Genomic DNA, 54,637 nt, shown 5'->3' with positions numbered 1-54,637 from the left:
GATAAGTATTTAGTGCACCAGAGAGACGTGGTAATTTTTTTAAAGCTCTAGGATAAAAGCAAAGGATAGCCCCAGGATGTGAGGCAGAGCAAGAAGCAGGTGAATATTGGAGTGATCTTTCCATGCTGTTTTGCTTTGGTATTAACTGTGCTTTCTTCCATTTGCAACCACAAAGAAGAAATGGGGACAGAGATTGCTACAAGCCCGAGGCTCATGACGCCAAGATGAGCCAGCACAATTGAGCCATTAATAATTGAGAAGACAGGAGCCAAGAGAGTAGGAGGCGAGGCTGCTGAAGCAGCTGCTCTTGAACATGCCTTTGAGAAGGCCAGGTCCCTACAAGTAACTCGTTTCCAGGGAGAATACGCCCACTATGGAAGATTATGGCCCCTTATACACTGCCATATAATCCAGATTATCAAATTTGATCATCCACATCTGTTTTGAACTGGATTATATGAGTCTACGCTGCCATATAATCTAGTTAAAACAGATAATCTGGATTCTATATGGCAATGTCGAAGGGGCCCATATCTACCAATATATCACAAATTATAACTGGGACACATGTACAGCATGATCGGAGTGTGATCAAGATGATAAAAATTGTTAATGATGGAAGAAAAACAAGCAAGGAGAGGTTGCAGCAGTTTGCTTTTCAGTCCTGTCCTGTCTTCTCGCCCCATTGAATTGTGCAAAAACTACTTTAGCATCTTGAACTCAGAATGCAGAAAATTAAGTAAGCTGAAGACATTGTTAAATCAGCTAGAAAGTGGGATAGCAGATGATTAATTGGGACTTGTTCTGGACCTTCAAGTCATTTCCAACTTATGATGACCCTAAAGTTAATCTATTGGGGGAGTTTTCTAGAGGAGGTTTGTGTTCACCTGCCTCTGAGGCCGAGAGAGTGTGACTTGCCCACAGTCATCTAGCAGGTTTCCATGGCAGAGGGAGGATTAAAACTCTGGTCTCCAAAATCATATTCACTATTGCAAAATGTATTTCTACTGAAATTACAGGGTTTTTTTAAACATTTGAATTGTACGTACACATTGACATATGCACATTATGTAAATCCATGTCATTTTTCTGACACAGTGTAATCTAAAACTGGTTAGAAACAGTTCTTTAACTGCTATGGGAATATCGTATGGAATATTGGGATTTGTAGGACGGTAAGGACTGGAGCACACTGGCTAATCATCTGGTTGTTGTAAGTTTTTCGGGCTGTATGGCCATGCTCCTGAAGCATTATCTCCTGACATTTCACCTGCATCTATGGTAGGCATCCTCAGAGGTTGTGAGTTCTGTTGGAAACTAAGCAAGTGAGGTTTATATATCCATGGAATGTCCAGGGTGGGAGAAAGAACTCTTGTCTGTTGGAGGTAGGTGTGAATGTTTCAATTGGCCACCTTGATTAGCATTTAATGGCCTAGCAGTTTCAAAGTCTGGCTTCTTACTGTCTGGAGGAATCTTGTTGAGAGGTGATTAGCTGTCCCTGATTGTTTCTTGTCTGGAGTTCCCCTGTTTTTGAGTGTTGTTCTTTCTTTACTGTTATGATTTTAGATTCCCCAAACTGTCAATATACACATGTGGCAGTTAAAATGGAATCGTAATGCAATAATTTTGCAGTGTGAAAAGGCCCATGATCTAAAGCAATGTTTCTCAAACTGTGCTCCTCCAGATATTTTGGACTTCCATTCCCAGAAATCCCAGCCAGTTTACCAGCTGTTAGGAATTGTGGGAGTTGAAATCCAAAACATCTGAAGGAGCACAGTTTGAAGAAACTCTGATGTAAAGGAAGTTACTATTTACACTGGATGCTGTTGTAATAGGGAATTTCCTAGTAGATAGAGAAGTTTGGATGGCTTCAAACAGGAATTAGAAAAATTACTAAAATATCAGCCCCTAATAGATGACTATATATATATGTGTGTGTGTGTGTGTGTGTGTGTGTGTGTGTGTGTGTGTGTATATATATATATATATATATATATACTTCCTTTTCAAAGGCAGTATGATCAATTATTGGGGAACACAAGCAGGAAGGCTAAGTCGGTAGACAAAGGAAGAACAAGGAGGTGATAGGGCCTCTGCGAGGAGAAGATGGGGTAATGCTGACAAGATATGGAAAAGGCAGAACTACTTAATGCCTTCTTTGCCTCAGTCTTCTCACAAAATGAAAGCCATCCTTAACCTCCTCCTCTTGGCCAAGAGGAGACATGATAGCCATGTGTGAATATGTGATGGGAAGTCATAGGGAGGAGGGAGCAAGCTTGTTTTCTGCTGTACTGGAGAATAGGACATGGAACAATGATTTCAAACTACAGTAAAGGAGATTCCACCTGAATATTCGGAAGAACTTCCTAACAATGAGAGCTGTTCAGCAGTGGAACTCTCTTCCCTGGTTGTTGTAAGTGGAGGTTCCTTCTTTGGATGTTTTTAAACAGAGGCTGGATGGCCACCTGTTGGGAGTGCTTCTTGGCAGGGGGTTGGACTGGATGGCCTATGAGATCTTTTCCAATTCTATGATTCTATGAATTGCTTGTGGTTGGGTGCTGGAAGAATAGAATTGCTTGTGGTTGGGTGCTGGAAGAATAAAATCCTGGGTTATATGTGTGATCCAACATGGTGCTTCTCATCTTGTTATAGCTAACCATGACCCAGAAGTGTCAAAGTAACATTCCAAGTTCCTCCCAGTCTGAGAGTACCACCACTTTCCTCCCCTAGCAGACGGAAAGGAACACAAAGGGGACAGCATCAAACTCAATAAACATCAATGGGCTCACTTGACAAGGCCGCCGTCTCGCCGTTATCCCATTCTTTCCTGCCGCTGTTAATTTGTTTCAAGAGTATCGTCTTTGGAGATGCCCTTCACCCACCTCTCTCATCATCACATCCCCACAACAAAGCTACAGATTAGGTGGGTTCGGCTGGAGTTTCTAGATGTGTTGTGACTCTGCAGCATTTTGCTGCGGATTGGTCAGGAGGCCTGGGGCAGTGGTGGAATCGAGACTAAAAATAACCCATCAGCATCTCCAGTGGAGTGTGCAAGAGAGGCAAGCAGCAATGGAGAAAGAAGGCATCACAAGAGGAAGACAGAGAATGTAGTCCCTTTTTATTAGCTCACTGGCCATATCAAAACATTTACAGAACACATTTAACACATACACATACAGCATACAACCTATAGTTAAAATAAATGAGCTGTAGGAAGATAAGGGAGAGAAGTAGCAGGGTGGAGGTAGAAAAAATACCTGAGAGTGAGGATATACACCAGATTATTTGAGCAAATTGAACCATTTGGATAGACTGACCAAGAGTAGAATCATAAAGTTGGAAGAGACCACAAAGGCAATCTAGTCCAAATCCTGCCATGCAGGAAAATGCAATCAAAGCACTCCCAACAGATAGCCATCCAGTTTCTGCTTACAAACCTCCAGTGAAGGAGACTTCACCACACTCCAAGGCAGCATAGCCACTGTCAAAAGCTCTTACCATTATGAGTTTCTTTCTAATGTTTAGGTTCAATCTCTTTTTAAATACCACTCCTTCCTGCTCTCAGTTGTATGGGAAAACCTGCTGGTGCTGAATAAAGTTAGAATGGGTTAAACCAGTGGTTCTCAACCTGTGGGTCCCCAGCTGTTTTGGTCTACAACTCCCAGAAATCCCAACCATTTACCAAATGTTAGGTTTTATGGGAGTTGAAAGCCAAAACATCTGGGGATCCACGAGTTGAGAACCACTGGGTTAAAACCTTGTGCTGGCAAGATGGTTTGAATCCACGGAGCAGGGTGAGCTCCCATCTGTCAGCCCCAGCTTCTCAAGTGGGAACATGAGAGAACCCTCCCATAGGATGATAAAATATCCCTGCGCAACGCCCTTGCAGACAGCCAATTTTCTCACACTAGAAGCAACTTGCAGTTTCTCAAGTCGCTCCTCACACACACACACACACAAAAGAAACTTCTGTTCATGCTAGTGAAATAGGGATTCTATATCAGAAGGATCTCAATACATAAAAAATGACCAATTTAGTGCTCAAAAACCTATTTTGCAAATCACTCAAAATATTTATGTTCTTATTTGGATTGATATGCCAAATTTAATTGAAGCAGGGTAGCTGGTGAATCAGTCATGGGATCTCACTCAGAGATTTCTAGTAAAGTAGAATCATAGTTAGAAGAGACCCCCAAAACCCACCCAGCTCTACTCTATTATGTCATTCAAGAAAATACAATCAAAGCACCCCCAACAGACAGCCATCCAGCCTCTGCTTAGAAACCTCCAAGGAAGGAGACACTTATCACACTTCAAGGCAACATATTCCACTGTGAAACAGCTCTATCAAGAGGGTCTTCCTAAGGGTTAGGTGGAATATCCTTTACCACCATTCCTCTCCTGCTCTGAGTTGTATGGGGAGACCTGATGGTGCTGAATTGGGGTCCAATAAGAGGAGAGCTCTCATTCAACTCAAAGCAGATGATGAAAGAATGGCAGTAAAATCCAGGCTAGATTTGCTGCCCTAAAGTGGTCATGCCCCAGTAAATCCCATTGATTTCAAAGGGTCTGTTCTAGGTGGGACTGAAATGGGATTTTGCCCTGCTGCTGTGAGCAGAAAGCTATTTATTTTGCTCTAGATGCCTGCAAGCAACAAGGAGGAGGAAAATATAACCACCAAATGTCCCTTAATCCTTGAAAACATGCAAATCTGAGCAGATCAATAGATACCGCTCCAGCTGGAAGGTAACGGCACTCCGTGCAGTCATGCCAACCACATGACCTTGGAGGTATCTACAGACAACACCGGCTCTTTGGCTTAGAAATGCAGATGAGCACCAACCCCCAGAGTCGGACACAACTGGACTTAATGTCAGGGGAAAGCCTTTACCTTTACCTCCCTTAATTTAAAACTGGTATATTTATTTCCAGGAATCATCATTGTGTTCTGACTGAAACGTTATTTCATTAAGTATGCCCTGTTTCTGGAAGGCATGTTTGCACTCTCAACAGAATTCTTTGTATATTCTTGATACAGCATGCCATTCAAGTTTGCTGAGGTTTTCATTAAAGGATTAGGCAGCTGGAAGACTACCAAGTGCCTGTAGGCTATATTTTGGAGGAAGTGCCTGGGAAAACCACCTGTTTTACTCACCCAAGAACATCCTATATGGTATTCATGGGGTCACCATAAGTTGACAGGTCGCTTGAAGACACATATATTACACATATAACTTACCCTTAAACATTTCAGATGGAAACAGGGACATTTGAGGTCAGGCAACACCAAAGAATAGTTAAGATGGCAGAAGTTATTCATAAGTTAAGACACACAAGCTAGGAAAGTCTGTAGTTGTTTATTTTGCCTAAGCCTACTAGGGAGGGTAAGCGGCCTTTAGTCCCTATATCTAGAGAAAGGGGGAATAAAATAATATTTTTTGCAATAAACAAATTGCACTGATTTTCTAGGTCAGTGTTTCTCAACCTGGGGATCAGGAACCTTGGGAGGTCGCAAAGGGGGGTTTCAGAGGGTCACCAAAGACAGTCAGAAAACACATATTTCTGATAGTCTTAGGAACCCCTTTGGCAGAGAATACTGAAGATATCTCCACCTGTCCTTCTCTTACTTTTTGGAAGCAGACAGTGAATCCTCCCACCAAAAGCCTTCCTCCCGCTATGATTTTCAGCTTGCCTCTCAGCCAAGGGAAGGGCTATTCGGGGACTCAGAATGAGGAGGGGAGAGCAGGCATGCTCTCTCCTAAATCACTGTCAATTCCTCACAAATCCCCCCCAGTATTTTCTGTTGGTCATTGGGGTTCTGTGTATTTAGCCCAATTCTATTGTTGGTGAGTTCAAGGGTCTTTTGGATTGTAGGTGAACTATAAATCCCAGCAACTACAACTTCCAAATGTCAAGGTCTATTTTCTCCAAATTCCACCAGTGTTCACATTTGGGCACATAGAGTATTCATGCCAAGTTTGGTCCAGATCCATCATTGTTTGAATCCACAGTGCTCTCTGGATATAGATGAATTACAACTCCAAAACTCAAGGTCAATGCCATCCAAACCCTTCCAGTATTTTCTGTTGGTCATGGGAGTTTTATGTGCCAAGTTTGATTCAATTCCATTATTGGTGGAGTTCAGAATGCTCTTTGATTGTAAGTAAACTATAAATCCCAGCAACTACGACTCCCAAATGACAAAATGAACCCCCCCCCCCCAAACCCCACCAGTATGCAAATTTGGGCATATTGTGTATTAGCGCCATATTTGGTCCAGTGAATGAAAATACATTACGATATTTACATTACGATTCATAACAGTAGAAAAATTACAGTTATGAAGTAGTGTCTGGGGAGGTCCTGCTCACTGTCCCCCCACCATCGTAATAGTGGTTGGTGGTTACAAGAGACAGGGCCTTCTCCGAGGTGGCCCCTCGGCTATAGAATTCCCTCCCAAGTGAAATCAGATCTGCTCTGTCCTGACATTCTGGAAAAAAAGTGAAGTCCTGGCTGTGGGATCAGGCCTTTGTGGGTTTATTTGACGTGATGGCAAAGCTATGGTTTTAGTGATCTCTGATAGACTGTTTTTAGGATGACGACTTAAATTGGCGATTTTTAAAATGTTTTTATAATGTTTTATGCTGCTTTTTACTTGATATGTATACCCATGTTTTTTGTTGTTAGCCGTCCTGAGTCCCTCTGCAGAGTTTGAGATAGGAAGGGATATAAATGTCCTAAATAAATAAATGAAAATAATTTTATGGTTGGGGATCACCACAACATGAGGAACTGTTTTAAGGGGTCACAGCATTAGGAAGGTTGAGAAAACCTGTTCTAGGTGGAGCTGATGCCCATCTCCTCACTGACGTGGATTGCCGTGACTCAGCACTTTAAATATTTCATTATGGTGAACACAAGGCAGACAAGAATGTGGGCAAAGAGCTTGGGGATTTGTGCTGTTTTGATCTAGAAAGGCCAGACTAAAATAGAAATGCACCGCTAAGATTACGTGCAGCTGGATCCGGCGGCATTTCCAGTTATTCCATTTTCATCCCAAACCTATAGTAGCTTCCCACATGTTATTGCTCCATCACCTGGTAGTCATTTGTGAATGCATTAAGGGCAGAGACACAGGGTTCCTTTCCGTCATGTCCCACCATTTGGTAGAGCAAGGCAGTGGCCTCAAACAGCAGATGCTAGGATGCACAGCAAGAGAGAACTGCGTGCCGCATACTCTTTTCTGCTCCACCAAAGTTAGTCTGCTGTCTTCAGCCTCAGGGAGGACACTGTCCGATCGCCACTGCTGAATATTCATCTGCCAGTCTAGGCGGATTTTGTACGTTGAAGCTTGTTCTTTTCCTCAGGCAGGGAAGAAAAAAAAGCATTTTAGGCGAGGCCAACTTTACTCTGTTTTTTGATTGAAATTTGAAAACACATACTTTCTCTCTGGCCGCTGAACAGCAGCTGTGATCAGGGACCAATTTACCAGTACCTCCACTGTAAACTGCTGCTTGCAGTATGATCAATGAAGGAGAACACAGTGTATTATCTCCTGCACTCAAGTGGCATTGTGCCAAAAGCAGCTCATGTGTACATTTTGTATTTTAGAAAGTACCACAGCTTTACTTTCTTACATATTGTCACCATAGCTGTAACTGAATGGAAATGGGCAACACCTTCTCTAATAGTTTATTGTACGTCTGAAAGACATGATCTGGAGAACAAACCCTATGAGGAGCAACTTAAAGGGCTGGGCATGTTTAGCCTGCAGAAGAGGAGACGTGATGGACATGTATAAATATGTGAGGGGATGTCATAGGGAGGAGGGAGCAAGCTTGTTTTCTGCTGCCCTGGAGACTAGGACGCAGAACAATGGCTTCAAACTACAGGAAAGGAGATTCCACCTGAACATTAGGAAGAACTTCCTAACTGTGAGAGCTGTTCAGCACTGGAACTCTCTGCCCCGGAGTGTGGTGGAAGCTCCTTCTTTAGAGGCTTTTAAGCAGAGGCTGGATAGCCATCTGTCGAGGGTGCTTTGAATATGATTTTACTGCTTCTTGGCAGAATGGGGTTGGACTGGATGGCCCATGAGGTCTATTCCAACTCTATGATTCTAGGAGGTAGAAAAGCAATTTTCTGAGCCTGCTATCCCAAACCCACTTATGCACAGAACTATACATACCTTAGCCACTCAACCTCTGACCAAACAACCTCTGAAGATGCCTGCCAAAGATGCAGGCGATATGTCAGGAGAGAAAGCTTCTGGAACATGGCCATACAGCCCGAAAAACTTACAGCAACCCATAACTTAGCCACTTTGAGTCTCCATGTGTAGAGAAAAAATGGGGCATATAATAATAATAATAATTATTATTATTATTATTATTATTATTATCATCATCATCATCAAATACATCTGTGTGTTGTGGGGGGAGAGATCAGGTTGGAGAGACTGTTACATAAGCTTACTGGGCAATAATTGTTCCTGTCCTCCATAAGGTTTCCTTCTGAAGAGATGTAGATGCAATTGTACTTTAAAGCATTCGCTTACACAGCGAGGTAAAGCAAGGTCCTTGCAATAGTAATAATAATAATAGTAATAATAGCTTACCTTGCTGTGTAAGCGAATGCTTTAAAGAGATGTGGATGCAATTGCATTTTAAAGCCCTCACATTGCAAGGTAAAGCAGGGTCCTTGCAATAATATTATTATTATAATATTATTATTATTATTGCAAGGACCCTGCTTTACCTTGCAATGTAAGGGCTTTAAAATGCAATTGCATCCACATCTCTCCAGAAGGAAACCCCATGGAAGACAGAAGTAAGCTTACGTAACAGTCTCTCCAACCTGATCCCTCCCACCACAACACACACACACGTATTTGATTATATAACCACTGCTATTACCATGCTTGCTGGGGATGATGGGAGGTGTACATTAACACATTTGGAGAGTATCTGGTGAGAGAAGACTAGTGTACAAAACAAACTTCCTAAAACATACTCTTGGGAATCAGCTAGCAAATACATCTCTATGTACAGTCTCAACCATCCAGAGCTTGAAAACATTCCAATTTTTATTTAAAAAATCTAAAAAGTAATTCTTGCTTTTGCTATTTTGTATACAGGGCACCATTTGACTATACCATTGCACATAATGGGACGTCTGCATCCAGAGATTTTGGCCCTGGAACCAAAACCAGCTGACCGAAAAGGCCCATTGTAACAACAATTGCTGACACTACTTGCCAGGTATTGATTTGATTGTATTTTACCTCATACAGAGAGATGGGAAGCACTACTGCATGCTACGTATTCAGCGTGGGATTTGAGCTGTTCCTAACTGTTAGCTATCACTACACTTGTACGAAGGCTTATTTCATTCACATAGGTCTGCCTGCTCAGATACATGGAATCCATGTGTACTTTTCCTAGTAACTGCTGCAAATAATTTATATATCAGTACGTTAGACTCCTCCTTTTCATTCAGAAACATTTGTTATCTTCAGATACAAGGGTCCTTCCTGCCTGTGTCCTCTGTTGCCTTTAGTTGCAGAGGCGTTTCCAGCCTTTTTTTTCAGCCTCGTCACTTGGTCACGCAGCAAGACATGTGAATATCCGAGCCTGATATGACCCCTCTTGTGGCCAGCCTGTAAACTGCATGCCTCAGTATTTCATGCTACCATTTCAGTGTTCATGGGAGATGAGGACTCCTAGAATAGTCTTGATGCTGGGTCCATGAATGACTGTGATGACCTATTCTGGGTCTTCACAGTTATAGAATCATAGAGTTGAAAGAGACCACATGGGCCATCCAGTCTAACCCTCTGCCACACAGGAAAAGCACCCCTGACAGATGGCCATCTGTTGTTATTCATTCGTTCAGTCATTTCCGACTCTTCATGACCTCATGGATCATGCCACGCCAGAGCTCCCTGTTGGCCGTCAACCACCCCCAGCTCCTTCAAGATCAATCCAGTCACTTCAAGGATACCATCCATCCATCTTGCCCTTGGTCGGTCCCTCTTTCTTTTTCCTTCCATTTTCCCCAGCATAATTGTCTTCTCTAAGCTTTCCTTTCTTCTCATGATGTGGCCAAAGTACTTCATCTTGGCCTCTACTATCCTTCTCTCCAATGAGCAGTCCGGCTTTATTTACAGAAGTATGGACTGGTTGGATCTTCTGGTGGTCCAAGGCACTCTCAGCACTTTCCTCCAACACCACAGTTCAAAAGCATCTATGGCCATCTAGCTCAGTTTAAAAGCTTCCAAGGAAGGAGCTTCCACCAGACTCTGAGACAGAGTTCCACTGCTGAACAGCTTATATGGAAGCTCTTCCTCATCTTCAGGTGGAACATCCTTTCCTGTCATTTGAACCCATTGCTCCAAGTTATGGTCTCCAGGGCGGCAGAATGCAAGTCTGCTCTCTCTTCCTTATAGTATCATTTCACATCTTTATTCATGGCTGTCATGTCTCCTCTCAACCTTCTCTTCTGCAGGCTAAATATATACAGTTCTTTAAGATTCTCCTCATAACGATTCATGGTCTCCAGACCTTTGATCATTTTAGTTGCCCTCCTTTGGACACCTTTTAGAGTCAATATCACTTTTAAACTGTGGTGCCCAGAATTGGACACAGTATTCCAGGTGAGGTCTAGAATAGAGAGGCAACATGATTTCCCTCAATCTAGACACTATACTCCTTTTGATTCAACCCAAACTCCCATTGGCTTTTTTATTGATATAAAGAATGCCATTTGATTTATTCTCAAACACTATGTAATTTTTAGCATGGAATACAACATTGGCTTTTAGAGCTGCTGCATCACACTGCTGGCTCATGTTCAACTTGTCGACAAAGACTCCAAGATCTTTTCCACATGAGGTGTTGTTGCGCCAGGCGTCACCCATTCTGTGTCATCTGCAAACTTAAGAAGCACACCCCTTAAACCTTCATCCAAAGCATTAACAGTTGAACAGAACTGGGCCCAGGACCAAACCCTGCAGCACTCCACTAGACACTTATTTCCAGTATGAAGAGGAACTACTGGTGAACACCCTTTGGGTCTGGTCTCATAACCAATTAGAGATCCACCTCATAGTAGCATTGCCTAGCCCGCATTTGACTAGTTTGCTTGCCAGAGTTCATGGGGGAATTTGTCAAAGGCATTCCAAGAATCAAGATATGCTATATACACAGCATTTCCTGCATCTACCAAACTTGGAACTCTATTGAAAAAAGATAACATTGGTCTGGCATGATGTTGAGAAATCCATGTTGACTTTCAGTAATTACAGCATTCCTTTCTAAGTGATTGCAGACTGCCGCCTTAATGATCTGCCTAATGGTCTATTACAATGAGGACGTAAGATTTCCAGGTGGAAGGCATTCATGACTTTTGCATAACATGCCTTCTTCCATAGCACTGTTGGGAACAGCTGGCCTCCAGTTACAACATTTGAGTGCCAGGGCTTCCCGGTTCTCGATGTTTACACCACATTTTTAAGGTTAGCACTAAACCAATCTTTAAATCTCTTTTGTTGTCCACCAACATTCCATTCCACTATTCTCAGTTGGGTTGTTGTAAGATTTTTTTTGGGCTATGTGGCCATGTTCTAGAGGCATTCTCTCCTGAAATTTCACCTGCATCACTACCTCACTACCTCTGAGGACCTCACTACCTCTGAGGATGCTTGCCATAGATGCAGGCGAAATGTCAGGAGAGAATACCTCTAGAACATGGCCATATAGCCCAAAAAAACTTACAACAACCCAGTGATTCCGGCCATGAAAGCCTTCGACAATACATATTCTCAGTTGGTTTGCAAACTTGGTGGGCAGATTGACAATTACAATCAGCTCTCCACATATGCTGGAGTTAAAGCAAATGAAAGTGAAAAAACACAAATAAAAAAATTGCTAGTTTTTAACTTGCGATAACAATTATCTCGGAAATTCCTGGTTTTCCGGCATGACTCTAAGGTTGATATCCACTGGAAGCTGACCATAGAATTAAAGTAGAAGACCTGGAGATTCCTAGAGAGGTTGTTCTCTCTAGAAATCTCTAGATCCTCCAACATGACCAAAAGAAGTTGGCCATAGTCATGCTGGAGGACCTAAAGATTCCTAGAGATAAGTTTCAAGTCTTAAAATCTGCTGAAAAATTAGGAAGATGCATTTCATTTCTTTGCAGCATTGCAAGTCATAGCTTCATAACAATTTAGTGAAGTTGGGGGCTACAGTACATACTTCTAACAGAGGGATGCAGATAAAAAACCTACCAGGCTAGATATAATTATGTCTGACAGCTAGCAATCAACATTTCTCAATGCCACTAAAATCTAACAAGTTTATGATACCTATAATATACTTATGGGTGTTGGGTCGTGCATGTGAAATCTGAATAGTACATTATTGTAACTAAATACCTACGTAAGTGAGTGTTAATACAAAAAATGTTTAAGAGTTAAGTCTTTACTGCCAAATACTCTACACTTGATAAAGTTAGGTAAAGGTAAAAGTAAAGATTTCCTCTTGTCATTAAGTCTAGTCATGTCTGACTCTGGGGGTTAGTGCTCATCTCCATTTCTAAGCTGAAGAGCCATTGTTGTCCATAGACACCTCTAAGGTCATGTGGCCAGCATGACTGCATGGAGCACCGTTGCCTTCCCGCAGAAGCAATACCTACTGATCTACTAAAATTTGCATGTTTTTGAACTGCTAGATTGGCAGAAGCTGGGCCTAACAGCGGGAGCTCACCCTGCTCCTTGAATTTGAACTGCTGACCTTTCGGACAGCAAGTTCAACGGCTCAGCCGTTTAACCCACTGCATCACCAGGGACTCCTTCATAAAGTTAAATACTTTTAATACATGTGTATGCTGTCAGCTGATCTCTTCAAAGGGAAAAACAACATCTGTCCTATTAGACAGTGCATTACAAGAAATATAAATACTCTAGCAATTGACAAGATATAATTTCCTTAGAAACATTGGGAATATATATTTTAAAAGCCTAATCTTAGGAAGGGAGGGTGAAGAGGTAGTAGAAAGTCAACATCAAAAAAAGAGAGGCACTTTCTGCATAAGATCATTTTAAGAAGGCATTTTCAATGTACTATTTTTCAGTGTCTCAATCTATTCTGGAAATGGAGGATGAGAGTATAACAAAGCAATGCTTGATGGAGCAATATAAACGGGGAGGTTGGGTTCAATACTGGTTAGCCCTGCTCTGCCAGTATTTTGATGGGTCAACATCAACAGTTGACCCAACTGAACAAGAAGGCGATTAGAGACTAAATCTTTGAGATGGATATAACTGACAACCTGCAGACTAGTAAACAGCAGGGTTTCACCTCTTGGTATCTAATATTGTCAACAATATCTTCAAGACTTAATTTCTGTGGCCCTTAGAAAAGCATTTACAGCCCTGCACTTCCAAAAAAAAATGCCATCAGGCTGGATAGAGCAGTGTTTCTCAACCTGGTGCTCATCTCCGTTTCTAAGTCAAAGAGCCACCATTGTCCGTAGACACCTCCATGTGGCTGCATGACTGCATGGCCAGCTAATGGTCAAAGGACACATAGCATAATGCCATTTTTAAAAACTTTTGTGCTTTTCAAATACATTGCAACTGCACCCTTGATTCGCTTCTGATACGATACGATTTGATATCATGGCCTATGGCTGGTACAATAAACAATTCATTTGTGTCTCAATCTAGTAAAGACTTCCAGATTATCCATTTTATTTTCATTTCTACAAAATAGCAATTTCAAAAAAATTACACATATTATTAAAACATGGCTGTTTATCACTTCAACATATTTACAGCACCAGTGGTTCTATATTTAACATTTTTTTAAAAAAGAACACAAAAAGCTCATCTCACGCAAAAAGCCATTACAATGGAAGTATAAAATGTACTTAAAGCCTACACACAAAAAAGGCACAGCTGAGTTGGACCTCTTTGGAATCATCTTCAAAAATTTGGATGCAAACTGACAAGCAAATCCTATTGCATCTTCAGTAGGAAAAAAACCCATTATTTCTGTCCCCAGGACTGATGGGTTACATTGCAAGTGTTCTCCTATAAGAACACTACATTAAAAAAAAAACACAAGATCCAGACCTGAAATTTAAAAGGGGTATTTAAAAAAGTTGTAAAAATTATCCTGCAATGCAAGCAATGTTTTCAGAATCTCAGTCTGCATTTGACAGGAGTTAAAATAAGGCTCGGAGAGATCAGTTCCTCCAAAGTTATCCAGGTGCCCTGTCCCGTTGTCACTGATGATGTTTACAGGAGTTTCACTTGTTCTGTCTTAGGAACTCTCTTGAATAAAACGAATGTCAGCCAAACAACTGAGACTGTTATCCGGAGCCAATACAGGAATTCTGTCATCCAACCAAAGGCAAGGCAGTAAGTGGAATGAGTCAAACCACTAAACTTTCTCTGCTCACAGCATGATTCTGTAAGGGAAACAGAAAGTCAAAGTTACTAGCACCATTTCAGACAGATATCCCATTTATATATTCATGACCCTATGTTGCTAACACACAAGGTATGAAAACAGAGACACAATCAGAAGGAACACACACCACCATCTACCCACCTGTCCCTAAGACCAAACATTATCATCAAACATTTTTAGGAAACTTCCTGGCTCTTAAGAGCATACAGTGTTGGAAGGCACTCTAGTATCCTAGGGTCATCCCCAGAAATCTATTGAGTTTTAGCCTCTCTGAAAGGGGACTGTGGAGAATTTTAGAGGAGCCTGGTAATCCTTATCTTCATAAAGGAAAATATCAATCCGCCTGATCATGTTATTTTTCTCTTTTAATACTGTTTTAAAATGTTAGACTTAGATTAGGGGAAACTCTCTAATTAATTACCTCCTCTTTTTGACCACCTATTTATTTATTTATTTATTCGTTCAAACATTTGTATGCTGTCCTATCTGACCTCCACAGAGGGACTCAGGGTGGCTAACAAAACAGCAACCCATGGTGCCCACGACCAAAAACATAAATATGCAATTTAAATAACAATAGAACAATATAAAACAGTATAAAACATTCAACAATCAACAGTCGCCGGTCGTGTGGATCATGCTACAAGACATAAAAAAGGTTCTACAATCATCAACAATCACAGCCCTACTTGAAATCCTCATTCCTCCTCTACTTCCTGTTCAAATGACAGGAAAGGAGATTCCACTTGAACATTAGAAAGAGCTTCCTGACTGTGAGAGTTGTTCAGCAGTGAAACTCTGTGGTGGAGGCTCCTTCTTTGGAGGCTTTTAAACAGAGGCTGGATGGCCATCTGCTAGGGGTGCTTTGAATGCAATTTTACTGCTTCTTGGCAGAATGGGGTTGGACTAGATGGAACACAAGGTCTCTTCCAACTCTATGATTCTATGACTTCTTCCTGTTGCATTCCAGAAAACACCTCTGCTCTTCACTATCACACTGTAGTCCAAGTTAAAATAGAAAAACAGTTTATTGGATATTTTAAAAAGGAGTTCAGCAAAAAACAGTAAAAACTCCAGAGTCTATACTATAAAATAGTCCATAAGGTTCAAGGTACAAAAGTAATCCAAAATCCCAAAGCTACAGGACATCCAATACAGGAATACAAGAAAACTAGGAAGGCAAGGGCAGTATAGAATGCAATACAAAAATCCAGGAACAATCTTGCAAACTTGGAAGCATGAAACAGGAACAAAGACATGGAACTAGAATTCCATTAGAAAGCTTGACTAGGACTTGACAAGAGCTGTTGTCTCAATTACCGACATTGACCAGACTGGCTAGGAAATGCTCCTGGCCTCTCTAATAAAGACATGAAATCATGCCTTCTCCCATGAGTTGCTGCTGAGCAGCCCGAAGTTTGCGAAAATTAAGTCTCCTATCAACCAACTCATTATCTAGCAACTCATTATTTTCTGCACCTGGGATTTCAGCCTCTAAACTCTTTTTCCTAGAGAACAGCTCCTCTCCATCATTTCGAATGTGACCTTCACTGACTGTTGTAAGCACAGACCGCTCATTTTCAGGACTTAAAATTTCATGATGGCTCGCAGGCCCAGAATCCCTATGACCTATGTCCACATTAACATCAGTACCAGGCACAATCATGGGCTGAACTACAACACTTCCCACCCGTCATTTCTACTAAGGACAGATTTATATCAAGCAATCCTTAGAAGGTCAGATTTCATCCATATCTACAAGGAAGTTCAATCATGCCCATGGCTATAAGGGCTTAATGCCCTCCTGCCCATTCTCTGTTCTCACCTTCCGAAGTTTGCGGTCATTCTTGCCACGGGAGGACACAGACTCGGTCTCTGTGTATGGAGGAGGTGGTGGAGGAGGGAATCCATTGTTATCATCATCTCGTTTTCTCCTGTTCCCATTTCTCCCACTTGAGGCACTTGAATGATCCAGATCCTCACGGCTGCCTGCCCGCTGCTTTCTACGCAGGGCTTCCTCCAGGAAATGGTCATCATAGTGGGGGCGCTCCAGATCTCGCAGGTCGTCCCTACTTCGGCTCCGGCGCCCACCATAGTGTGGATAATCATTGTGGGAGTCTGGTGAATAGTTCCGGTGATGCCAATCCTCGTCAGAGCCCCGGCGGCCTCGGCTTCTGGGTCGGGCAGGATAGGGATCCTGATCCAAATCATCTAGAGCATCCATTGAGCGAGAACGGGGACGTCGGCCATAGCTCTGTGGTGGGGAGTCACGTCGTGCAAGTGGTAGCAGGCGGCGGTTGTCACCGCTACGCAGGCTCTCCTCTTCCACATCACTGATGGGGGACATGGCCTGCCCTCGTAGCCGCCCCAAGCCCTGTCGCAGTTCATAGCGCCGATCATCTTCATGAAGAGAGCTCAACTCGCTCATCACAGAGGCTGGAAAACAAAAACAATTGAAGATCAACAATACCTGTTCCTATAACTCTTTTAAAGCAAGCAGGATAGGCTACTGACTAGGCATGCTCTCCTCACAAACTACTGCCACCATAAGCCACTCTTGGGGAAGGAGAGGAGGGCACAAGCTTGTTTATGCATGTAAAAGTAGTGCGATCCAGCCCAAGTACCTTTCTCAAGCCTCCCATTAGGCTGGCCTGGGCGAGTGGGGTCAAAGTTGGCCAGCTCCTTCTCCATGTAGTAGAGCACCCGCATGGAGTCATCCTGTTGGTTGGCTTGAATGCGGTAGCCACTGCGCACAGCTGGAGGAGAGACATCAGGAGCAGGCTTTAGGATAGAAGGCCTATTTTTTCATTCTTAGGGATAGGGAACCATATTCCCTTCAGATGTTTGGACCAAAATTCCCATATCCTCTTAATACTAGCCAAGCTGGATAACAGAAATCACTGTCCAAAATGCCTGGAGAACCCAAAGTTCTCCACCTTATGAACAAAGCAGGTACGGATATACATATACCTCCTTGCATACGAAGAGAATAGATTCTAAGAAGCATGAACAACAAATTATCTTGCAAGTGCCTTCAACTCCCAGAAATACTAATAGCTGGTAAGCTGGCTGGGATTTCTGGGAGTTGTAGGCCCAAACAGCTAAGAACCACAGGTTGAGGACCACTGCTATATAGGGACAAGGGCCCAGCAGATCTGTTTAGGATATGCAGTTTAGTTAGTGCAACTAATGTATGAACCACTCTGCTCCAGGGATTTGTCTGGTACTCTTTTCAATGTTCTTTTCCCACCTTCAGCCAGACACATCCATACTGACAGGTGTTTTTAAATCTGGTTAATTTTGTATGCTGTTCTAGCTGTCACTCCTGTCTACTTTTGGCTTCTCTTTTGATGAGGTTTCCTCTTTAATTCTTTTGATGTTGCTTATTTTAGACGTCTTGTGTATCCCCAAGATAGAAAATAAAAATAAAACTGACTCAAGTAAGGATCTGCTCATATGATGATGTCTGGGTGAGTGTTTCCATTTTGAGCACTGCAGATCTATAAATCTTGCTCACCCAATAAAATGGCCAGAAGTGACTGAATTCTTAAATCAGGGGAGCAGGACTTTCCCCAGGTCCAATAAATGTGGGCTAACGTCCAGCTTTGGCATCCATACTGCAATAATGTTCACTCTACCCATCTAAGAAGGATTAAACTCTCTACTTCCAGACCTGCATGTTCCTAATAAAAATGAAATAATGCACTAGAGCCCAAAAAAGTATCTTCCCATACTGCCATGATATAAATATAAATTCAGAAGCACAGGCTTTGTTGTTCACTGAGAAATCACTACAGGGCAGGCTTGACAAAATTCTGGGGATGTGTATGGTCCCTAAGGCTGGTGTTTTCCCCTTCCTTTGCTTCCTGGCAAAAAAGATGAATTGAATTTCCTGAAAGGCTTACAGAACAGCAATTCATTTTAAATGGTGGTCCACCCTCTTGTTACATCATGAATAGACTACTGCAATGCACTCTATGTGTTACCTTTGAAGACTGTTTGGAATCTTCCAGTGGTCCAACGGGCGGCAGTCACATTGCTCACTGGAGCAGTGAACAGGGAGCACACAACCCCTCTGTTAGGCCAGCTTCACTGGTTGCCAGCCTGCTACCAAGCACAATCCAAAGTGCTGGCTTTAGCCTATAAAGCTCTAAACAGTTCCAGCCCTGCTTACCTCTCCAAACCTATCTCTCTTTATGACCCACCTCGGAAGTTAAGATAATCATAGAATCATAGAGTTGGAAGAGACCTCATGGGCTATCCAGTCCAACCCCCTGCCAAGAAGCAGGAATATTGCATTCAAAGCACCCCTGACAGATGGCCATCCAGCCTCTGTTTAAAAGCTTCCAAAGAAGGAACCTCCACCACACTCCATGGCAGAGAGTGAGGCCCTGCTCTAGGGAGGCTCTGCTCTTAATCTCACCACCTTCACAAGCACAATTGGTGGGGACAAGAGACAGGATCTTTCAGTGGTGGCCCTTCATCAATGGAACTCCCTCCCTAGTGACATCACGTCAGCTCCCTCCCTCCTGTCTTTCAGGAAGAAGCTCAAGACATGGCCATGGGATGAAACATATAGTGCAATAAGGATAACGGACTAATGGAATTGACAACTGAACAGGTCTTGGACTACGTGATTTTAATTAATGTTTAATTGTATGGTTTTAATTATGTATGTATGTATGTATGTATGTATGTATGTATGTATGTATTGTTGTAAAGCTGCCCTGAGTGCCCTTTTAGGGTGAGAAGGGTAGGATACAAATATGTGAAGTAAATAAATAAAACAGGCAACAGAGAGTCCTGCACTTTGCAGCAGTAGCAATCATGTGCACATGGGACAGAGAGTGGAAAGATGAGAGGAAAGTGAGCATCAGGGTAGAAAGGAGAGACTGGGTCTTATGTGCACAGCACCTGCAGCAGCCCATCCCCCCTTTGCTGTGAATCAACAGCTTCTTCTCCCGTAGCAGAGGAGCCCACAGAACAGCTTCTGCCATAGTCCTATTGTGAGACCACCAGCCAAGAGGAAACATCCCAAAGTATTTTACTTGTTTGGTATTATTTTTTATCCACATAGAATCATGGAGTTGGAAGAGACCACATGGGCCATGTAGTCCAGTGGTTCCCAACCTTTTTTGGACCAGGAACCACTCTCCAACATTAGTACCAAAAGGGTTACAAATCAGTTTTAGGTCAATTTTAGATTCAATTTGGTTATTTGGGGTGCTAATTCAGAAAATTGCATTGGATATACAGTAATACATCAGCTCTAGTTTCTGATAAAGAACATATGCAGTAGTCACCACCTGCTCGCCCACAGAAAACCATATTTAATAACCTCGAGCTGATGTGGTAGTAGTAATCGTTTGTGGGCTGTCAGACTATCCCTTCCTGACATCCCCGTTGCCTCGGCACTATAAGAGGGTTTCACGAGACCCGTTGCTCTCATTACCGTGTGGTTTTGAGGCAACAGTGCAGTAATGATGAGGCCACAGACCATATTTTTGTTCTTGCGGACCACTGGTTGTCCACGGACCACAGGTTGGGAACCACTGATCTAGTCCAACCCATGCCATGCAGTTGGTTGACTCCATGTATTCTGAGCCTTTGTATATGAAAGGCCCAGTGTAGAGGCAGTCCTTGCTTTAAATTTAAAAAGCAAATCACCAAGCAATTCTGAGTCTGTACAGTAGAGGGAAGCAACAATCTTCATCTTTTCCACTCTCAAATCATCAGTTCCTTTGTAACTGTAAATAGCTAGCTCAATCAAAAACACAGGAAAGTGATCGGTTAATGTGATGCAATGTGATCAGTATGGCATGTTCACATACTTCAGTCAGATAACCCAAAGGTGCATAATAAATCAGATCAGCCAAAGCGGCAACAGGCATTTTACAAAGTGTTTACTGTTTTCATTTGTAGATGCAGAAACAGCAAAGACATTCACAGTTCCATACACGCGTTTCTTACCGGCACTATCCGAATCCCTCAACAGAGGCACCTGTGAGCTGTGTCCACCAACTGCAAGGCAATAAATAATAAGAACTGTTAGGGGTGACTCCATTATGTTTGGGAGACAAACAACAATGCCTTCAGAAGTATACTGGATCTTTGCATCCCCAGGTTCAAGTTGTTAATGAGCTGTTAATCTAGATAGGTGACTTTAGGCTAGTCAGTTTCTTTGAGCCTGCTCTAATTCACAGGGATGTTGTGAATTAGAACAGGCTTGTGAGGATAAAGGTGGTAAAGAACTAAATACATCACCTGATGCTTACTGAATAAAAGACCATATATAAATGTAACTTCTAAAAAAGTTATCACCCAAATCCTACATTCCTGGATCCTGAAAACTAACCAGAACCTTCATGATGTGCTTGGAACTCAAAGACCAAGAATTCTACATTGAAAAACTATTAGAAATGACAACCTTCTTCAAGCTTTCTCAAGTAATGTTTATCTATGATCCTGTTCCTTACTGTTTGTATGTATGTTCTGGTATGCAGCTTCTATTACACTATGGTTCCTGAGAAATTATAAAAGGGACTGCAGACCACATGATCAAAGACAGACTAATTATGTTATGAATTACTCTTTTTCATGTATAATGTGGCATTGAATTTTGCCAAACTGTAAAATGCTCTGAGTTCCCCTAGGATAGAAATAAATTAAATACATAAATAAATAAATACTTTTTCGACTACTTCAGACTTCAGATCACACACTTGCTTACTGTTTTGATGTAAGAGATGTCCTGGCCAGATGGCACAGAAAATTATCTCAAACATAACTAAAACTGAACTGTTAAGTTTTGTACCTGTGTATGCTGAACACGTGAAGGTTGTGAGTATACGAAATATGTTATTTTTTATCAAGTCTACTTCATTTTTGTCTCTTGAGTGCAAAACATAAAACAAGTTGTTTTATGGATTACTATGTATTTTTGGGCACCGAAAAACACTTCTGAAGCACTGCTATTTTTATGCACTAGCAAAATCAGGAATAACAGGTTAATCAATCTAACAACTGAAACTATTGCCTGTCATAATTATATCTGGTTGTACATCACAAGAGAAGATTCTACTAAAAGAGTTTTGGCTCTTCTCTGAAAAGTCATGCTTTTCTAAAAAGTTTTGATTTCCAAAAGGTGTTTTTCCCAAAAGGTTATAAATGCCATTTTCAAATAACCAACCCCTTTTACTAAGCTTCTTCTAAGTGTTGGAAGAGGTCTTGTAGGCCATCAAATACAAACTCCTGCTTCATGCAGGAAATCCTGGTGCAGCCAACAAAAGGCTGCACACCACATATTTGGAGATATCTAGTGAAAGACAGATGAGTCCTGCCAACTTTGGTTTGTGGTAGTTGCATGGCCTTTGTGGTCTCTTCCAACTCAGTTTCTCTTCTATACCTCATATATCTTTTCAATAACTGGTTCCACCAGTCAGTTGATCAAATATGTTCATTATTGTGTTCAGCAAGGAAATAACTATACAAAGAGTTCAAGAATGCACAAAGATGGAGAACTGCTTTTATCATAAGGCAGAGAGACACTCCAATAAGATCTCAACAATGCTAGATCTTTGGCTAGCAGTCTTTTAGAACTTCCAATTCAAACCATAAAAGCCTGAACCTGGTCAAGAAAGTCACATACCTGAGCTGGCCCTGTCATAATCCACTCCATAACCATTGTACATAGGAGGCACTGGGCCCATGGGGACCATCGTGGTTTGGGGGGCTAGCTTCAACTGATTGCTGGATGCATAGATGCTTGGTGCATAAACACTGGGAACTCCGGAAGTTGCAGCTTTTCCTGCAACATAGACTGGAGGGAGAGAAAGATGTGTTAGGCAAGAGTAAATAATAAGACAAGGAAACAGGGGTGTTCTTAACCAGATAATCAGTGTGCTCTTAGGTGAACTTTCAAAAAAATTACAATTAGTGTAAACAATTGTTTTGCTCTCATGGAAATACACATGTGCAAGGACAACATCAATCCTCTTCTACAGGCACATAACAATATACTTTTTACAAATGATCAAAATCATGTTGTCCCTTTTTACTTTTGTGCATTTAGAAAATTGAATATCTTGCACAACCCCAAGGTATATGAAGCTACTTTGGACTTTAACAATGTTCTTTAAGATTGTTATAAGGGTGCTTGCCAAAGGTGCACAACTGCTTATGCGAAAAAGTCCAAACATTTTGACTAAACAAATATGCATTATCTTGTGAGCCACTGTCCAGTTTTAGGCTACATCTACACTGCCAAATAATCCAGTTCAAAGCAAACAATCTATATTCAGAACCTGCATTATATGACAGCGTAGTATTAGTCCCCTGTGGCACAATGGTTTAAACCCTTGTGTCAACAGGACAGCTGACTGAAAGGTCAGTGGTTTGAATCTCGAGAGAGAGGGGTGAGCTCCCGACTGTCAGCTCCAGCTTCTTATGAGAGAAGCCTCACACAGGATGACAAAACATCCAGGGATTCTCTGGGCAATGTCCTTATAGACAGTAAATTTTCTCACACCAAAAGCAACTTGCAGTTTTTCAAGTTGTCCTCACACACACACGTAGTCATTATTAGTCATTTTGTAGGACAAGGAACCCAGCTGGCTCCGAGAGCGAGACTTACGTGCTTCTGGGCAGCAGCACTTCTCGGGGCAGCAGGGGCATCGGACATAGCAGCAGCAGGTGTGAGGGCAGCACTGGCACCAGCAGATCCCGAAGAGCAGCAAAATCAGAAAGAACCCCAGCACCACCAAGACGACAAAGACCCAGTCTGAGAGGAAAGAGGAGAAGGAGGGAACAAACCCTTTGAGACAAAGGCAATGACTCAGGTTCCAACTATATAAAAAGGTGTTGGGCAAGCTTAGCAACTTCTACAACAAAAAAGAGTCTCTGTTGTAATACCATGGGCCCCTAACCAAATTACCTGGGGGTACTTTCATGCCCTGGGATATTCCAGGAGCTATATGGGCAACTGAATAATAAAACAAAACAAAAACACAAAGTAACTTGGAGTCTAATTAAAAGATAAACTGTTGCATGTAGAACCCTTAAGGAGCAACAATTTATTCTCTCTCTTTTTAGGCCAGAAATGGGTCAGGCTGGGGATTTTGTGGTGCTGAAGGCTGAAAAAAAGTCCTTAGAGCCATATATGTGACCAGGGCCACAATACAGTCACCCATGCCTTAAATATTGTCATTAAAGGACTCTCACTATAAGGCATTTGGACATCTTGCTCTGCACTCAGCTCCTGCTGTTCCAGGATCCTGACATACACTTAGAAACCAACCCTTGGACTCCAGTAGGCTTCTACAGAATACATTCTTACTGGATCCATTAACTGACGCCTTCTCTTTCTATAGCCTGCATCTTGCTTTAGTTCACTGCACTGCATTTAAGATTATTCTGAGGAGACAAAGTCCGTTCTAGAAATCCTGTGTCAATATTAAACCTAAAGATGATCTCTAAGATCCTCTGAGGAGGCTCTTCTCTCACTCCCACTCTTGTCTCAAGCATGGTTGGTGGGGACGAGGGAGAGGGCCTTCTGAGTGGTGCCCCCTCGGCTCTTCTTGTCCATCTTCTGCAAAGATCTAAAGACGTGGATGTTCCGCTGTGCTTTTGACTAGACAACTCCAAAGATAGCTTGGCCCCAATTAGGACCCAAAATCTTGTCGTCACACTTTACTATTGTTCTGCACCCAAAGTTATAATGCTCTGTCTTATACTGTCCTCTATCCCTACTGCTGCCATATTACCTATGTGTCTTTTATCCATCAGCCCTATCTTCACAATTGTTTTTGCACCAGTCCACCCACCGGTGCCCAGAAACTGATGATTATCGCAGAACTCATTGGTTATTAGTTTGATGTTTTGCTTTTATATTTTGTTATAATGTTGTTGTTTTATTCTCTTTTATGTTGTTGTTTATATATTTTAATGTTCTATAGTTTAACATGTTGATAGGGCTCATCCCCAAGTACAATGTTTTTAAACTGTATTTTATGTTGTTGGGGGCATCGAATTGTGCCGACTGTAAACCGCCTAGAGTTGCCTTTGGGCTGAGAAAGGCGGTATATAAATATGGTAAATAAATAAATGGGCTGCCTCAAGTCCCTTCAGGGAGATGGGAGGTGGGGTGCAAAAATAAAGGTGTTGTTGTTATTTGAAACACAACAAGATGAGTCCACAGCAGACAAGATCACTCTGCTGGCTGTTGTATTGGATCACATGTCGGATACATCCCAAGTGTCTAGGACTGTGTGATGTATCAGCGAATAATGCGTGCAGATCCCAGTAAGGTGGCCTTTTGCAGCTGGCAGATGGTAATCTTGTCAACACCGATTGTGTTTAAGTGTAGGCCAAGCTCTTTAGGCATTACACCCAGTGTGCCGATCACCACTGGAACCACTTTATTGGCTTGTGCCAAAGTATTTGTTGTTATTGTTAAACATAAAATAAATAAGTCAGATATGAAATTGTGAACTTTCTGTATGCCATGAACAGGTTTCACATTCAAGCTAATGTTGGCCTAGCCCTATTCTACTTTTCTCCATGATAGATGAGGCTAGTGTAGTCAGCTGAAGTCATCAGTTTTTAGATTATTTTTCAGAGGCCAGTGAAGTGAAAGTTTCCCATTTACATTCTGGCATGCTTTTATGGGGTGGAAAAGAGATAATTGTAAAAGCAAAAGGGATGACAGGAAATGCACAATCAAAACATAGTACACATATGGTGTTCTTTATAGCCTGTATCCAGTGTCTCTTTAATTCATTTCCACCATGAGGCTGCATTGTCAACCAAGAAACAAAAAACCAAGAGGGAGAGTCTGTATGAAAATATACAGAGGGATTTGGGCACTCTTTAGTAATACAGTTTTTATAGATCACTGAATGTCAGTGTGCATTTTAAAGATATTGTTAGAGCCATACAGTTACGGCAGGAGATACGAGTCTGATTCTAGATAGGTGGACCAGAATCTATATTGTACTGTACCGGAATGAGTATGGGGTATAAAGGACTCAGAAAAAGCAACATATCTGCTGTTTTGGTCTACATAAGTGCCTTCAACCACCTATTGCCCACTATATGTGTTAAGAATACATCTCCCATTTTTCCAGACAGCAATGATCAACCGCAGCATGCACTATTTACTATTCAAATAGAGAATACCACAGTATAAACCAGGGGTCCCCAAACTAAGACCTGTGGGCTGGATGCAGCCCTCCAAGGTCACTGATCTGGCCCCTGCCTTAAACTTGCAAGCTTGAAGGCACACAACAACAATTCTCATTAACTTAACTATCTCATCAGTCAAACGCAGGTCCACACTTCCCATTGAAATACTAGTAAATATATGTTAGCTAAACTTGTTCTTCATTTTAAATATTGTATTGTTCTTTCATGGTTTTTTGCACTACAAATAAAATATGTGCAATGTTGACAGGTTGGTTGACAGTTCGGAGCCTGGGCCAGGATGAGCGCCTGACGTTTAGCCCAGTTTATGCCTACCTAGCAGTTTGAAACAAATGTGAGTAGATACATAGGAACCGCATTAAAGCAGGAAGGTCTTTTAGACACGGTGTTTGGATCAGAAAAAGGAGGAAGTTTATGAACAAAGAAAGCTCTTCGGCAAGGAGATGGAGCGGCAGCACCCCCTGTGGCCGAAACCGGGCACAGCCTCCAAAGATGCTGAAAGATGGAAAAGCCTATATATATACCACTATCTGTTGTCTGTCTTGTCATTGTATAATCAGCATTGAATGTCTGTCGTATATGTATTCTGTGATTCGACTTGAGTCCCCTTTGGGATGAGAAGGGCGGAATATAAATATTGTAAATAAATAAATACCACCAAGTGAGAGAGTATCAGTACAGTATTTCATTAGCACAATCTCTTTCTTTCAGACAGAGAACAAGAATCTATGATGATAGATTAACTGTGTATGACTCAAGTACGGCTTTTTAAAAAGCACAACATGTGCTACAAACCCTAGTCCAATACATTGGGGGGGGGGGGGGGACACCGACGCCTTCCCAACATTTGTATCTGTGTCACACTGTGACTGTCTGCTTTTGTTGTTTAATAGTATCCCCTAGAAATATGATGTAAATAAGAGACCAAACATTATGTTTCCAATTCAGCCACAAGCTGTTTGGCACCCTAAATCATACGGTTACTGTTCTTAAGCTCAAAGGAGCTGTTTGGAGTGGGGAAAGGATAAGGAGGGAGAACAGATCTGGAAAAATTAGTCTGTTGCAACAACAACACAATAGGAACAGAAGCTCTGAAGAGGGAGACAAAGAGAAGAAAGACATTTTGGAACCATTTCTAAACCAAAATACTCCTACTTCTAACCTTGAGAGATGCAGGAAATAGAAGAATTAAAGCACCAGTACAATTCCCATTTCCTCCCAGCTCCCTTCCCCTAGAAAGAGAGGATGGAAGAAAAAGCAATGCCAGTACCTTCCATATGCCCTATCTGAAAGCCTGGCAAAAGCTCTGAGACACCGGAGGATTTTCCTACAGAACAGAAAAAAACACAGGACAAAAAGTTACTAAATACAGCTGGCTGCCCTTGAGACAGCCACTTCTGGGCCAGGCACATTTTTCAGCAGAGGTTATAGTGTCAGTCAGCTTAGTGGGGTCCCATAATGGTAGAAGCCGCCTCAGGAAAGGCAACACAGCAAACCAAGATTGTGAGAGCAGATTTTATTTTCTGGTTCTGAGCAACAATGCATGTAGAGTCCCAGTTTCTGTGCAGCTTGGCTTTCGCTCCTTCATTTTCCTCTTTTTGTTTCTTTGTTTTCTCTGCCTCCTTTTCTCATTTAGTTGGTTTTTGCTGCTATTGTTCTTGTTGCTTCCCAGTTGCCATCTCTATTTACCGCTTGAGAGTAACTTTGTGTAGGTGTCTATCAATTCTTTTAGCAAAGATCTAACTTTTTGAAAAGCTGGGGAACTAACAGAGTTACGCACAATCAGACTAGTAATACTGCAGGCTAATAGCTCTTAAAGGTTTTGGAAGTCTGTCCAACAAATCCCAGTATTGCTCCTTTGCAGATCTTGTTTTGTGATAGAACTGCATAATAAAGCAAGGTCGAAATTAATCAAAGGAATCTGAAAGAAACATCACACACAAGCTGACAACGAATATGTTTAGACAGAACATATGCCAACACTGAATTGTTGCTCTCGTGTGCATTCAAGGCAACTCCAAATTATGACACTATCTTAAGGATTTCTTGGTGTGACTTAGTCAAGGGAGGTGTGCCTTTCCACTCCTCTGAGACAGAGACAGTGTGACTTGCACACTATCACTTTGTGGGTTTTCATGGCTGAGATTGTCTCTTGGAGTCCTAGTGCAATACTTATACAATTACACTACACTATTGGGCTGTGGCGCAGCTAGATAGTAGCCAGCTGCATTAAATCACTACTGACCTAGAGGTCATGAGTTCAAAGCCAGCCCAGGTCAGAGTAAGCTCCTGACCATTAATAGTCTAGCTTGCTGTTGACCTATGCAGCCCAAAAGACAGTTGCATCTGTCAAGTAGGAAATTTAGGTACCGCTTTATGGAGGGAGGCTAATTTAACTAATTTACGACACCATAAAACCTTCCAGCAACGTGCAGAAGAATGAGGAAGTACTCCATCAAAGGATCCGGTGTCACAAGTGGACAGTGAAGTGGCAGCTCCCCATGTGGCCATACCCGAGCATGCCCTCATGAAGCCGGAAAAAGCTGGAATGTTAAATTGCCTTTGTGGCTGTCTATATATGTTATATGTCTAAATGGCACTGAATGTTTGCCATGTATATGTGCACTGTAATCCACCCTGAGCCCCTGCGAGATGAAAAGTGTGGAATATAAATACTGTAAATAAATAAATAAATAAATAAATAAACTCTCTCTTACACACTGAATACAATGGAGGAAGCATATTCCTGCAGTATCAGCTTTGAACTGGGTTATCTGAGTCCACACTGCCATATATTCCAGTTCAAAGCAGATAATGTGGGATTTTATTCAGCTGTGTGGAAGGGACCCCAGTCTCTCAGTCAGTCAGCCTTCATGATCCATCAGAGCAGTATCCAACCACAATTTCTACACATTCTGTGTTTTGGGTCTGATTCATACATAAATATTCAGCATGAAAACCACCAAGCAACAGCAGAAGTTCTGTTTTCAGCAGCTAATCTGTGTGGGGTTGTTCACCTACACAAGCTACAATTTCTGCAACCAAGAAGTGAAGAAAATGCATGTGTTAACATGCCCTAACTTAAGCCAAGTTAAACCGGCAAAGAAAACACAAAGATAAGAAGCAACATGGTTTCCGTCCATCTGTTTTTGCCTGAGTGACTGAGTGCCTGACACACAGAGAGAATTCCAGGCATGTGCACCCTATGCAGCTGAATGTTTATAAGAATATTTCCTTCCTCATAAGCAGCTGACATTTTTCAGAACAATTAGTTCTGGCACAGCCAGGCACAACATTCACTGCAGTCTCCAGCAAAGAGGTGGGAATCTGGTTTCTGGCAGAAAAAGAGAAAAGAAAAACAACAAAAAAAAGAGGACAAGAAATAGCCGATATGGAATCCTACTATCAGGAAGGGAAACTGGGATCCACATATTCAGCAACTTGAAGCAGAAGATCTAAACAAGTATATTGCAACCTGGCTATCTGCATCAAGGCTGCCCTAAGACAGCTATGTGTCTGTCTTCTCTGCTCCCTCTAGTGGCAGGAACTCCCAGACTCCTCCAGAGAAATGTTGATGTCAACAACATAACAGAATGGGAAAGGAATCAGATCACAGACTAAAAGCTAATTACTAGGCCTGTTTGATCAAGAAAAAATTTGTTTCTAAAATCGATTTGTAATTGGGGTGTTTTTTTGTTTCGATATTTAAAATATTTACAAAACTTTCCAAAAAAATGTTTTGTTATTTACGAAATTTCGTAAATATTTACAAAACATTTTAGAAACAAATTTTTTCTTGATCAAACAGGGAGCCAAGAGGCATGTCGAGAATGCCAAGCAACCGCATACCTTCCTCGCCTCAGCAAGGCTTTCCAACGCGCGCACGCTCGGATAAAGAGGAACTTTTCCCAACTTTGTACGCGACACACACGAGATCAAACACGAGTGTCAGAGCTGATAAGCGTTGGGGGCAATGCTCACTCCACACCCGATCCATTTCCCGTTCACAGGCTCCTTCCACGGTGCCAGGAAAGCCGTGCCAAAAACAAGTTCCCAAACTCCGTGCGTAAAAGCGCACGGCGAGGGCGCAACGGCAAAGGCGCACGGTACCCAACATCCAAGCCCGAAAAGCACCGCTCTTTGCCGGTGGATTGGCTCACCCATCGCCTGAAGTGTAGATCCAACCCAGGACGACCCTCTCCACGGCTCCCATCCGACTCCAAGCCCTTCCCTGCCCCGACTGAGCAAGAAACGGAGCGGCTCCCCGCAGCGCCTGGGTTGGGCTGAGCCCTCCTGATTCTCAAGCCTCCAAAGCCCGGCGCGCTCTTCCCATTCGTGGAGAAGCACGTCGCTCAAAAGGAAGAGGCATGCATTGGTCTCTTAGAGGAACTACACCTCCCAGCATGCCTCAGTCTTCCAGGGCGGGGCAAATCCTCTTCCTTTTGAGCGACGTGCTTCTCCACGAATGGGAAGAGCGCGCCGGGCTTTGGAGGCTTGAGAATCAGGAGGGCTCAGCCCAACCCAGGCGCTGCGGGGAGCCGCTCCGTTTCTTGCTCAGTCGGGGCAGGGAAGGGCTTGGAGTCGGATGGGAGCCGTGGAGAGGGTCGTCCTGGGTTGGATCTACACTTCAGGCGATGGGTGAGCCAATCCACCGGCAAAGAGCGGTGCTTTTCGGGCTTGGATGTTGGGTACCGTGCGCCTTTGCCGTTGCGCCCTCGCCGTGCGCTTTTACGCACGGAGTTTGGGAACTTGTTTTTGGCACGGCTTTCCTGGCACCGTGGAAGGAGCCTGTGAACGGGAAATGGATCGGGTGTGGAGTGAGCATTGCCCCCAACGCTTATCAGCTCTGACACTCGTGTTTGATCTCGTGTGTGTCGCGTACAAAGTTGGGAAAAGTTCCTCTTTATCCGAGCGCGCGCGCGTTGGAAAGCCTTGCTGAGGCGAGGAAGGTATGCGGTTGCTTGGCATTCTCGACATGCCTCTTGGCTCCCTTCTTTAGGTATCTACAGCGCGCGCCATCCAATCGGCTCCGGCTGCTGCGCCCTCCTCCTCCTCCTCCTCCTCCTCCCAGCTGTGTTGCTCGCGCCGCCCCTTCGCCCCGCCCGCCCCATTTACTGCTGGGGTGCTTGGGAGCGCCGGATTGGCTCCCAGGCACCAGCAGCAAAGCAGCCTCCATCCCATTAACGAGCGGAGCTGAAGCTCGTTAAAAAAATGGGGCTGCTGTTTTGATATTTTTAAACCCTTCCGGGTTTGAAAATATGTTTTGATATCGCGTCGGATATGGTAAAAATAACGATTTAATAACGAAATAACGAATTAACGAACTAAAACCGACAGGCCTACTAATCACGTGCAAGTCAGGAAACATCGGCCAAGGTGCTCAGCCATTGTACAATGGGTTGAACCCTTGTGCTGGCAGGACTGAAGACCGACAGGTTGGAGATTTAAATCCGGGGAAAGCAGGTTGAGCTCTCTCTGTCAGCTCCAGCTCCCCCTGCGGGGACATGAGAGAAGCCTCCCACAAGGATGGTAAAACATCAAAACATTCGGGCATCCCCTGGGCAACATCCTTGCAGACAGCCAATTCTTTCACGCCAGAAGCAATTTGCAGTTTCTCAAGTTGCTCCTGACACAGGGGGGGAAAAAAGTCAACCTGCTCAGCAATCCAACTAGACCAGAGGTGGAAAGTATACAGCCATGTATGGTCCACCTAGCAACCCATTGCAACCCCTTTAGTCTCCTGAAATCACTTCTCAAATGGAGACTCACACTCAAGAAGATTCCACAAGGAATCTCCAATTTGAAGTTAGTTTTACCTCTCTGTACATTTTGCACTTTACCCATTCCTCTGGCCCCTCATGGCTTATTTTGCGCTAGCCTACATCCTTTCTGAAATTCTGGACCTAACAGTTAATCTTGGCACAAAGAATAAGGTGGGATTGGTTTTAATGTATATGTGTTGTGTTGATAATTTTATGTGTATGTTTTGGTTACTCTGTATGTTTTTGTATTTTTTTTAACAATTTGGAAACTGCCCTGAGTCCTCTAGGGGAGATAGAGTGGTATATAAATAAAGTTTTATTTATTATTATTTGAAACACAACAAGATGAGTCCACCACAGATACTCTGCTAGCTGTTGTATTGGATCACACGTCGGACACTTCCCAAGTGTCTAGACTGATGTATCGGTGAATAATGCATGCAGATCCCAGTAAGGTGGCCTTTTGCAGCTGGTAGATGGTAATCTTGTTAGTGCTGATTATGTTTAAGTGCAGGCCAAGGTCTTTAGGCACTGCACCCATTATTATTATTATTATTATTATTATTATTATTATTATTATTATTGGCTCACCCAATAGCCCATAGCATGGTAGATGCATCTGTCCAATTATCTATGGTTGCCCATCTCTGGGCGAACACAAAATCCTATTATAGTCAGTGTACATATCAATTACTGGTGAATGGGTTCAGGAACTGGGGATTCGTGCTTTTGTACTTATGTTCTGTATGTCACCTCCAATACTTACTTTTGTATTGGAGGTGACATACAGAACATACAGAACATAATCAATGGGATGATCACTATATGAAAAGACTTCCAGTTAAATTTTGAGTCTGGTCCACTGGCTCTTAAGCTCACAAGCAAAAAATGAAGCAAGCAGAATTGCACTTTTTTTTTACTTAACATACAGTAGGCAATTATATATTGCCTCCAAACAAGGAGGTTAGTTAATAGACAAGGATATATGTTCTCATTAAGTAAGCTAATATTTCTTTTCTTTTCATTTAAAGCAAATTCCACATTCTGTTTTAGATACTCAACATCTGTAAACAAATGTCTATTTTTACCTGATGCAGACAACAAATGAAATGCACAGGCTGGACGCCAAGCACCGACAGACAAATTCCTTCAAAGATCTCAGGAAAGAGGGATCATTCCGCAACTTTGCTATCTAAGAAAATCTAAACTGAAGATGCAAGGGCTAAATCTGGTCCTTTCACATGATGTTTTGTTTGCAGCCTGCTCATAATTTGAGGCTGCAGACTTACAGAAGGATTCAGGTTCGATACATTATGCCTCCACTGATATATTTTCCAAATGTACCAAACAATTTGGTTATTCTCAGCATGGAAACATTACTTTTGTACTACAGCTCTAAAAAATAGCCTCAAAAAACTATTTAAGGCTATTAAGCATGAAATGTTTGCCTGCCTTGCATAATTCTTTGCTTTTGCACATCTTGCAGAAAAGTCACCAAACTCTACAAAACTAGTCATATGCAAGTTTGCTTAAGTCACAACTTGCAAGAACAAGATTTGTTAAAAACAGAACTGAGGACATAATTCCTATGACCAAGACTAATGTTGTAGAAAAAGGCACCTGACAGTGCCCCGAAAAAGAAGGAAACATCACAATACCATTTTCCACTCCGCTTAGAACTGGTTCTGCCACTGCAATATTAGCTTTGTGCACATATACACACGTACAGACACAGCCTACAAAGAAAGAGCCCTGTGTACATAGCAAACAAAGCTCAGACCTGCACTTGGCTGTAATCCAGAGAGCCTTACTTTGTCCTCCAAACTCAAACATGGTGGGTGTACTTTGAATGTCTAAAATAAGAGTATAAGAAGGCACATGGAAATGACATATTTGCATATACCTATGGGTGAGTGGAGTTGGACAAACCCAGGGTGGGGCAAAGGTGTGGAAACATGGCTACAGCCATAAAAACCTAGGCATAAAATAATGGGTTCGATGTGCCTGGCAACCATGCAGTAGAACAGATCTGCATGGATCAGCTGGTGCTCAGCAATGACACACATGTTTATCTGCTACTCAGGATTAATCTATCTATGCACATACTTCTGGGCAGTGCATGGGATGAGAAATACCTTGTTTCTTAATTCAGTGTGTATATGCCTCACCCTGAAACACAATTTCACACTTGGAATAATTTTATTTGTTTTTTCAAAAAATCAATTGCATCTAGCAAGTCTGACGTCTCACCATCCCTGAGCAAGTTATATAATTGATTGCACAGGTTCAGGCCACAAGTAAGAGGAAATTACAATTCTGAGTTGCTGTGAGGTTTGCGGGCTGTATGGCCATGTTCCAGAAGCATTGTCTCCTAACATTTCGCCCACATCTATAATAGGTATTCTCAGAGGTTGTGAGGTATATTGGAAACTAAGCAAGGGAGGTTTATATATCTATGGAATAATGTCCAGGGTGGGAGAACGAACTTTTGTCTGTTGGAGACAAGTGTGTGCAATGATTTGCACTGCAAAGTCTTGCAGCTTCAAGGCCTGGCTGATTCCTGCCTGGGGATCCTTTGTTGGAAGGTGATTAGCTGGCTCTGATTGTTTATTGTCGAGAATTCCCATTTCCAGAGTGTTGTTCTTTATTTACTGTCCTATTTTTAGAGTTTTTAAAACACTGGTAGTTAGATTTTTTTCATTTTCATTTGCAATTCTGAATGCTCACACATTCAGCACCATATTTACAAAACAAATCCTGCAAACAGGAAATGTATAGACCATGGAGAAAGTTTCTAACCCAGCCTACTCCCTGCTATACTGGCTTTCTTCTTTCAGCACTTTCATTTTATTTTAAAACAATCAGTGAAACCATTGAAAAAGCTTTCCTGAACCTAAAAAAGAAGGAAATTCTACCACCTAATCCTGTTCTGGGTACATCAAAACAAATTTGTTTCCCTTGAGTAATTGAACCTCGGAAAACAATAATAAACAGCACCGGTTTTGCAGGGCAAATTAATGTGGATTCATTTGCTTTTGGAGGCTATCCTGGTAGCCCCTGCTAAACTTGTAAGAGAATACCCTTTCCAATACAGTCTCCCCAGGGATGCAAGGAAAATCCCCTGACCTCAGCATTAAGGCGTATGTGTGAAATAGGAGTCTTGTGACTTACCCAATACAATGAGCTCAGCATAGGCTTCGTTATTGCCTTGTAAATCTTGAGAAGAGGTCACAGTGCAGTAGTAGACCCCGCTGTCTCCCCAAGCTGTCTGTTCTATACTGAGGTCAGCATCTTTTCGAAGATGGAGGAAAAGGCAAAAAGAAAAATGACAACTTAGATATGGAAAAACTCCAATACACTATATGTATATGTTGAATCTATCACGCACAGTCCTCCACATCCTTCGTGAATACAAAGTTATGCAAGGAAACTTTCAACATTTTATTCTTAGCAAAAGAAACTTTGATATTGTACTTGACAAAATACAATTCTTCCAACAGTTGTTATAGAAAGAGTAGAAAATCTAAAACTTACTACTGATTATAATGCCGGACTCCAAAGCCTATCTGCACATTCAGCATGGCCAATAATCAGATATGTCAACTGTAGTCCAACAACATCTTGAGAACTGTAGGTTTTTCACCCATGTATTGTAATTTTCACTGAGTTGTCACTTCCACAAGTGCAGTTCCCCATGTTATAACTCTCAAAACATAGCGGTGCTAACTTACCTTTGTCCTGGAAATCAATAAACATTATAACAAACTCGAATCAAGGAATATGAAAGGCACTACAGACTAATTCAACCAGAGAAGTCAGACATAACAGAGCACTTGATGAACCATCCTGGACAAAACATATTATTTAAGAACACAGAAATGCTGGACCACTCTAACAACCACCATATCATCGAGTCCTTCGGGAGATGCTAGCGGGGTACAAATAAAGTTAATAATAATAATAATAATATCATATAACACAGAGAAGCCATTGAAATCCACAAGCACATGGACAATTTCAACAGAAAGGAAGAAACCAAGAAAATGAACAAAATCTGGCTACTAGTATTTAAAACCTCTAAAATCAGGACAGTAAATAAAGAAAAACACTCAAAATTGGGAATTCCAGACAAGAATCAATCAGGGCCAATGAACACCAAGGGTTCCTCCAGACAGGAAGCAGCCAGGCTTTAAAGCTGCAACGCCATTCAATGCTAATCAAGGTGGCCAATTGCAACATTCACACTTGCCTCAAGCAGACAAGAGTTCTTTCTCCCACCCTGGACATTCCACAGATATATAAACCTTACCTGCCTAGTTTCCAAACAGACCTCACAACTGCTGGGGTTGCCTGCCATAGATGTGGGTGAAAGGTCAGGAAAGAATGCTTCTGGCACATGACCATACAGCCCGGAAAACTCACAGCAGCCCAATTATAACAAACTGTAAAGTACTATTCATGGTACAAAGAGAAGCTATTAAGACTGTCAACCAATTGTTGGTACCTATTTTTAACCAAATAAATGTCTTTACTTTTTGAACACGTAAACACACCGAACAGATAGGCCTTTTGAGAACTTGAAGACTATAGGAGTAATTTGAAATTTAATGAATGCTACATTGTTACACGAAAAGGTTATCTTTTGTGTTTTCCTCTTCCTATTAAAGGGTCATACCAGAACAAATATGGGGTCACAACCAAGACTGCCCTTTACTCACAACTCCTCACCAATTGGGGATTGCCCTTGCCAAGAAAACTGACCCCCAAATTAATTCAATATCAAAGGCCACCATCCTGTTATCACTTACATGTAAAGAACAACAACAGAACTCTGGAAAGGCTTGTTGCTAATACTGAGACGCACACTTACTAGTTGTGGCAGAGATGGGAATGTACCTCCCCCTCCCCCCAAAGGTGTTGTTCGGATATATCTTCAAGCATTTCTCAAAATTGGTCATACTCACCAAGGCTATCTAATATCATGATTCTCTACCTCCCCCAGACTAAAGTTTAAAGACCCGATAGCAAGATATGAGAGGGGCCAGAGCATGAAGGAGCTCATGTGGAGTGCACAATTTGGAAAATATAATATGTGTTTTGAGACTCCATGCACAGTGTTCAACCAGAATCTCTAGGAAAGGATTTTCCCCCTATTCCCACTTCCTCATATGTGATCCTTTCTATGACACAAAGATTCCTCATTTGTGGCATAAACCCTACTTTTAACACCAAGTAGTGTTTGAGTAACTTGGCTATTCAAACCAAAAGGACATTGAAGATTCAGAACAGCCCCACAACCTTTGCAAAAGAGAGAGATTTGGGAATAAAAGCTTCCAATCCTTGTGGATATAATAAATCTGAAATTATCGTGGCAGTTTTATCTGGAGACATTAGAAACCAGTAGAGAACTAGGTATTTATTTATTTGCAGTATTTCTATACCACTTTTCTCACCCCGAGGGGGACTCAAAGCAGTTTACACATAAGTAATGGCAAAATTCAATGATAGTACAAACAATTACAATTATACAATTGTATAATTATACAATTAATTTTGGTTGGTAGACCAAACAAAACAATTAACGACGCAGGTGGATCAAAAAGTTTTGCCTCTTGCATCATAAAAATGTTATGAACATATAACAGCAGATGTTGCACAAAACTACCATTCAATATAGGTAAAGGTTTTCCCTTGACATTAAGTCCAGTCATGTCCAACTCTGGGGTTTGGTGCTCATCTCCATTTCTAAGCCAAAGAGCCCGTGTTGTCCATAGATGCCTCCAAGGTCATGTGGCCAGCATGACTGCATGGAGTACCGTTACCTTCCCGCGAAATCATTACCTTTTGATCTACTCATATTTGCATGTTTTTGAACTGCTAGGTTGGCAGAAACTGTGGCTAACAGCAAGAGCTCACCCTGCTCCCCGGTTTTGAACCGGCAACCTTTCAGGCAGCAAGTTCAGCAGCTCAGCGGTTTAACCCACTGCACCACCAGGGACTCCCATTCAACATAGTAACCATCAATTTGTACACATTTGCGCCATCCTTTAACCCAGGCATCAAAACCATTTTGGAAAAATGCAGGGTTTTGCTTCATGACCCATGATTTTAAAGCTGTTTTAATGTCAATCAGGTCACTGAATCTGAAACCATGTTGCTTGCCTTTCAGAGGTCCAAACAGGTAAAAGTCAGAAGGGGCCAAATCATAAACTATCTTCAAGCTATTATGGATATCCTTAGGTGCACAACCTTCTTTCGCCTAAAATTCAATAACAACTCTTTCTTTTAACTTTAAATTATGGTTCAAATCAGGGGAAAAGAAAAGACTATATCACTAGAACAAGGTTACTTCTATCCCATTATCAAGTTGCTGGGAAAGAAATAAAAGTTAGAGCGAAGAAGGTATTACTTTTAAACACACCCTTGTATTACATTTCCTCATACCAACTACCTCTTCCCAAGACCCCAGATATCTGTCAGGTTTGTGTATTCCATGAATGCCAATATTCTAACAACACTACTGGGTTAGGTAAAATAAAACCTGAAGTCCTGGCTTTGAGGAAAAGAGGGAAGAGCTGAGGGAAGAGTCATGCCACTATTTTAACCTGTATTATTTTTGGAATCCTTGCTGTTTATAATTCTAAACAGCAAGATACTGTGCAGATTTCAATTGGAGGAAGGGCCATTGTTTGAAATACAACATGAAAAACCAGAACTCCTACTGAGGCATACCAACACATCCTTCCAAGGGAATTTAAGCTGGAAATCACCAAGTTACCTGGTACCTAAGCAAGTTCACTAACACTTCACCCTATAAAGATATTAATTGGGGGCTGCTTCCTCTTCCTTCACAGAGAAAGCAGGCAATGTGAGATGATTTCTCACTTCCACCCCCCTTGAACCTCGCTGTGGAGGAGGATCCGAGCAAATGAAGGACTATGCAGAAAAGCTTGTTTGCTATTTAATAAAGAGAGGAGAGGTTAGACTGGTGGGTGAACTCACTTCACATTCTCAGAGCAAAGAGGCAATCAGCAAATATTCTAAATTAATGAACAAAACACATGTTCTAACCACAATATGCGGACAAATTGCAGCGTACCATATAGTTTGGACTACAGCTCCCATGATTTATTAATATTGTTCATGCCAACTCAAGTTTCTGGGAGCTGAACTGATACATACTAAGAAAGTAAAGTTCTACTTCTCAGATGAAAAACAAGGAATATTAGGCTCAGCGACAACACTGAAGCCACCAAGGACTGTCCCATTGGCTGATACAGTTCTTCAATGTTACTCTTCGGGTACTCTCTTGGGAAGACAAGCAGACAAAAGTCAGTGTGCTGGAAGAAGCAAAGACCACCAGCATTGAAGCAATGCTCCTATGCCATAAACTCAGCTGGACTGGCCAACTTGTCCGAATGCCCAATCACCATCTCCCAAAGCAGTTACTATACTCCAAACTCAAGAAAGGGAAACATAATGTTGGTGGACATGATGGACTTAAAGCCAACCTTTAAAACTGTAGCATAGACACAGAAAACTGGAAAGCCCTAGCCCTTGAAGGCTCTAACTGGAGGTCAGCTGTGACCAGCAGTGCTGCAGAAATCAAAGAGGAATGAATGGAGAGAGAGAGAGAGAGAGAGAGAGAGAGAGACACGCCAAGAGGAAGGCGCGATCAAGCCAACCCTGACCAGGACCACCTTCCACCTGGAAACCGATGTCTTCACTGTGGGAGAACATATGGATCAATAATAGGGCTCCACAGCCACCTATGGACCCACCACCAAGACAGTACACTTGGAGGACCATCATCCTAGGGTTATGAGGGATCGCCTAAGTAACTCATGATCCAGCCACTTTCCCCACTACTTTCCCAGAAATAGCCTCCTCATCCTGTTCAATAGTTGGAATAAACCTATGTCTTTTCACATGGGAAAAAAGATGGAGATATGAAGCAAGCAACATACAGCTAAGTAATACATCAAAAGAAAAATGCAGGGAATAGTTATTTTGTGATTTTTCTCAATTGGTTTGAACTTCAATCTTTTTGCCCTAAGGCTTCAAGTTGGATCAGGTAAAACAACAATTACTTGGGTGCTTCAAGCCATTAAATACCGTAAGATCAGAATAAATTGCTAGTTCATCAGCTTGCACAGTCCTAGATGAGACATAATTAGTCTAGGGAAGCTAACTCAGCCCATTTTCACAGAAGGTATATTTTGTCTGTCCTAATTTAACTTTTTTCAGTTTAAATACATCATGTAAGCAGTTATAAGAGCAGGAGAAGGAATTCAGTCATCTAAATTTGCTAGCATAGCATTTGCAGCAATGTTCCAACAATGTGAAAGCAACAGGTACTCGTTAGTTGTACCTGTATGTAAAATACTACAGAAGATAATATAAATGCTATCTCTGATCTCTTGTATCAATGAGAAATTTGGTTGTTCTAGGAACTCTCTCTAGCTGTCCCCTTAATAATGCAATTGCAGGTGATGAAAGCACAATTATTTGCTGGTCTACATCTTGCTTCTGATTGTCCACTTCACCATCCTTTGTTATTATAGTTTTGAAGTCATATGTGATAACAACTAGAATTTTAGATTGGTAACTGGAGTTCAAACTCAAGGAAACATAAAACTCACTGTCCAACTTTGGGACAATCATTCTCTCATCCTTTTACTTCACAGGGTTGTTTTGAAGATACAAGAAAAGCAGTGATTTATGCTGCCTTTAATTCAATGAAAAAAGTCAGGTAACAATACAAATAACAATGAGAAGCATGTTATTCCATGACCTAACCAGCCCAAGTTACAGAAAATTGGAAATAGACTCTATATCTCTCCTGCTTGATCTGCAATTTCAAGTGTAGAAAGTGCTGTAAGAATGGAAAGTGCATTGCAAGTGCATAATTAAGGTAAGTTCTTAAAATTATTACCTATGACACTTTTGTAGAACAGCCAATCAGATTCCACCACTGAATGCACCCTGTGCATTTACAGACAGTAAAATAAAAGATAAAGCAGGAAAGAGAGAAATGCAGGTGCTTACAAAAAATTTTTTACACATCATGAATCAAGATTTCCTTGTGGCACAGGAGAAAAATCTCTTGTTAATCACACTGTAGGTTTGCAGGGAGTTAAGAGAGAGGACTCCACATAAAGCTCCAGACTTTGACTATCCCCACTTGTTTTGAAACATGTTATCACACACCCTAGGTTTTTGCCATGAACTATTGGCCTGGGAGAAGAGCGTAGGTTGTTTGTTCTTGTTTTGGTTCCTCCCTCAAATCCTTGCTGTTGATGGAGCTTTTTAAATAAATGCACAAATAAAGCAAGGCCATCCAACATTGTTTGAGAGTGTATACATGTGGATTTCATTATTTTACTTGGACAAAAGTCCCACTATGACTGTCTGAACTAACCCCTTACCAAATATGTTTACCTCTGCAGCATGATCTGTTTATATATTTTTAAAGGATACCTGAGATTAATCAGCAAATAAATGCCAGTACGTTTTATTGATTAGCCCATTGGCTGTATCAAAACCTTTGACAAACACATTTAACACATACAGCATACAACCCACAGTACAACAAAACTTAAAATAATAATAATATTTATTTATTTATTTATTTATTTATTTGACCGGTCATATGACCATTTCAAAATACAACACGAGTAAAAGTCAAGGCAAAAAGGAGAGGACAGCAGCTGACCTTCTGTTTAAAGTCAGAATCTTATTTTCCTGATTCTTCTTTCAGGAAATGTGCTCTTTTCTTGATAGCTTACAGAATAAAAAGGCTTACTCTGATTATGGTGGATCTTTCCTGTCCTTGCAAGAGGAATGTCAAAAGATTATTTCTGTTGGGGGACCTGCAGTTGGATAATTTGTTGTTCATTCTTTCAGTTATTTCCGACTCTTTGTGACCTCATGGACCAGCCCATGCCAGAGCTCCCTGTCAGCTGTCACCACCCCCAGCTCCTTCAAGGTCAATAATATTGGATGTAGATATCTGTATTGCAGTTCAATATATATGCTGGACAGTCAATCAAGAAATGTTCGATATCTTCCACAGTTTGTTCTCCCCATACGCAGAATCTCTCACTTCTTGGGATGTTACAGTAGCAACCGGTTTGCATCATAATACCGAGTTGCTCAAACCTAGCCCTAATATATATTCTTCTTAAGGGTAGCAGAAGTGGGATAGTCAAATAGTATTCTAAATGAATATTCATTTTGCGGGAAGCTAAAAACCTTGTGGCAGAAGATCTACCTATGCTTGCAAAGTTGAATTGAGCAAAATATCCCGAGTGCATTGCATGAGCACTTGTTTTGACCTAGGTCCTAGAACAGTGTTTCTTAACCTGGGAGTCGGGACCGTGAGGGGTTCATGAGGGAGTGTCAGAGGGGTTGCCAAAGACCATCAGAAAACCCAGTATTTTCCATTGGTCATAGGGGTTCTGTGTGGGAAGTTTGGCCAAATTCTATCGTTGGTAGGCTCAGAATGCTCTTTGATTGAAGGTAAACTATAAATCTCACAACTACAACTCCCAAATGTCAAGGTATGTTTTCTCCAAAATCCACCATTGTTCACATTTGGGCATATTGAGTATCTGTGCCAAGTTTGGTTCAGATCCACCATTGTTTAAGGCCACAGTGATCTCTGGATGTAGGTGATCTAACTACAACACCCAAACTCAAGGTCAATGCCCACCAAACCCTTCCAGTATTTTCTGTTGGTCATGGGAATTCTGTGTGCCAAGATTGGTTCAATTCCATCATTAGAGTTCAGAATGCTCTTTGATTTTAATTGAACTATAAATCCCAGCAACTCCAACTACCAAATGACAAAATCAATGTCAATCCCACCAGTATTCAAATTTGGGCGTAGAGGGCATTTGTGCCAAATTTGGTCCAGTGAATAAAATACATCCTGCATATCGGATATTTACATTATGATTCATAATAGTAGCAAAATTACAGTTATGAAGTAGCAACAAAAATAATTTTATAGTTGGGGGGTCACTACAATGTGATGAACTGTATTAAGGGGTCACTACATTAGGAATGTTGAGAATCACTGTCCTAGAAGAATCAGCAAATAAATACCGGTACATTTTATTGATTAGCCCATCGGCCGTATCAAAACCTTTGACAAACACATTTTACACATACAGCATACAACCCACAGTACAACAAAAGTGAAAATAAACAAGCTGTTAACAAGGTCACTTCTACAGTTTATTCCAATCGACTTCAAATATACAGTTCTCAACTGTGTTGCTTTAAATAGGAAAAGGGCCATTTTATATGTTATTTTAGCATTCTGGCCATTTTTTTTAGCATTCTGTTAAGACATTTCTATTTTATAGAGATTCTAAAGCAAAGCTATCTGTTTTCTTGGTAGAATTTGTTCAACGGTAATTTTCTCTGGGACAAAAAGTGTGACTTGCTCAAAGTCAGTCAGAGGGTTTCAGTGGCTGAACAGGAATTCAAACCCTGGCCTCCCAAGTCCTACTTAAAAGCTCGAACCACTATACCACACTGACTTATCATCCTCTAAACAACCGGGAAACTAGGACACAATTAGGTGGAGGAATTTGGTCACACCCAGTTGCTCAAAGAGAAACTGATAAACTCTGGAGCTTTGCCTTCCTTATTCTCCATGCTGCAGTTAGATAAAAGTTGAAAGGCTCCTAAACAAAGGAGAAACACAAACAGAAAAGCAGAGGAAGGAATATAATACAGCTTCTCCAGTGTTTAAAGCGTTTCACATAATACACCTCAGAGATGCTTAAAACCATACTGTGGGTTGGACAGCGTCTACTTTGCAAAGAATAGAGTGGAATGAGAGAAAGGGGTACAGAGACAACAAAAACAATGACTGTTAAAAATATTTTTATGAGATGCACATCCCACTGCTCTTCCCAGAATAGTTATTAACAAACATTAACAGGAAGGGCCGTGAAATGCAACAGGTAGCAACACTGCAGAAGATGTCAGAAGAACTGCAAGAACTGAACACCAAAAATCCAGACACACGGCAGAGTAACTACAGGAACGAATTGCAGCCACAAGGTCCCAACTCACACTCTTTGTTGCTAAAACGAGGCTGCTCTGAACAATTTTCTAAGAAAGCATTTTAAAATATTGTAAACAATAGCCTCAAAGACACTGTGGGATTTGTGAGGAATCATATTACAACAGCATTAGAAGCAACACTTGATGGATCACATACAAAACATCAGGCAGTGCTTTTATGTCATCTTGACAATTTTCTCACTTATTTTAGCTTTAACGCCTTGTACACAGAACTTTCTTTAAAAGGTAAAGTACTTATAAATTGGAGGCATTCTTCTTTTGTCACAGAAAGGCGTGCCTGTTTTAAGATTTATCCCTGCAGTGATACTTATGTTCCATATAAAAACAAAGAACACTTTTTTCCTTCACCATAATCACATTAAATAAATTGTGCACAACCAATCAATTAAAACTGATGCAATTATCCAACCAAAGTTCCTTCACAGTGTGGGATACAAATCAAGTTAATCACTCTTTCACACTACACAATTATTGCACTTTGATCCCACTTCAAATATGAAGCCTGGGATTTGAAGCTTAAGATTTCTGTGCTAGAGGGTTCTAGTGCCTCACTAGACTAAAACACAAAATACAAATCATGGCAGTTAAAGTGGTATCAAAGTGTTACAGTAGATACCATACTTGCTATGAGTCAGAACAATATTTCATGACTTTCAGTATTAGGCACACACATACCAGCCACTGGTATTTCACACTTACCATTGGTTATGGTGATGCGCCGACCCTGGTAGTAGTTCCCAAGAGTCACTGTGTTTCCTTGTTTGGTAGCCACCACACGCACGGTCCGGGAGCTGTCCTGGCACTCCACATAGGGATTGTATCCAGGGTTGGTCTGCTGCAGCTGGTTGGTGATCTGGGTCTCCTGACCACTGGGATTAAAAGCGTCTGCCAGGCGGCTCCGGCAATAAGATCTGTATTTCCACAAGACAATCGGTGGCTGGGTAGATGAGGTCTGGTAGTTGCATTGCAGAACGACTGGCTGAAACAGGATGGCTATGTTGAAGGGATTCTGGACTGTGACGTCTATTGTGGCGGCAGGATCTAAAGATGGGAGCAGACAGTCAAACAGGGCAGAGATCCTGAACCAGAAATCTTAAACTCAATGTCACATGTCTTCATCTAAAATGCATCGTCATTTTATTCATTCACTGACTGTGGTTATATATTAGTATATGGCATGTTTTATTGCTTAAATAGGGCAAATACCATATATACTCGAGTATAAGCCAATCCAAATATAAGCCGAGGCACCTAATTTTACCACAAGAAATTGGGAAAATGTATTGATTCGAGTATAAGCTGAGGGTGAGAAATGTAGCTGCTACTGATAATCATCAGTAGGTTAAATGTTTTTGTGTATTTACATAAAACTGTTATTTAAGATTATTTATTATTTATTTATTTAAAACATTTATATTCTGCCCTTCTCACCCCGAAGGGGACTCAGGGCGGAACACAGCTTATATACGGCAAAAATTCAATGTCGGGACAAGAATTCATATGAGTATAAATAAACATTAAAAACATTTATCAAAATATTAAAATACAATATTTAAACCATCTTAGTCATCTGCATCAAATCTAAATTGGCCTGGTAAAGTTTCTTATCGCTGCCTTATTGCACTGTCCCGAAAGCTTGGTCCCACAACCAAGTTTTTACCATCCTTCTGAAGGACAGGAGGGAGGGGGCTGATCTGATCTCACCAGGAAGGGAGTTCCATAGCCAGGGGGCAATCACTGAGAAGACCCTGTCTCTTGTCCCCACCAATCAAGCCTGTGACAATGGCGGGACGGAGAGCAGGGCCTCCCCGGAGGATCTTAATCTCCGCAATGGTTCATAGGGGGAGATGCGTTCAAACAGGTAAATCAGTCTGGGGCCATTTAGGGTTTTATAGGCCAAAGGCAGCATTTTGAATTGTGCCCGGTAGCAAACTGGCAGCCAGTGGAGCTGGTGTAACATGGGAGTTCTGTGCTCCCTACCCAACTCTGATTAAACCATTATTCTAATTTTCTTCAATGTAAATGTGCTTACGTAACCTTCCAATAATAATAGAGTAAAATAATAAATGTAATAATAATAATAATAATAATAATAATAATAATAATAGAGTAAATAATGCAAATGTAATAATAGAGTAAAATAAGAAATGTAATAAAAATAATACTAATAACAGAATAAAATAATAAATAAACTTGACTTGAGTATAAGCTGAAGGAAACTTTTTTAGCCTAAAAAGGGGGCTGAAAAACTAGGCTTATACTTGAGTATATACAGTAAACAAATCATAATCAATACAAAACCATGATGTATTATAATGCCCAATAAGTATGTTTCTTTTTGAGTTTTGCAGTTTCTAGTCTCGTCCCTTTGTTAGCTTCCACTTCTTAGCAGATAGTTGGGAAAATAAGCAAGATCAAGTAATAGTTTCAGGTTCAGACATAAAACCTCATCATTTAAAAATAAGCCAGAGTTTAAAAACCCACAATTAATCATAGGTTAAATCTGTGGTATGCAGCCAGTTAAGAAACTAGATATTACTAACAGAGGCAGATTTGAACACGAAGCCAGCTTTCACCAATCCGTACCATGATTATTATTATTTTGCTGTAACACATACATACAGGCAAATCTGTCACTATGAACCAATCAGTTGGTTCAAGAATATTTACATTTTGTTTTCCTTCACAGCAATTTTTTTCTCATGGTTGTAAGTAGCTTGGTTTTAGAGAAACCATCTTAGCTCCACAATTCAAAATTCAGCAGCTTTTGCCACTCTGATTCCTCTTTTGTGAAAACTACTATTCACCCAAGCAAGTGTAAAGTGTCATGGTCATCCATGATTTCTGTATGCTTAGGTATTATAATTTGAACCTGCCTTCATAAATCAGATTTGATGGATTGCACACGAAATAGCCGGACCTATTGGAAATTTAAAATCTCTATACAGTTTTACTGCCACATAGCAACAAAAGCATATTCAGAAACAGTAAAATACAAGTGTCCTGGTGTCCAGTGGGAAAAAAAATGTTATACATTGATAGGTAAAAGAAACATTTTGTGTTTATTCATATATTTAAACTAGCTGCCAGAAGGTAGAACCAGATAATTCAAATCTGCATGAGCTTCTCTCATAGAAGAAAATGCTGGCGTGAAAGGAAAGAAACAGCAAGCATTTGTAGGCATCCATTAACACGAGAACTCTTTTCTTCAACACAGAGCTGAAAGGACTTGTAGGTCAAATCTTACACGTGGGAATGTGAAAGTCGGACACACTTTGTACCAACGACATTTTTACCAAGTGGAGCAATAACCTCCAAGTCATTTGCCTGTTAACCCAGAAATTGCTATTTCCATCCCTCCCAGCAGCTTTCCTACTCATTAGCCAATCCATGTAAGTAGGTTTATAGAGATACCTTTACAACAGGTTTTCCAGTTTTGCAGAGCACTTACATCTGGTCAGCTCAAGATTTTTATCACTGTGGCTACACCCTTGTTTGCCTGTTTATAAGTGTGCCTGCATAGATCTTTACTTCCTTCTGGTGCACATTCAAACACTCTGAATTTCCATGGTGGCCAAAAACAGGTGTACTGTATTTTTGAACCTTTCCACCAAATGTCAGACATATTGGAGATTAAGCTTTAGGCACAAATACAAGGAAGCGTGCCATACAGGGCCCAAATACGGCATCCTTTGCTATGAAAAAAAATCCAGCATTCTCTAAAGTAAAGGTAAAGTTTTCCCTTGACATTAATTCCAGTCGTGTCCGACTCTGCGGGGTGGTGCTCATCTCCATTTCTAAGCTGAAGAGCCGGCATTGTTCGTAGACATCTCTTAGAGAATGTGGCCAGCATGACTGCATGGAGTGCTGTTACCTTCCCGCAGAAGTAGTACCTATTGATCTATTCACATTTCAATATTTTTTTGAACTACTAGGTTGGCAGAAGCTGGGGCTAACAGCAGGAGCTCACCCCGCTCCCTGGGATTTGAACCGGCAATCTTTCGGTCAACAGTTTAACTCACTGCACCACCAGGGGCTCCTAGAGGTCAGGAAACTGGGATTGCAGGAAAAGGTTACGGATAAAACAACAACCATTTGCAGATCTTTCTGGACTGTATTTGCTTTGGAGGGGCAAGGAGACATACAGAGACTTCTAGACTCTTGGTGTAGTGTATTTTTTTAACCTTACCACCAAATACACTGATGGAAAATGGAAACACAGTAATTATCTATCGCTCTTCTTCATTCGTATCTGCCTTGCAAAGAACGAGGCTTTTCTTCCTTTCTGCCTAGCAAAGAAACTAAATTGATTGTTGAAGGACAAATAGATTAACGTATCATTATTCCACCATCCATAATATGCTCCCATATAGAACTCATAACATTTCATAGCTTGACAGGGGAATTACTAAACATAAGGGAAATGCAAAAGAAAAAAATAAAAAAAACCCTCAGACTCCTGTAGTGTTCCCAGTCTTTCTGCATGAGCATTCATGGTGCTGAAGGGGACAAGGAACACCTGATTTAATTTTATTTAATCTGATTCATAAATAGCAATAGTATGAAGAGTGAGTTTGATTACAAATAGCCTTAGTCTTTAGTGTTGGACACTGCCATGAGAAAAAACAGGCTTGACAGGGCAATGAAACACAAGCAAGGAAACAGAACCCAGCAGTAAACAGCCCATCACTTCCTTAGATACGTGAAAGACGGAGGTCTGGGAATGTCAAGCCAAGGAAATCACACAGGTGGACAAGACGATAAACCCAAAAAGCCAGTCTTAGATGTAGACAGTTCAAACAAAATAGTGTTTGATGGATTGGACCAAAATGGATGCCTCAAAGAAAGAGAAAAAAAGGCCCCGGTGGTATATTGATATACCATCAGGGTATATCAATATACCATCAGGATTTGCTTTCCGGAACTGTTTTGATAAGCATCTAATCCAGCATTTCTCAACCTGGGAGTCGGGACACTGGGAGTCGCTCTTTGATTGTAGGTTAATTAAAAATCCCAGAAAATACAACTCCCAAATGACAAAATCAATCCTTCTCCACAACCTCACCAGTATTCAAATTTGGGCATGTTGGCTAATTGTATTAAGGGGTCATGGCATTAGAAAAGTTGAGAAACACTGATTTAATCAAAGGTACCATAGGAGGATGAAATGGGAATTGAAAGGAAAGATGGCAGGGGGACAGAAGGTTGTTTAGAGGTGTGAAATTGTTCCTGCAAAACTAAGAATGCCATGTGAAACCTCATTCGGTGTGCTGCTTTCCTTCTATGAAGTCACCAGCAGATCTCTCTATTTGCAAATACAGGTTTGTTGTATGTCATCCCCGCCTCATTTGAGAAATCGGCTTCGAGGTTATAAGGGTTGCCTTTAAAGGGCCAATGCACTTGGTCCTCTTCATTGCCATAAACAATCAAATGCAGGCAGCACTCAAGTTACAAACATCCACCTTACAAACGACTCATAGTTAAGAAAGGGTGAGACAACAGGAAGTGTGCAAAATGTACCCCTAGGAAGAGAAATGCACTCCTGGAAGAGTTTTCATGGGGAAAACATGTCTCCACTGAAGCATTCTCACCAATCTTTGTATCCACAGCAAGCCAAAATGTTCAAAATCCAATTAACACAGGTACTGAAAGGGGAACAGACAGCAAAAGAAACATCATATGGATGTTAACCACTCTCTATGCTATCCAAACCAATATATGCCTGGAGTTACACTTAAAAACTTCTCAAGAAGGGTATATCAGAGGACTCTCTAGCTGTTGACAGCTTTCTAACTTTTGAAGGCAAGGAAATCTCAAATAGAGCCCTTTTCAGTTTTGATGCTGAAAACAAGCAAGTTGATTTTAAGATACGATGCTCTGCACATTGAGAAGTTATTTATTTACTACAATAAGAAACACTTTTTTATACTCTACATGTTCTATGAGATGAGTGAGCAGGACAGAAATTTTCAACCAAACCTTTGATACAAGACAATCCCCTTATTCACTGCCTGCATCAACATTTTTCCTGCTCCTTTTATTTGTTCCTGTGGTTTCATTCCAGCTTTAAAAGGGGGTTGATACTGGGATCAGTTTCCTCCCACAAAGGACGGGGAGTTTCGGCAGAAGTGTGTGTCATAACCAGAATGAGACGTCATCTTGAATGAAACGTCACCTTTTGGGAGAAACGTTCCCCACAGTCAGACACACCTGGAGCTTGATCTTTAGGCACAAACAAAAGGAAGTGTGCCACACAAAGACCAAATATGGCAACGTTTGCTATGAAAAAAACTCCAGCATTCCCTAAGGTAAAGATTTTCCCCTGACATTAAGTCCAGTTGTGTCCAACTCTGGGGGTTGGTGCTCATCTCCATTTCTAAACCAAAGAGCCGGTGTTGTCCGCAGACACCTCCTAGATCATGTGGCCAGCATGACTGCATGGAGTGCCGTTACCTTCCCGCAGAAGCAGTATCTATTGATCTACTCACATTTGCATATTTTCAAACTACTAGGTTGGCAGAAGCTGGGCCGAACAGCAGGAGATCACCCTGCTCCCCAAATTTGAACCAGCAACCTTTCGGTAAGCAAGTTCAGCAGCTCAGCGGTTTAACCCACTGCGCCACCGGGGGCTTCTAGAGGTCAGAAAATTGGGATTGCAGGAAAAGGTTACGGATAGAACAACAACTATTTGCAGATCTTTCTGGACCTTGGAGGGGCGTGGAGACATACAGAGAACCAGGCCCGTAGCCAGAATTTTGATTCCGGGGGGGGGGGGGGCTGAGTTTGATTCAGGGAGGAGGGCTCAGGATCTACCCTAGAAAACCTTTTGTATCATTATCCCAATACCCCCATGCATATGGGATATATTGATCACGGTGATCAGATCATGATATGAATAAACATAACAGTTTAAATAATGTACCAATAAAGCCTTCTCGCGGACCCCCCCCCCCCCCCCCGGCTACGGGCCTGCAAAGAACATATCAGCAGATGTAAACTTAACACCAAGATAATGTTATCTTTGGATCCCAGAAATCAGCCTCAATCCTCAAATCCTGGAACAACTTAAGAGCTATTGCTGTTTAATGGTTAATGACCCAATGAGACTTAAACAGATCCCCAGATCCTGAGTGATGCACAGTTGTTGTTTCTAACCTGAAGATTAATGTTATATATTCTCTCCATCAGAGCAGTGTGTTAGACTACAACCTCCATAATTCCAGCAGCATATCTTGGTAGTTGGAGGAAATGGGAGTTGTAGTATAACCAACCTGGAGGACAGGTGCTTTAGAATCTAAAGGCTTTTTACCACATGTAGGTAGGATTTCTAAGTACCAAACTAAAGACTGAGAGCGCCTTGGACTGCGAGAAGATCCAACCAGTCCATACTTCAGGAAATAAAGCTCACTGGAGGGAAGGATATTAGAAGCAAAGGTGAAGTAGGTTGTTGTAGGATTTTTCGAGCTATATGGCCATGTTCTAGAGACATTCTCTTCTGATGTTTCGCCTGCATCTATGGCAAGCATCCTCAGAGGTAGTGACTTCACTACCTCTGAGGATGCTTGTCATAGATGCAGGCAAAACGTCAGGAGAGAATGCCTGTAGAACATGGCCATATAGCCTGAAAAAACCTACAACAACCCAGTGATTCCGGCCATGAAAGCCTTTGACAATACATAGATGAAGTACTTTGGCCACATCATGAGAAGACAGGAAAGCTTAGAAAAAGCAATGATGCTGGGGAAAATGGAAGGAAAAAGGAAGAGGGGCTGACCAAGGGCAAGATGGATGGATGGTATCCTTGAAATGACTGGCCTGACCTTGAAGGAGCTGGGGGTGGCCACGGCCAACAGGGAGCTCTGGTGTGGGCTGGTCCAGGAGGTCACAGAAGAGTCGGAAGTGAATGAACAAATAAACAACAAACTAAAGATATTGTCTTTTAAATCCTCTGAGAAACCGAGCCAGTCACGATTTCTCCCAAGGATCCTCTTGTTCTCCATCAAGGGACAATTTGCACCAACTTGGGAAGGTAGTTGGAAGAATATGCAGCTGTTGTGTTTCCTGACATAGTAGAGGATTTTTTAAAAAAACAGCAGAGATGTTTGTGCTGTGAGCAGGAAACTGAACAACAAAAGGGAGAGCAAGAGAGACAAAGGCTTAAGCTGAAATAGGTGGGAAGGGAAGCAGTCAAGATCTTCAGCCCAAGATGTGCCCAGGAGGGTTGGGGGAAAGACAGGGCTTAAAGATTTCAAAAGGAAAGGAAAAAATGAATGGAAGGCTCTGTTGGTCTAAAGTGCTGGAACAGACTTAATAATGTGGTCACTCCTTGGCCTTCCCACAGTATCTGGTGAAACAATGTGGCTAGACAAGTAAGGACCAATGAAGAGGAAACAGGGCATTCCAAATGGATCTTGGCCAGCAGATAAGACTGCAGTGTTACTGCTTCCGAATTACAGTGCTGCACATTACAGTAGAGCAGTGTTTCTCAACCTTCCTAATGCTGCAACCCCTTAATACGGTGCCTCAGTTGTGGTGACCCCCAACCATCACATTATTTTTGTTGCTACTTCATAACTGTATTTTTGCTACTGTTGTGAATTGTAATGTAAATATCTGATATGCAGGTTGTATTTTCATTCACTGGACCAAATTTGGCACAAATACCCAATATGCTTAAATTTGAATGCTGGTGGGGTTGGGGGGGATTGATTTTGTCATTTGGGAGTTGTAGTTGCTGGGATTTATAGTTCACTTACAAACAAAGAGCATTCTGAACTCCGCCAACGATGGAACCAAACCAAACTTGGCAAACAGAACTCCCATGACTGACATAAAATACTGGGAGGACCTGATGGGTGTTGACCTTGAGTTTGGGAGTTGTAGTTCAACTACATCCTGAGAGCACTGTGGACTCAAACAATGATGGATCTGAACCAAACTTGGCACAAATACTCAATATGCCCAACTGTGAATACTGGTGGAGCTTCAGGAAAATAGACCTTGACATTTGGGAGTTGTAGTTGCTGGGATTTATAATTCACCTACAATCACAGAGCATTCTGAACCCCACCAATGATAGAATTGGGCCAAACTTGGCACACAGAACTCCCATGACCAACAGAAAATCCTGGAAGGGTTTGATAGGCATTGACCTTGAGTTTGGGAGTTGTAGTTCACCTATGTCCAGAGAGCACTGTGGACTCAAACAAGGATGGATCTGGACCAAACATGGCATGAATACTCAATATGCCCAAATGTGAACACTGGTGGGGTTTGGGGAAAATACACCTTGACATTTGTGAGTTGTTGGGATTTATAGTTCACCTACAATCACAGAGCATTCTGAACCCCACCAATGATAGAATTGGACCAAAGTACTCACACAGAACCCCCATGTATCAACAGACAGACAACCACCCTCAGTTCAAAAAAAAAACCCAGTCACCACTGGGTATTACTCCAAAGGGCATTTAGTCCAACCCCCTTCAGCCAGGCAGGAAGACACAGTCTAAGCACCCCTGCTAGATGTCCATCCAGCCTCCAGAGAGGTTGGATGTGTCTCCAAAGGGTATTTAGTCCAACCCCCTTCAGCCAGGCAGGAAGACACAGTCAAAGCACCCCCGAAAGATGTCCATCAAGCCTCCAGAGAAGCTGGAAGTGGCTCCAAAGGGTGTTTAGTCCAACCCCCTTCAGCCAGGCAGGAAGACACAGTCTATGCTTTCTCAACAGACAGACAACCACCCTCAGTTCAAAAAACAAAAACAAAACCCAGACACCACTAGATACGACTCCAAAGGGCATTTAGTCCAACCCCCTTCAGCCAGGCAGGAAGACACAGTCAAAGCACTCTTGACAGATGTCCATCCAGCCTCTCTGGAGGCTGGATGTGTCTCCAAAGGGTATTTAGTTCAACCCCCTTCAGACAGGAAGACACAGTCAAAGCACCCCTGACAGATGGCCATCCAGCCTCCAATGAGGTTTAATCAGAACAGAAGTGGACTGCTGACGCTGTTTGTGTTGGTACGGTTATAACATTTATAATCGGTACTTGTTAATTGACTTGATTAATAATTACCACTAAAATGGATCAGTTTCTAAGTAAGATAATGTGTTGACAGTGATGACAAACATCATGGAGTGGCTATAGATAAAGGAAACAACACAAAAAATTCAAAACCTCATTTAAACAGTAAAGATTATAGGAAATATATCATGTTATATCTCAGGCATGAGGAAACTTGGGCCCTCCAGGTGTTTTGGACTTCAACACCCACAATTCCTGGCCTCAGGCCCTTTCCTTTCCCCCCTCAGCCGCTTAAGCGGAAGGGGGAAGGGGCCTGAGGCCAGGAATTGTGGGTGTTGAAGTCCAAAACACCTGGAGGGCCCAAGTTTCCTCATGCTTGAGATATATATTGTTTGAAACTCTTGTAATGGAAACCTTACAACACCCTTAGCCAAACAGTATCCTGGACTGCAACTCCCCTCATCCTGACATGATGGGAGTTGTGATCCCAGGCGGCACCATGTCAAGTTCTTACCTGAGAGCCAGGCGCCAATCCACAGCCAGAGCAGCATGGCCGGCCGAGGCTTCATCCTCAGCGTCTGCCTTCTTTCCTCGGACTTGAAGGTCGGTCCCAAACAAAAGGAAAGGGGTGGCGAAAAGGCGGGTTCGGACCTTCCCCTCCCCCCTTTCCAACTTCTCCCAGTGGTCTCGTCCACCACAAAGCCGCCCCTCACTCTCCTTCCGCCAACTTCGAAACGCCGCTCTGAACTCTGCAAGCGGCTCAGGTGCAGCGCCTCGCCCAAGAGTGGAAACTACCAACTCCCAAAAGAAGGGGGGGGGGGGAGACAGAAACCAAAACACTTTCGGACTTCTCTTTAGCAAACCGGGAGGACAACAGCCTCCACCTAATGGAGATGGTTTCCACCTCCCTCCTCCTTGGAATGTAGTGGGAAGTCGGAATGCGCCAAGTTCCTTGAGGAAAAGGGGGAAGGGCAAGGAGAAACTTTGTGACCCCTGCTTTGCATTGCCTCCTTCCCCGCCCTCCCCTCCTTCCTTCCGAAAGTGGACTCGCCCAGGTGCTGTTTAGCAGGGCATTG

The 54,637-nt window shown here is 41.9% G+C and overlaps 1 protein-coding gene across 2 annotated transcripts; it reads right to left on the bottom strand.

The window, feature by feature from the left end:
* Window positions 1-13,733: 13,733 nt before the first annotated feature.
* Window positions 13,734-54,216, bottom strand: LOC137094824 (lipolysis-stimulated lipoprotein receptor-like). 2 transcript variants are annotated; one of them, XM_067460698.1, is made up of 10 exons: window positions 54,076-54,216; window positions 44,237-44,578; window positions 34,607-34,726; window positions 26,944-27,000; window positions 23,107-23,253; window positions 22,123-22,293; window positions 20,445-20,495; window positions 17,099-17,230; window positions 16,300-16,910; window positions 13,734-14,472 (listed from the first exon to the last, which is right to left on the bottom strand). In XM_067460698.1, exons 1-10 carry the CDS (start codon window positions 54,128-54,130, stop codon window positions 14,437-14,439), a joined length of 1,722 nt encoding a protein of 573 aa, XP_067316799.1. In that variant the 5' UTR covers window positions 54,131-54,216; the 3' UTR covers window positions 13,734-14,436. The 2 variants fall into 2 exon arrangements, with proteins under 2 accessions (XP_067316799.1, XP_067316800.1); XM_067460699.1 differs by lacking the exon at window positions 26,944-27,000.
* Window positions 54,217-54,637: the final 421 nt, after the last annotated feature.

The sequence above is a fragment of the Anolis sagrei genome, chromosome X, assembly GCF_037176765.1.
Source record: "Anolis sagrei isolate rAnoSag1 chromosome X, rAnoSag1.mat, whole genome shotgun sequence".
Lineage (NCBI taxonomy): Eukaryota > Metazoa > Chordata > Lepidosauria > Squamata > Dactyloidae > Anolis > Anolis sagrei.
Note: the sequence above shows the minus strand (reverse complement) of the source record. Positions and strands in the feature narration are given on the sequence as shown.

Bases quoted from the DNA above. Each gene is read 5' to 3' on its own strand.
- LOC137094824 (XM_067460698.1), bottom strand. From the start codon at position 54,130: ATGAAGCCTCGGCCGGCCATGCTGCTCTGGCTGTGGATTGGCGCCTGG. The intron at 44,579-54,075 runs GTAAGAACTTGA...TCCCATCTTTAG, and splicing joins GATTGGCGCCTGGCTCTCAG to ATCCTGCCGCCACAATAGAC. The intron at 14,473-16,299 runs GTGAGAACAGAG...TTTCCCTTACAG, and splicing joins ATGACCGCAAACTTCGGAAG to AATCATGCTGTGAGCAGAGA.